The sequence below is a fragment of the Protopterus annectens genome, chromosome 1.part1 (assembly GCF_019279795.1).
Source record: "Protopterus annectens isolate FY-2018-M chromosome 1.part1, PAN1.0, whole genome shotgun sequence".
Lineage (NCBI taxonomy): Eukaryota > Metazoa > Chordata > Ceratodontiformes > Protopteridae > Protopterus > Protopterus annectens.
The window spans coordinates 1,606,595,841-1,606,667,929 of NC_056726.1; positions in this window are offsets into that span (position 1 = coordinate 1,606,595,841).

Sequence of the window (72,089 nt, forward strand, 5' to 3'; positions counted from 1 at the left end):
TTTATGGATGTTACATGTCTTATTTCAATTTTACTTTCACTTTGGTTTTGGGAGTCGTTTATTCCGTGCTCAGTTTTAAAATTGGTACAAACAAGAGCATGTTTAGCCAAATAATTATTTTGTCCTTATTTTTAATAGCCAAATTGTGTTCATAAATTCTGCGTTTTAATGTTCTTATGGTTTTCCCTATGTAATAATGATCACATGATGCACAACAAGCAATGTAAACTATAAATTCAGTATTACAGTTAAAATAATCTTTGGCCCATAAAGTGTAATTTACATGTTTCAAAGTTACAAATGAACTATTACTGATGTATCTACATTGCTTACAGTTTTTACAAGCATAGGTTCGGTACTAACCATTCTAGTTGTCATGTTAACCTTCCTGTTATCATACTCTGCCATGGATTTTATATTTAACATTTTCTTATAAGTAAATTAAAGTTTTATACCTATTTTTGCTACCAATTCTCTATTACCTAATAAAACTTTCCAATTATTAACTATAATTTCCTTAATAAACCACATCTTGTTCACTATAGGTATAGGAAATGCAATCTTGTACTCATTGTGATTTAAAGTGTTGATTTGCAAAACAGGACTTACACAAATATCTTCAGACCTGAGAATTGGCTTAGCAACACCTTGTCTTAATACCAGAACTTCATTTTCAATTTTCTTCAACCAATCTAAATCATAACCTCTCTGAAGAAATAATGTCCTGAGAAATAATGTTTCCTTTATAAATGTATCATCATCTGTAGTCAATCTACTTAATCTTATTATCTGTCCTTTGATGACACCCTTCTTCATATGCACAGGGTGTAGACTGTCCCTATGTAGATACTGGTTAGCAAACACTTCCTTTCTGTGAACCTTACTAATGAATGCATTTCTCTCTCTATTTAAACTTAAATTTATATCCAAATAGGAAATACATTCACCAAACCTACTTATTTTAAATTCCAAGAAATTGGTAGTATTGTTTAAATCCTCTACCATTTCTAAAAATTCTTCTTGTGTACCTGTCCACAGAAAAAAACAGGTCATCAATAAATCTATAGTCGGCCTGCACTTTGGAATAATGACAATGTTTAATTAGAAATTTCAAATTCCAATTAGCCATTACTATGTTTGCAAAGGCCGGAGCTACCCTAGCTCCCATAGCCACACCCGAGATCTGTTGATATATGTTTTTATTAAATCTAAAAAAATTATTGTTCAGTACTATCTCCATTAAACTACAAATGGTGTTGACCTTTGTACTTACAAATTCTGTGTTTTTAATCAGCTATTCTCTCAAGTATTCAATTCCTTGTTCTAAATTAATTGAAGTATACAAAGACTTAACATCCAAAGTCCCGAATTTTATACATTCCAATGTCACATTCATACTTCGTAAATTTTCCAATAAATGCCATGAATCTCTTAAGTAAAATCACGATTCCTGTACTACTGGATTTAATATGTAGTCTAACCAAATGGATATATTTTCAGTCTTAGAATGTCTAGCAGAAATAATAGGCCTAAAGGGTGGATTAACTTGGTTTACCTGTATTTTCGGAATACCAAAAAAAGTTGCTAATTTTGGATGTTCTACTAATAAATATTCATAACTTTCATAATCCAACTCTCCCTGGCTAAACATATCAAACAATGTTATATCCACTTTTTGATAACTATACTTCACATCGTGTGCATTTACCTTTTTGTAAGTATTACTGTCTCCCAACATGGCTAGTATAGAACTATCGTATTATTTGGTATTTATAACAACTATCTTTCCACCCTTATCAGCTTTCATAGTTCTAATAACAGGATTTTTACATAAATCCTGTAAAGCAGTTTTTTCTTTTAGGGTGAGATTCTCTTGGTGTCCATGGGAGTATATATTTCTAAAATCAATTTCACACAAATTTTGAAATACTTGCAAAGTGGTTTGAAGTGGAGGGTTAAAAGTACTTGTTTTTTTCGGTTTCTTTTCTAATGTATAACCAGGTACCTTTACAATATCCTGCATAATGTAACTCAAATTTAGCTTTCTTAAATACAACCTAAAGTCAATCAGAAGTCTCCCTATATTCATACTGTTGTTAGGTATAAAAGAAAAACCTTTTTTCAAAACATTTTCAGCATCACATGAAAGAAAAACATTAGACAAGTTTATAACATTAATACAAAAGTCCTCTGTACAATTTGCATTGTTTGTTCTATCCTTGTCCTTTACCACCTGAACTTCTTGTGGCTTTGATTTTTCTTTTCCCCTTTCCCCTTATATTGAGTGGTATTGTACCATTTTCGAGTTTATATGTTTTGTACATTGTTTGATGGAAAAGGGCCTTGACTTTGCCCTTCAGTGGATTGTGAAGCAACCTGTGCGTAGCTTACCTGAACATCATTATCAACAGGAACTGCTGTTTCCTCAGTAGTAGATATTACTACATTTGTACCCCTGTCAACATCTAAGATTAAATTCTCGTCAGTCACATTTTTCTTACTGATATTAGATGTTTCTTTAGTGTTGGTGCTGTTTACAGATATCTGTCCCAATCCACCAACATTTTTTTCACTACAAACAACTCTCTGGTTATCAAATGTTCTCTCTGAAACAACATAAGCTTCATTTGTTTGACATGCCGTAATGTCTCTTTTAAGTTTAGACTGTTTTCTTGAGACAATTTGGATGTAAATTTAAGTTTAAATAGAGAGAGAAATGCATTCATTAGTAAGGTTCACAGAAAGGAAGTGTTTGCTAACCAGTATCTACATAGGGATAGTCTGCACCCTGTGCATATGAAGAAGGGTGTCAACAAAGGACAGATAATAAGATTAAGTAGATTGACTACAGATGATGATACATTTATAAAGGAAACATTATTTCTCAGGACATTATTTCTTCAGAGAGGTTATGATTTAGATTGGTTGAAGAAAATTGAAAATGAAGTTCTGGTATTAAGACAAGGTGTTGCTAAGCCAATTCTCAGGTCTGAAGATATTTGTGTAAGTCCTGTTTTGCAAATCAACACTTTAAATCACAATGAGTACAAGATTGCATTTCCTATACCTATAGTGAACGAGATGTGGTTTATTAAGGAAATTATAGTTAATAATTGGAAAGTTTTATTAGGTAATAGAGAATTGGTAGCAAAAATAGGTATAAAACTTCAATTTACTTATAAGAAAATGTTAAATATAAAATCCATGGCAGAGTATGATAACAGGAAGGTTAACATGACAACTAGAATGGTTAGTACCAAAAAGGGAACCTATGCTTGTAAAAACTGTAAGCAATGTAGATACATCAGTAATAGTTCATTTGTAACTTTGAAACATGTAAATTACACTTTATGGGCCAAAGATTATTTTAACTGTAATACTGAATTTATAGTTTACATTGCTTGTTGTGCATCATGTGATCATTATTACATAGGGAAAACCATAAGAACATTAAAACGCAGAATTTATGAACACAATTTGGCTATTAAAAATAAGGACAAAAATAATTATTTGGCTAAACATGCTCTTGTTTGTACCAATTTTAAGAAGTTCGAGTTTTCAGTGGTGGAAAAGGTTAATGAAGTCACATTTGGAGGGGATTTGAACAACATTTTAGAATGTAAAGAGACATTGTGGCAGTTATTTTTAGGGGCTGATAGAGTGCCAGGACTGAATGAGTGTATTAATTTGAAGTGTTTCTTATTGAATAAATAGTTTCATCATGTAGCTATTTAAGATATAAGATATATTTAATGTTAGTTATATGTATATTTTTATATTTATAAGTATATATTTGCACTTATATAGATTGATTTATAAGTATTTAAAGTTATTTAAATTAATGGAAATATAAATGTTTATTTATAATTTTGTAATGTGTTTGATGTCATTTCCTGTGATTTTGGTATAAAAGGAAGGATGAGTAAATGTAATTGTTTTTTCTGAGGAAGTTCACGTAATAAATAAGCGAATGAAAGCACTAAAATTTATTTGTTTTCTAGTGGTCATTGGATTCAACTTGAATACTGTGTTTCTGAATAATCTAAATGATCTGACAACCACAGACTGGTCTTCATTGACCTGTCAAACCAACTATAATATGACCCTTCAGTACTGTTACTACTGCTGGATAAATGTTCTTTCAAGGTACAAGAAAATAAAACTTCTGCTGCTTATTTCTGCTCTGACCTCAATAGCCTGAATTATAAAAAAAATCTCAAAATACCAAATCCATTCCTAATTTTTACCCAGCCAAAATGCTAATATCATATTTAAAATGAATAACTGCAAAAGCCTCTTTATTATGGTCCTGTATTTCCCTTCTGGCAATATTATTCCCATATTAGAGGAAATCCTAGCCTGGACAACTAACAACATAGAAAATGAAACAATCATTCCAGGAGATATAAATATTAACTGGCTAGATATCTCATACCATCAGCCTTCCTCCAGCATCAACTTATATAACTATACCCGGTTAGTTATCAACATAACAAGACCCAGCAAAAACAACAGTGGCTTAATCCTGGACTGGATTATGGTCTCCGACCCTAACAGAATCTCTGCCATAGGGACACTCCCTAACAGCATTAGTGATCACATACCTGCCTTCATAATCCATAAATCTACCCCATTGCTTGGTACACACCAGTATAGGCACATTAGAGACCTATCCCATTTCAGCCAAACCACCCTTAATGAAACCTTACACAGTATCAGCTAGAATCCACTAAAAGCCTTCCCCTGGATTATGCTGTTGATTTCTTTAACTCTACATTCCTCCAGATACTAAACAATCTAGCTCTACTCCTGCAAAAGAGAGTGAAAGCTAATCATGCCAATTTAAGCAACTCATGACTTCCAGGGACAACGCCTGGAAGTTATGGCAAAAAACAGAAATCCCTCTGACCTAGCCCAATACAAACAATTGCACAATGAAAGTGTCTAGTCATTAAAAATAATAAAGAACACTACCTTAGTCTACAAAACCACCATATGCAAAACCCCCAAAATTCTGGAGCTCCACTGATTCCTTATTAAACCCAGGCACAAACAATAATCCTTGTCCTAATCCAGATAAAACACCCATAGAAATTACCTCACTCTTTAACTCATATTTTGTAAATAACATAGCTAATCTCACCACCAACTTCCCTCAGACCAACTTAGCTCCTTCAAATCCATCCTCTCCCTCATTATCCATCTTTTCTCTCACCTATACCCCCCACCACCGTAAAAAAAATATACTTCTCAAACTCACGCCTCGCTCCAATGCCCCTGATAACCCACCTCCACAATTTCTACAAATTTCTGTTAACTCCATTGCCTACTCCATCAGTATACTTCTTAACAAATCCATTCAGGAGTCCCACATACTTACTATCTGGAAAAAAAGCATATATTCTCTCTCTTCACAAAGGTGGAAATAATACCAAAATCTCTAACTTCCAACCCATTGCTATCCTCTCAGCTGTCACTAAAATCCTGGAAAAATGCATCCATAGTCAACTTCTTAATTATCTGCTTCACAACAAAAATTCTCTCCCCCACTCAGGATGGTTTTAGGCCAGGTCATAACACCACCATTGCCCTTCTATCTTTCTTGGACACAGTTAACTGGGCACATGATGCTGGAAACATTGTCTCTTTACTCTTTCTTGATCTTTCCAAGGCCTTTGATATGGTCTCCCACCCTCTTCTCTCTAAACTCTCCAATGTAGGCATCTCTTCTTCCACCCTTAACTGGTTTTCTAACTACCTCACAGACAGGCAACAAGCAATCAAGTGCAACACACCCTCTCTCCATTCCTGAACACCACCACCGGAGTTCCACAAGGATCCATATTAGGGTCACTCCTGTTCAGCATTTTTATCAACAACTTCCATACCACTCTTAGCCTAGGTACAGTAATCCAATATGCAGATGACTCAACAATCCTCTGTACTGCCAATTCTGTACTAGAACTACATTCAATCACTCAAAGTGCCCTCATTTATACCAAAGCATGGATGACCAATAATTAGTTTGCCCTAAATCCCCAAAAAACTAAATCTGTGTTAGTCATCCCTAAACAAAACACTTCTTTAAATAAAGAAAAATGTATTACTCATTCCCAAAATAACACTTTCATTGATGTTGTCCCTTACATTAAACTTCTCAGTGTCATCATAGATGAAAATCTAACATTTGACCTGCACATTAACAGCAATATCAAAAAAACACATCAAAAACTGGCATGCTCTACAGGTACAAATACTTCCTCACCCATTTCGCAAGACCATGCCTAGCATCTTCATTTCTCCTACCATTTCTTCTTTACAGGCCTCCACTCCTTACCAATATTCAATCCTGTCTTAGATCCAAATTGGACTCATGCAACAATAAAATTGCTAAATTTGTAACCAATTCAAAATATTCATCTCAGTATTGTGCATCACTTCAAATACTAAATTGGCCAGAACTCCCCCATTACCTTACATATTTACAACTAAACACCACTTACAAATTGATATTCAGACCATCAAATTGCCCTGCCCTCTCTTCACTCCTTACCTTGTATCACCCAAATAGACTGCTCCGATCCAAAAAGCAAATGCTCCTAAATGTAGAAAAACCTGAGCTTTCAGCTGGTCAGATGCATTACTCCTTTACTATTGTTAAACTCTGGAATAGCCTCCCATCATCAATCAGGACTATGAGTAATGCAGCACTCTTTAAAAAATACCTGAGACAATACCTTTCCTCTCTATGGCAGTGCTCATGTGCCATGACTGCACTTCCCAAAACCTAACACTACCTACTGCTCTGTTATAACGCTTCCTCCTTTTACTTAGGCAACTGCAATTCTAACATGGCCCACGATATCTATTGTACCATTACTTCAAGCTGATGACTTTACATGGATCAATTATTCACACTATTAGGAGTGGCCTAATTATCCAGCTTTATATCCAGTCTTGTCATGTGATAAATGTACAAAAACTTTATCCTTTATGTTGTAATCAAATAATGTGCAACAGTTTTCACCTACTCACTCAATTCCATACTGCAACTCAGACATAACTATGTAGCTTATGATAATCTATGGAACTGTACGTGTTGTGTACTGCATATATTGTATATTGTATATGATACAATTCCTCCCTATTAATATTGTAAAACATGCACGCTGATTGGCCTGCCCAACCAGCGTGCCCGTTGTAAATCCCCCAATATACCAACGGAAAAATGTCCGGTCGCCTGGACTTTTTTCTGTTGGTATAAACTGCCCCAAAACTTTTTTTTTTTACAATTAAAAAAAAAGAGAGAAAATGGAGCAACGGAGACTTTCTTTTCTCTGTTGCTTCCGTTTCAAAGCCTTGATGTACTGGGTATGCATAGGAACGCAAGTCCCATATGCATGCGCAGTACATCAAAATGCAGACTCAGTATACCACAACCAAAGAAAGAACAGCAATCTGCCGTTATACAAAGACATTATTTAAGAAAAGTACGTATTTTTTTTCTTAAATAATGTCATTGTATAATAGCAATAACCGACTCTGTGGTTGTGGTATATTGAAAATTTACCCACGTTTGCCTTTGTTTAATCACTCAGGCTTCACCCTCATGATTAAACCACACCAACTGTGGGTAAATCTTCAATATACCACACAACGTTGTCGGTTATTGTTTAATTGTATACTGTATAGTTGATTGCGGAGCTTTTCTCCCCGGGTCTCAACTGAAAATGCGCTCACTGAGGCCCAGTGGACCATCACGATAAACAAATACAAATAAATAAATAAAAAAGAAACAGCTGGATATGAACACAATGTAAACAAGTCTCACAAAAGTTTGATCAATACTGCTTCCTCAGAATTCTTGCTAAAGACTAATAAAGGCAAATGCTAAAACACCAAATCCAGACTAGAATCCTTAAAAGTAAGCTAAAGCTGTTATGGAAATACATAGCAAATAACACAAGTCAGCCATATTCATTATTAAAGTTTTAAAGACATCCTAATTTATTGATTTTACTCTACACTTTGCTAGTGCTGGCTCAGGATCGAAGCATCGCAGTCCCATCTTGCATTGTTCCACAATTTGTAATCATGCATTGTCTACAATAGTGTCCTCCTTCCTCTGGCCAGTACAAATTAGTGCAGAATGTGCATAATTCAGAAACACGGACAGTGTGACCAAACAATGTAAAAAATAGAATGGTGTACAGCACATGGAAATGACTGCATAATGATATAGAAATAAGGAATCCTCATGTGGGACAGATGAAGAAATGAGGACATCAGAGCAGAAGCCCAAGTAGCTCCAATTGCAGAGAAGGCCAAATAGAACAGATTAAGGTGGTTTTGGCACATGTGGGGAAAAACAGAAGACAATCTGGTGAAGAAGATCTGGGACAGGCAGGAGGAAGGCAAAAGGAAACAAGGGAATCCAGCAAAAAAGGTGGATGGATTGTGTGACAAAAGATCTGTGATGGTTAGGTATGACTGTTGAAGAAGGTAGGAGAATAGCATTGAATCACCCACCAGGTGATGCAGCACCCTGATTCCATGTAGAAAATGGGAAAAAAGGGAAAAGGGGATGATGATGATGACGATGATAATACAAATAAGGACTCCTGTGAAAATTATTTGTTTTAAGCTGAAGTACAGTGTGACCTCTACTGTTGTCAGACTGCATTTGATTTTGGACTGGATTTATTAATTTAAGGTATGGATACTTCCATTATATGTGTATGTTTTATTTTTGCTCTTATTACAGTTTGTTTTATTTTAAGTTTGTTTTACTTCAAAGCTTTTTTCTTCTTCTTGAAATTAAAACATTATTGGCTATGATCAGTTAAAAAGAATTCCTTTTCCATTCACTGATTGAAAAGGAGTCTAATTTAGCTAATTAGTGAGAAGACCTGAGAAAATGGATTTCTTATTTAGGTACATTATTATTTATATGAAACACTACATAAATAGTACTGTTGTCTGGCTGCATTTGATTTTTCCCACCTTTATGACCCATTCCTTGTTATGTTTTAAACTTGTGGCTTCTGAACTGCCTTGGACACCCCTCCCAGTCTCATTTCATCTGTTCATTCCACTGGGCAGTAAGAAATCAACTGGGAAGGATCTCCTCTTAGACTCTTAAAACTTAAGTTATTTTGTTTCACACCATCCCACTCATTTAGTACACACTGCAGATTTCAGAGTTTTACTTTTTTTCATGTTAATTTTAAAATTTGTAATGTCTGGGACTAGGCTCCCAGTCACTGGTGGGCCTAGGATTTTAAAATTTGTAATGTCTGGGACTAGGCTCCCAGTCACTGGTGGGCCTAGGATTTTAAAATTTGTAATGTCTGGGACTAGGCTCCCAATCACTGGTGGGCCTAGGATTTTAAAATTTGTAATGTCTGGGACTAGGCTCCCAGTCACTGGTGGGCCTAGGATTTTAAAATTTGTAATGTCTGGGACTAGGCTACCAATCACTGGTGGGCCTAGGATTTTAAAATTTGTAATGTCTGGGACTAGGCTCCCAATCACTGGTGGGCCTAGGATTTTAAAATTTGTAATGTCTGGGACTAGGCTCCCAGTCACTGGTGGGCCTAGGATTTTAAAATTTGTAATGTCTGGGACTAGGCTCCCAATCACTGGTGGGCCTAGGAGTTGCTTCTCAGGAGTCAGCTTGTGATTATGGATCCTGTTTTGCTCATGGTAAGAGAATGAGCAGGGGGCATTATTTCCTAGAATTTCTAGATATTCCAGTCACCGGAATGCCTGAAGATTACTTTTTAGCGCCCAGCATGGGAATAATGATATTGCAGTGACAGAAGGAACAGAGGAACAGTGCTTCCAGCTGGTCTTTGATAGGGCACTGGGTATGGAACTTCACTGCACTGCGGTCTGGTTGCAGTTTTGTTGAGAACTCCTTCAGGACATTTGTGCAGTTTGGCTTTCTAATGTGTCCAACTGGTGTAGGTTCTATGCAGGGTATCTACTAAGAGAAGACAACAGCAAATGTATTGAACCCATAAACATCTGGATTAACACTGTTCTTAGGAAGCAGCTTGGGGCTAGTGCTTCTCTTTTGCTTATGGTGAGATAGGAAACAAAGTGCACTTTAAATAATTTCTGAGTGCTGTTGGTTTTTCCACTGCGTTTAAACCACTGAATTCTACATTCCTTCATATTTTAAGTGTTTGCTGCTTGAATTAACTGTTTAAGCTGAATATTTATTGTACTTCCAGGGTCTTTTAGTGAGTTATACTTAGAAGGGTTAGGTCTGCACTTTAGTGGCAGTGGAGAGTAGTCTGGTCTCATTTTGTTCTGAAATCATTGGGGAAACCTTAGAGTGTGCTTATTGTGCTTGGCCAGTGGGCTATTTTGCTTGTTTATTGATTTTCTAACCTCACAGCAAGAGGTTCTCCCATTTGATTCTCGGTGTGGCTTGGGAGTGCCTTCTGTGTGGAGTCTGCATGTCCTCCCCGTGGTTGGGTAGCGTTCGAAAGACATGAGTGCGTAAATGGATGTGCCTTCACTGAAGGTTGGGTGTCGAGCTGGCACCTCGGCATTTCATAAAAATCTACTGCCAATCATTAGCGGACCGGAGTTCCGCATGGCGACCCCTTACCGGGACAAAGCCGAAAAGACAAACAACAACATTGGTTTTCTAAGCCTTTATCAATACACCACATTTGTGCAAGGCTTAGCATCACACAGCAATGATTAGCAGGGTCTATATTAAAATCTCAAAGTCTGACAATATCGAATATGATATTGTCGATATGAGAATAGCGAAAGTGCACTACATCGACCGTTTCAACGGAAAATCTCTGTAGGGGGAGATTTCCGTTTACTTCAATGTAGTGCATTCTCAGAGTTGGTATATTTAAGTAGGAGGGGTGTGGGGGGTGAAAGGGAGCTTTCCCCCCTGCCTACACACTATTTAGGTTTTTTTTTGTTGTGTTATTTAGTATTTTTTTAGGTTTTGATGGTTTAAGACTTTGATCACTAAAGTTCGATCTTTAGGGATTTGACGTTTTAAACCTTCGTGATTATAATATAGACCCAGTTAGCAGTGTCCCATACTGATGCAAGCAATTAGAGCTGAAATTTCCCCTATAAAACTGCATCCAAAATTCCTCATTACTTAGTTGCACCAAAATCAACTAGTTTGTATAAGGAGTATCAACCCATGATTTTAGTCTTTGATAGTATTGATTGTAGTGTATACTCTTACAGCACCCAAGATAGCCAGCTGTAAACCTTACTTGTATCTTCACTTTGTAAACCATGTAAAAAGGTGTCCCATCACTTTGTAGATCATGTAAAAAGGATCTGTATCCATGAGTATGCATTTTCCTACCATCTTTGGAGCCAATTTTGTGGATACTGGCATCCTGAGGCAATGTAGCAATTAGCTCATGTTTAGTGACAACCATGTAATTCCGAAAATAAACTAACACGGTATGTGAGAAATGCAATTACACAATGTTATCGGATGCACAGCTCTCACATACAAACACTTACAATACCAAACAAGCTGTCAGAAACACACACACTACACCCATCACACATAGTATGGACCAGACATATAGACCCTCACATGCTGAGGTTCTTAAATCTTCCTACACCTGAAAGGCCTCCCAGACGTTGCACTTACAATAAATATTCTCAGCAACCTCAAAAGTACTCTAGCCAAACAACACTCACCCCAACACATACACCCACATCTCACAGCATCTTCACTTCTAAGCCCATAAGGCAAACCACCACCACACAATTCAATATTTTGGTCATAGCAGACACCACAGTGAGATACATAGATGCCTCACTCACCAGGCTGATTAATGAGAGAGGCATGGTCAGTTGCCTATCAGAGGACATGATCTGCCAGATCATGCTCAAATTCAATTAACTGAACCACAAGTATGAGAATGACTCAGTCATAGTCCACATGTGTGTAAATGACCTGAGACATACCTTTCTAGACTGAATGAAGAAAGACATGATGGGACTCTCAGACTATATGTAACAGGCTGACATGAGCCTACCACTGAACATCATTCTACCTTCTCTAAGGTGATTTCACAATATGAACAGAAGATAACTGACTTTAATAATTGGTTTAGATTTTGGTGTCATTCGAAGGGGTACAATATTTGCCATCCTCGGAGCATATTCCATAGTACCAGAATACAGAAGTATCCACTCCTTTCAATCTATCTTGCTCTTTTAAAAATAGTCACACTCCACTTAGACTGCTAAAACTTAAGTTACCCACTTTCATTTCTAAGTGCTTATTGTAGACTGCAGTATTTAGGATAAACCATTTTTTTCATCTTACCTTTAAACATCTATTGCAAGACCACCAGTTATTGGAGAGCCCATATTCTACCTCTCAGTAGTCATCTTGGAATTATTGCTTCTTTCTCCTGGTGAGAGAAGGAGTGCAGGGACATTATTTCATGAAGACTGTTGATCACCAGAAAGCCTCATAACTGCTTTATAGGTGACCGCTTGGAATCTGTGCTTATATTCTGGTCCTGGTAAGAGAAGGAGCAGAGTGCATTGATTCCTGACTGTTTCTGGTTGGAGAGTGAGTGTTTGTGCTTAAAGTTCCTGATAGGTCTGGTTGCTATTCAAGGCATCTACCTGGAAAAGGCTACCAGCCTATAGACCCTTGCATAATCTGGGACAAGACTGTAGATCACTAAACAGGCTGTGGCCTGCTTCTCATCTTGAGATTGGTGCTAAAATGTTGCTTCTGGTGAGAGAAGAAGCAAAGGAGTATTGTATCCCAACAGAGTGAAGCCGTGCTGAGACCAGCATTAGTAGTAACCAGGCAGTAGCCATTCATGTGACTCCCCTCTTTTCATCATTCTTGATTAGCTAATTCTTTGTTTTCAGTAAGTACTGCTTGACTTGTTTCTAATTTCAGAATATCCGCCTAAATACTTCATCCTTAAATTTTCAGGGTCTACATATTAGTTTCCCCTCAAGTGTTTGGCAGAGCTCTGTATAGACTCAGACACCTTGAGTGACATTTTTCCTATAAAAGTACAATTGAAATTTCTCCAATACCTAGTTTCACACAGAACAAGTTTGCAGTGGCAAGCACTGTCCCCATAGTTGCAAACCGGATACTCCTGACAGTGATTGATATTCTCAATCCAACTCTCTAATCAATAAAAAAGGGTCTGTTGCCATGGATATGATCTTTCCTACTGTGTCCATTACCGGCTTGGTGGATATGGGCATCCTGAGGTAAAATTGCCTCATGTTTACTGGCAACCAGTTAATTGTCAAATTGATATGGTATGCAAGAGATGTATTTACACAATATCATGTCACTGGAGGCAAAGCTCTCACATAAAAGTACTCCTAATGTCAATAAGGTTGTCAGTCGTACACATGCTAGACCCATTACTCACAATTCAAAGCAGACATATCGACCCACGTATGCTGAGACATTTAATTGTAACCTTTCTAAACCACAAAGACCTCCTAGACAAAGTACACATAACAAATACCCTCAGCGACCCCAAATGCACTCTTTCAAAACAAAACCCATATGAACACATAAAGCTGCATCTCATGGAGCCTCTACCCCTAAGCCCATAAGGTAAGTCACCACACAATCCAACATTCTAGTCATTGGAGACTCAATTGTGAGGCACACTGATGTCCATCTCACAAGACTGAGTAAGGAGAAAATCATGGTCATTTGCTTATCAGGGGCTAGGATCTGCCACATTACACAGGCACTCAGGTCATTGGACCACAGTTACCAATATGACTCAGTCATAGTCCATGTTGGGGTAAATGACCTGAGATGTACCTCCCCAGACTATATGAAGAGAGACATCATGGAGTGCTTGGAATATATGTCTCAGGCTTGTATGAGCCTAGCATTGAGCAACATTTTACTTTCTCCAAGGATGATGCTACAATATGAGCAAAAGATGATTGACTTTAACAATTGGCTTAGTTTCTGGTGTCATTCTAAGGGGGTGCAATATTTGTCAGCATGAGAGGAGATGGTCAGCAGACCATGCTGCCTTGCTGGGGATGGTCTGCACCTCTCCCCTCTAGGATTACGAATATTAGCGAAAACATTTTGTCAACTCCCAGAGTGCCTTGTTTTAGGCAATGCCAAACTGAAAGTACTTCTGACATAGCAAATCAAAACCAAGAACATCTAAAGGTATTACTGCTCAATGCTAGGAGTCTAAACAAAAAACTCCACTCTCTAGAAGCTCCCTTTACCCTAGAGAATGCTGATATCTGTGTGGTCACTGAGACATGGTTTAAAGCCATGGAGAGCACACCAACGGTGCTAGGTTAAAATGCCTTCCACACATTTAGGCCAACTACTTCACATACAAGGACTAAAGGAGGAGGTGTCTCTGTTTACATCAAAGATAATTATACTTTAAGGCTGGTCAAACAGGACAATGCACTTGAGCTGCTCCATGTTCAAATAAACATAGGCAAAATCCAATACCACTTCCTTGCAAGATATAGATCCTCCACTATGACCCAGGAAACCCATACCATGTATTTAAATGTATTAGAAACACTAACCATCCAACCCAATACCATATTCATCGGTGACTTTAATTATCTCACTATTAACTGGGAATCTTATGCAACACCAAACGTATATGCACAGAGATTCCTGGATTTTATAAACACAAACTCCCTGGACCAGATAGTCAATACACCAACCAGAGGTACAACCATACTGGATCTGGTCCTCACTAATATGGGAGACTGCTGCATGCGCCCTACAGTATTGCCTTCCTGGTAAGGTCAGACCACAAAATGGTCTCCTTTGAAGTAAAAAAAAAAACCTGGCCCCCCAGCTAAACCTGGAATATGCAGGAACTATTCTAAGGCTAACCTCTTGCTATTAAGTGAAAACCTGGTAAAATGTCAAGCCCCCATAAACCCTGAGAACACTGCTGCCTATGCAGAACCATTCACAGAAACCCTGTACAAGCATGTTAATAGCTGCACAGAGGCAGTGGTTCCCATCAGGAAGAAGTACAGAAATAACTCAAAAACAAGCCACCCTGGTGGAATCACAAAATCAGTAGGCTGTATAACAGGAGGAAGAAAATCATGGCATGCAGCAGGATAAAAGCACTCTCATCAAACTAAACAAACAACTCAGAGGACAAATAAAGTCTACCAAAGCCAAATTTGAGGTAGGTTTGGCCTTCTAGGCCAAGGATAACAACAAAGCATTCTTTAGCTATGTCCACAACCTCAAAGACAATACACAATCATGTGCAGAGCTCAGTGTAAATGGAGCCACCTATACTGAGCCAGAAGACATAGCAAAACTTCTGGCTGATAAATTCGGCTCCAACTTTACCCCTCTCTCCCACTCAAACTTCCCTCAGGAAATATCATCAAATACAACTCCCCCTACTATCACTAGGGAACAGGTCCTTAATGCTCTCTCTAAGACCAAGAACACTGCATCAATGAGCCCAGACAATATCCAAAGATGCCTTCTAAAGCCATGGAAAGAATTATCATGGAGATGATCAATAGAGATATAGTAAACCTCCAGACACTGGACCCAACCCAGTTTGGTTTCGTCAAGGGTAGATCATGCCTAATCAGCCTGGTGGACTTCTTTGAGAAGGTCACCAAAGCTATGTTTGAGGGCAAAATTGTTCACACTGCCTACCTTGACCTTGCCAATGCATTTGGCACAATACTCAACTCAGGCATTGTTGACAAACTCAAGAAGTTAGGTACAAACCCGTATGTAACCTGGTGGATAGCCAACTGGCTCATAGACAGGACTCAGGAAGTTAGAATCGGGGAGTCCACCTCTACAAAGAGCCAGTCACAAGTGGAGTCCCTCAGGGATCAGTCCATGGACTACTCCTTTTTGGCATTTACTTCTCAGAAGTTAAGGCCAATGTCAGTGGTCTCTGGCTGACTACATTTGCAGATGACTGTAAATTAGGAGCTGTCATTGAATCTCACACTGACACAAAAGCTCTCCAGTAGGGGCTGACACAGACAAACAGCTGGTATCAGAGCCATGGACTAAAACTGAATGCCAAGAAATACATAATAGTATCCTTTGGGAAGTTATCCATCCCTGGTAACTATCATATTGACAACATACCCCTTAGAGTTGACCCAGTAGTCAGGGACTTAGGGACACACATAGATAGTAATCTAGCCTTTGACCATCATGTGTCTACAGCGGTGAGGAAACCATTCTATATTGCACAACTTATAAACAAAGGTATGTCATCTTAGTTCAAGGAAGTCATTGTTCCACTGTAATTGGCATTCATCAGACCTATCATTAAGTACATTGCCCCCTTTGGTATGTACCTAACCAGGCATATCCAACAATTGGAATGTCCACAGCGGTTCCTTACTAAAAGAATACAGGGTGTAAGTAAAATGTCCTCTACAGACTGCCTCAAGGCCCTATCACTGAATTCTGTCTTCTACAGGCTTTTGAGGGGAGATCTATGCCTGGCATATAGGACATTGCCCGACCCCACTCTGATGGACCTCCTGCAAATCCACAAAACAAACAGCACCAGAATTACCTGTTTTAAAGATTTAAACCTTGCCTGTGATATAAATAGGTCCTGCTGGAGAGATAGGCATGTATCCCAGAGACTACCACATCTATGGAACAGGCTCCCCATCCATGTGAAGCAGAGTTCCTCCCTAACCCAATTCAAGTGCAACTTGGACAATTGGAAGGGAAAATGAAAATTCATCCCTGGTTTGGCACCTGTGTTTCTAACAGACACAGGTAACCTGTAAATGGTTCATGTCCCCAACCACTACTTACACTTATCAGAGGTATCAGAACTTGTCACAGATTTAATTAACAAAAAAAAAAAACCAGCAGGACCACCATGGTAGTGGGCATAAAACATTTAATATAGACAAGCGCTTTCACATTAAAATAACGCTTCCTCAGGTCTTAATACAACTTAAAATCAATATGCAAATCAGTTAAATAATACACTTAAAAATTGGGAGAAAGTTGCACACCCATTCCACCCCTTGGTAATGTCCTTACTGGTTTGGTCAGATCATACAGCTGTCTCCTTTGAAATAAAAATAAACTCCAGAACCCCAGCTAGTCATGGAGCTTTTGGAAACTTCTGTAAGCCAAATGTCCTACTATTAAGTGACACCCTGGCAAAATTTGAAGTTTACCCAAACCCTAAGAATACCACTGCCTATGTAGAATTGTTCACAGAAATCCTGTACAATCATGCTAATGGTTGCATACAGACAGCTATACCTACCCAGGATAAGCACACAACAAATCAAAAAACAAGTCACACTGGTGGAATCCCAACATCAATAGGTTGCATAATAAAAGGAAGAAAATCATGCCAAAATTTGAAAGTGTAATGCCCAGGAAACTACAAACTCCCTCATCAATTGAAACAAGCAATTTGGGGGCTAATAAAGTCTACCAAAGTCAAATTTGAGGTACAAACATCCTTCTAAGCCAAAGAAAATCACAAGGCTTTCTTTAGCTATGTCCAACACCTCAAAGGCAATACACAACGAGTTGAACTAATTATAAATGTATCCATCTGTACTGAGCCAGAAGATATAGAAAATTTATCTCCAACTTCACCCTTACCAGACACCCCTCAGTAAATACCCACAGAGAGTCATGGCCAAGATGGCAAACTGAGAGCAGCAACTGGTGAAAGCTCTGTGACTGGAAGTAAATAGTGTGGGAAGAAATAGCCAGGGAATTGTTATGGCTAGGCTTGTATAGGCCCTAGGGCCGATAGCCTAGTACCAACCTATGAACCTATGACAGAAGATATAATCAAAACATTAGAATGTGGAAGTGCTTGATCACTAATTTTGTTAACTAATAGTCTTCAAAAGCTGTATTATTCCTGTTAGAATTCTAACTGTTTGCTTACGAGAGAAGAGACTTCGACATGAGCCACTCAAGAAATGGTACTCAGGATTCTTCTGTTAAAAAGACATCCATTCACTAATATCTAGTATGTTGGATGTATAACTTAAATGGACAAGATGGATATCAAAATAGAAAGTTTCAAAGAAGAGTCCAGAAAGAAGATAGAACCTTTAGAAAATTTTATGAAACAACAAACAGTACAAATAAGCAGTATGGAAGAAGCTTTAAATGATCATGAAAGGAGTATAACTGAAGTTGAGTCTCAAACTGAATTCCTTTTAAAAAAAATGGCTGGCTCATAGATACAGTTGATGATTTAGAAAATACACTGAGATGAAATAACATCAGAATATATGGTATGCCTGAAAAGTATGAGGGAGACAATATCATAAATGTCGTAACAACCTGGTTATATAAAACATTACATCTACCTGATACTTTATCTTTTGGAATCGAAAGGGCACATAGATCCCTGAGAGCATGTTCAAAGAAGAAAAATTCTCTACTACATTCAATTATAGTTAAGTTTATGTCCAGCTTAGAAAAAGATCAAATATTAAAACAGCATGGCCCAGCCCACCTATTAAAATAGGTGAACATGTAGTCAGATTTTACAATGATTATTCCAGTAAAGTAATAAGTAAAAGAAAATCTTGCTTGCCACTGATTAAAGAACTTAAAAAGAATAATATTAAAGATACTTTGGTGTTTGCTGCAATGTTCAAATTATTTATTTCTGAAGGAACTAAAATATTTGACACACTAGAGGAGGCATCTACTTTTGTTAACAAAAATAAAAATCTTAATAATACTGTAGAAATGGATTGGAAAACTATATCCCTCAGAGGCAGAGTTAACTGAATTCCTGGAAACTGCTTCTAAAATTAAAAAAAAAAACTTAAAACAAGTGACTTTTATTTTATGATTGCAGGACTTTTATTTTCTGAAATGATAGATTTACCCTTTAAAAAGTTTTGTATTGGACTTTGAGCTGCAAAACATATATAAGCATGTATTTATATTCATGCTAAAGGGTTTTACATGATAAGGCATATAAATAGTTAGTTTTACTATATTTGCACTTATAGGGTTAATACATTTCATTTAAATTAAGCTTATAAATTTATTTTTAAATGTTAAATTCTTCCTATATGAGAATGCCATTAAATTATAAGCAATAGAATTGGTAACCTTAAGGCTATATAAGTTAAGAATATTATTTATTTGTTTTAATTTGGCTTAGTATGTGCATTGCTGGGTTAATTGCATGCCAAGCCTAGGTAATATGCTAATTAGAAGTGTTAAAGTGATGGAGATTTGTTTTCTTTGTTCCTGTGTAACACATTCCTTTCACAGTTAATTTATCAAACAATTGACACTTAAAAAATCTTGAGAACAAAAGAATATTCCAATTGTGTGAAAATGCTAGATTCTTTGTTACTTTCTGTTTATTACTGATGTCTGTGAAAACAGAAATTGCATAAATCATGGCCACAACAAGGAGAAAAGATCCAAACTTCTTTTCAAGTATATATGAATCCCAAACAATATATTTTTAAAGATATGTATTTAGACATGATAAATTGGTAAAAGAAAAGTTATAGTAATGTTTTATATTGAGCTGTTGCTGACATACAATATGCTTACAGTTTGCTGAATGTCAATAGCTTATGTTGTAATGTTATTAACTGTAACTATACATATTAATGGGAAGGAGTACACTTAGGTGTTTGTTGCTCTTTAGAACAGCTTAAAAGAATTAAGAAGATTGAGAAACTTACAAAAGAAATCAGCAGCTGCTCTGCATTGTGAGTTGTCATTTTCACATGCTGTAATCAAATACTGTCAAGATGCGAAGCTTCGACCAACACAGCAGTTTACAATGGCTAAAAACACACATTAAAACTAAACAGGAAGGAATTATTTTATATAAAGTAAATATTGCTTATAATGCTAGAATTAATAGAAAGAGTAAATATATTATGACTAAGGAATGAAATATCTACTTTGTAGTATTAATAAAAGAACAGTATCAGTAAGTTAAGAAATATATACACATACTATAATGTCTAACAGAGAGCTGATGATGAAATAGCTGTTTGATGGGAGATTTTAGAAATGCAAGTTATATAAAATAAGGTAGAATTTCAGTGGACAAATAAGACAGAAAATAATATATTTAACAGCAAACTGCTTATAAGAAGGATAGACATTACATATACCTGCATATGGCAGAAATGTAAATGTACAAGATCGCTTCTAATTTGCATAGAAATTCACATAAAAATATTGAAAAAGATCATGAAAGCTGAAATTTGAAACTTGGTCATGTGAACTTTGAAGTTTTTTTGCATACTGCCAACTTTATGTCGATGTACTAATTAACCAATTTAATTTGTTTTTGTTAAAATAGATATGTATGTTCATTTTGTATGTCATATTTGTGGAGCTTTTCTCCCCAGATCTCCACTGAAAATGAGTTTCTGATCCAGTGGACTTTCCTGGTTAACAAATATCAACAAATAAATAAATAAATAAACAAAATATTCTATGCTATTAGATTCACTAAGACTACCTGAAATTACTCATTTCATAAGTCAAATCTGAAATTTGAGTGTTAAAGATGGTGCAGGGGTGCAGCGGTAGCATTATTGCCTCACATCAAGAGGTTTTTCTGTTCAGTTCTTGGCTGGAGTGCCATGTTTGCGGAGTTCTTAAAGTTCTTAATTTATGATTAAAAAGATTGTTATCCAAAAATTGTTTTGGAAGGGAAGAAACTGATTTTAATAAGCTCAAGCAATGTGTGTTTGTAATGCAATATATGTTGATACCAATGTTTTCATTCATCATTTTTGTAAAATGAAGCTGTCTCTTTAAGGTGACTAAGTATTAATTTATTAATTTGTACCATTTATTTTTAACCACTCTTTTTATGATATAAACGTTTCCTATTCAATTGTTTTAATATTCTGAAAAAGTCCCAAAGATTTCTAGGGGTGAAAGCCCTTGATTTTCAATAAATTATTTACATTTTGTAAGAGGTATCAACTTTGTTACTCGTTTATGAACATTATTCTGCTGCTTGATCTGTTGTGTCTTTTGGTTTGGATTATTAGTCATTTTTTAAGTCACTTTTCATGCTGTATTTGAATTTCTAGGTTTTGTGATTCAGTATGTCCGGTCTGGTCACAGAAATACCAATAGGGTTGAATTTTTAAAACACTATTGGATTTCAACATTTATTTATTTATTTTTTACATTATGGATGTAGTTACTGGTGTGTGTTCTTTACACTTGGGGTGTAAACACTGCTCTGCTTTCCTCTACTAATCATAAAATACCACCCATATCCTCACAAAATAGTGGTGGAGGCTTAAGACAATTACTAGACTTGCTCTCTCAGCAAGTAGTGGAGATGCACTCAAAGTTGAAAAACTACATTACCCACAGACATCTGAGCAAGAAGAGAGGTGGGATTTTACAAACATTTGAGAAAGACTGGCTAATTGTGGCGATTTCACCAACACTTCCTTTTTGGCGAGCAAAAGCCTTCCATCAAGGAAATCAGTGTAGAGGAAGCAACGAGCCAGCTTGTTTGATGGACACCAACTAAGAATAGATTCATAAGGAGACATCATTTCCCTCACAAAGAAACAGAAGCATTTTTTCAAATCATCAGCTACCAAAATAGTTTCAGAAAAAAATGGGTGAAATAGAATCAAAACTTTTAAAGGTATGAAGTTTACAGTGTGACAACTTGTAACTTAATGAGAATATTAAAAATAAATCCATCCCCAAGGGTTTATTGATGTACAAGTTCCCCAATGGTTTACATGTGGGAGATGCTGAAATGGAAGAACTTCTTAAAATGTTTGATGGACATGGTTTTGAGCTGATGCTCTTTATTATTAAATTGAAGAATACTAATATAAATAAACTTTTAGAAGAATCCAAAACAAGCACAAACTAGTAAAACAGGCAACAAAGGCACGGAAATTAGTGGTACTTAAAACTCCCAAAGAAATTTATTAAAGTTAGCACTTTTGTACAAATAAATATCAGTACTTTATCAGACCTTCACTGCAGGATGAAACTGGGTGCTATTAAATATATTCTAACTGATCACATGATGCTAATTATGTAATTACTGGGAATCTTATGCAACACCAAACGTATATGCACAGAGATTCCTGGATTTTATAAACACAAACTCCCTGGACCAGATAGTCAATACACCAACCAGAGGTACAACCATACTGGATCTGGTCCTCACTAATATGGAAGACTGCTGCATGCGCCCTACAGTATTGCCTTCCTGGTAAGGTCAGACCACAAAATGGTCTCCTTTGAAGTAAAAAAAAAAACCTGGACCCCCAGCTAAACCTGGAATATGCAGGAACTATTCTAAGGCTAACCTCTTGCTATTAAGTGAAAACCTGGTAAAATGTCAAGCCCCCATAAACCCTGAGAACACTGCTGCCTATGCAGAACCATTCACAGAAACCCTGTACAAGCATGTTAATAGCTGCACAGAGGCAGTGGTTCCCATCAGGAAGAAGTACAGAAATAACTCAAAAACAAGCCACCCTGGTGGAATCACAAAATCAGTAGGCTGTATAACAGGAGGAAGAAAATCATGGCATGCAGCAGGATAAAAGCACTCTCATTAAACTAAACAAACAACTCAGAGGACAAATAAAGTCTACCAAAGCCAAATTTGAGGTAGGTTTGGCCTTCTAGGCCAAGGATAACAACAAAGCATTCTTTAGCTATGTCCACAACCTCAAAGACAATACACAATCGTGTGCAGAGCTCAGTGTAAATGGAGCCACCTATACTGAGCCAGAAGACATAGCAAAACTTCTGGCTGATAAATTCGGCTCCAACTTTACCCCTCTCTCCCACTCAAACTTCCCTCAGGAAATATCATCAAATACAACTCCCCCTACTATCACTAGGAACAGGTCCTTAATGCTCTCTCTAAGACCAAGAACACTGCATCAATGAGCCCAGACAATATCCAAAGATGCCTTCTAAAGCCATGGAAAGAATTATCATGGAGATGATCAATAGAGATATAGTAAACCTCCAGACACTGGACCCAACCCAGTTTGGTTTCGTCAAGGGTAGATCATGCCTAATCAGCCTGGTGGACTTCTTTGAGAAGGTCACCAAAGCTATGTTTGAGGGCAAAATTGTTCACACTGCCTACCTTGACCTTGCCAATGCATTTGGCACAATACTCAACTCAGGCATTGTTGACAAACTCAAGAAGTTAGGTACAAACCCGTATGTAACCTGGTGGATAGCCAACTGGCTCATAGACAGGACTCAGGAAGGTAGAATCGGGGAGTCCACCTCTACAAAGAGCCAGTCACAAGTGGAGTCCCTCAGGGATCAGTCCATGGACTACTCCTTTTTGGCATTTACTTCTCAGAAGTTAAGGCCAATGTCAGTGGTCTCTGGCTGACTACATTTGCAGATGACTGTAAATTAGGAGCTGTCATTGAATCTCACACTGACACAAAAGCTCTCCAGTAGGGGCTGACACAGACAAACAGCTGGTATCAGAGCCATGGACTAAAACTGAATGCCAAGAAATACATAATAGTATCCTTTGGGAAGTTATCCATCCCTGGTAACTATCATATTGACAACATACCCCTTAGAGTTGACCCAGTAGTCAGGGACTTAGGGACACACATAGATAGTAATCTAGCCTTTGACCATCATGTGTCTACAGTGGTGAGGAAACCATTCTATATTGCACAACTTATAAACAAAGGTATGTCATCTTAGTTCAAGGAAGTCATTGTTCCACTGTAATTGGCATTCATCAGACCTATCATTAAGTACATTGCCCCCTTTGGTATGTACCTAACCAGGCATATCCAACAATTGGAATGTCCACAGCGGTTACTAAAAGAATACAGGGTGTAAGTAAAATGTCCTCTGCAGACTGCCTCAAGGCCCTATCACTGAATTCTGTCTTCTACAGGCTTTTGAGGGGAGATCTATGCCTGGCATATAGGACATTGCCCGACCCTACTCTGATGGACCTCCTGCAAATCCACAAAACAAACAGCACCAGAATTACCTGTTTTAAAGATTTAAACCTTGCCTGTGATATAAATAGGTCCTGCTGGAGAGATAGGCATGTATCCCAGAGACTACCACATCTATGGAACAGGCTCCCCATCCATGTGAAGCAGAGTTCCTCCCTAACCCAATTCAAGTGCAACTTGGACAATTGGAAGGGAAAATGAAAATTCATCCCTGGTTTGGCACCTGTGTTTCTAACAGACACAGGTAACCTGTAAATGGTTCATGTCCCAAACCACTACTTACACTTATCAGAGGTATCAGAACTTGTCACAGATTTAATTAACAAAAAAAAAAAAAACCAGCAGGACCACCATGGTAGTGGGCATAAAACATTTAATATAGACAAGCGCTTTCACATTAAAATAATGCTTCCTCAGGTCTTAATACAACTTAAAATCAATATGCAAATCATTTAAATAATACACTTAAAAATTGGGAGAAAGTTGCACACCCATTCCACCCCTTGGTAATGTCCTTACTGGTTTGGTCAGATCATACAGCTGTCTCCTTTGAAATAAAAATAAACTCCAGAACCCCAGCTAGTCATGGAGCTTTTGGAAACTTCTGTAAGCCAAATGTCCTACTATTAAGTGACACCCTGGCAAAATTTGAAGTTTACCCAAACCCTCAGAATACCACTGCCTATGTAGAATTGTTCACAGAAATCCTGTACAATCATGCTAATGGTTGCATACAGACAGCTATACCTACCGAGGATAAGCACACAACAAATCAAAAAAAAAGCCACACTGGTGGAATCCCAACATCAATAGGTTGCATAATAAAAGGAAAAAAATCATGCCAAAATTTGAAAGTGTAATGCCCAGGAAGCTACAAACTCCCACTTCAATTGAAACAAGCAATTTGGGGGCTAATCAAGTCTACCAAAGTCAAATTTGAGGTAAAAACATCCTTCTAAGCCAAAGAAAATCACAAGGCTTTCTTTAGCTATGTCCAACACCTCAAAGGCAATACACAACGAGTTGAACTAATTATAAATGTATCCATCTGTACTGAGCCAGAAGATATAGAAAATTTATCTCCAACTTCACCCTTACCAGACACCCCTCAGGAAATACCCACAGAGAGTCATGGCCAAGATGGCAAACTGAGAGCAGCAACTGGTGAAAGCTCTGTGACTGGAAGTAAATAGTGTGGGAAGAAATAGCCAGGGAATTGTTATGGCTAGGCTTGTATAGGCCCTAGGGCCGATAGCCTAGTACCAACCTATGAACCTATGACAGAAGATATAATCAAAACATTAGAATGTGGAAGTGCTTGATCACTAATTTTGTTAACTAATAGTCTTCAAAAGCTGTATTATTCCTGTTAGAATTCCAACTGTTTGCTTACGAGAGAAGAGACTTCGACATGAGCCACTCAAGAAATGGTACTCAGGATTCTTCTGTTAAAAAGACATCCATTCACTAATATCTAGTATGTTGGATGTATAACTTAAATGGACAAGATGGATATCAAAATAGAAAGTTTCAAAGAAGAGTCCAGAAAGAAGATAGAACCTTTAGAAAATTTTATGAAACAACAAACAGTACAAATAAGCAGTATGGAAGAAGCTTTAAATGATCATGAAAGGAGTATAACTGAAGTTGAGTCTCAAACTGAATTCCTTTTAAAAAAAATGGCTGGCTCATAGATAAAGTTGATGATTTAGAAAATACACTGAGATGAAATAACATCAGAATATATGGTATGCCTGAAAAGTATGAGGGAGACAATATCATAAACGTTGTAACAACCTGGTTATATAAAACATTACATCTACCTGATACTTTATCTTTTGGAATCGAAAGGGCACATAGATCCCCGAGAGCATGTTCAAAGAAGAAAAAATCACTACTACATTCAATTATAGTTAAGTTTATGTCCAGCTTAGAAAAAGATCAAATATTAAAACAGCATGGCCCAGCCCACCTATTAAAATAGGTGAACATGTAGTCAGATTTTACAATGATTATTCCAGTAAAGTAATGAGTAAAAGAAAATCTTGCTTGCCACTGATTAAAGAACTTAAAAAGAATAATATTAAAGATACTTTGGTGTTTCCTGCAATGTTCAAATTATTTATTTCTGAAGGAACTAAAATATTTGACACACTAGAGGAGGCATCTACTTTTGTTAACAAAAATAAAAATCTTAATAATACTGTAGAAATGGATTGGAAAACTATATCCCTCAGAGGCAGAGTTAACTGAATTCCTGGAAACTGCTTCTAAAATTAAAAAAAAAAAAACTTAAAACAAGTGACTTTTATTTTATGATTGCAGGACTTTTATTTTCTGAAATGATAGATTTACCCTTTAAAAAGGTTTGTATTGGACTTTGAGCTGCAAAACATATATAAGCATGTATTTATATTCATGCTAAAGGGTTTTACATGATAAGGCATATAAATAGTTAGTTTTACTATATTTGCATTTATAGGGTTAATACATTTCATTTAAATTAAGCTTATAAATTTATTTTTAAATGTTAAATTCTTCCTATATGAGAATGTCATTAAATTATAAGCAATAGAATTGGTAACCTTAAGGCTATATAAGTTAAGAATATTATTTATTTGTTTTAATTTGGCTTAGTATGTGCATTGCTGGGTTAATTGCATGCCAAGCCTAGGTAATATGCTAATTAGAAGTGTTAAAGTGATGGAGATTTGTTTTCTTTGTTCCTGTGTAACACATTCCTTTCACAGTTAATTTATCAAACAATTGACACTTAAAAAATCTTGAGAACAAAAGAATATTCCAGTTGTGTGAAAATGCTAGATTATTTGTTACTGTCTGTTTATCACTGATGTCTGTGAAAACAGAAATTGCATAAATCATGGCCACAACAAGGAGAACAGATCCAAACTTCTTTTCAAGTATATATGAATCCCAAACAATATATTTTTAAAGATATGTATTTAGACATGATAAATTGGTAAAAGAAAAGTTATAGTAATGTTTTATATTGAGCTGTTGCTGACATACAATATGCTTACAGTTTGCTGAATGTCAATAGCTTATGTTGTAATGTTATTAACTGTAACTATACATATTAATGGGAAGGAGTACACTTAGGTGTTTGTTGCTCTTTAGAACAGCTTAAAAGAATTAAGAAGATTGAGAAACTTACAAAAGAAATCAGCAGCTGCTCTGCATTGTGAGTTGTCATTTTCACATGCTGTAATCAAATACTGTCAAGATGTGAAGCTTCGACCAACACAGCAGTTTACAATGGCTAAAAACACACATTAAAACTAAACAGGAAGGAATTATTTTATATAAAGTAAATATTGCTTATAATGTTAGAATTAATAGAAAGAGTAAATATATTATGACTAAGGAATGAAATATCTACTTTGTAGTGTTAATAAAAGAACAGTATCAGTAAGTTAAGAAATACATACACATACTATAATCTCTAACAGAGAGCTGATGATGAAATAGCTGTTTGACGGGAGATTTTAGAAATGCAAGTTATATAAAATAAGGTAGAATTTCAGTGGACAAATAAGACAGAAAATAATATATTTAACAGCAAACTGCTTATAAGAAGGATAGACATTACATATACCTGCATATGGCAGAAATGTAAATGTACAAGATCGCTTCTAATTTGCATAGAAATTCACATAAAAAATATTGAAAAAGATCATGAAAGCTGAAATTTGAAACTTGGTCATGTGAACTTTGAAGTTTTTTTGCATACTGCCAACTTTATGTCGATGTACTAATTAACCAATTTAATTTGTTTTTGTTAAAATAGATCTGTATGTTCATTTTGTATGTCATATTTGTGGAGCTTTTCTCCCCAGATCTCCACTGAAAATGAGTTTCTGATCCAGTGGACTTTCCTGGTTAACAAATGTCAACAAATAAATAAATAAATAAACAAAATATTCTATGCTATTAGATTCACTAAGACTACCTGAAATTACTCATTTCATAAGTCAAATCTGAAATTTGAGTGTTAAAGATGGTGCAGGGGTGCAGCGGCAGCATTATTGCCTCACATCAAGAGGTTTTTCTGTTCAGTTCTTGGCTGGAGTGCCATGTTTGCGGAGTTCTTAAAGTTCTTAATTTATAATTAAAAAGATTGTTATCCAAAAATTGTTTTGGAAGGGAAGAAACTGATTTTAATAAGCTCAAGCAATGTGTGTTTGTAATGCAATATATGTTGATACCAATGTTTTCATTCATCATTTTTGTAAAATGAAGCTGTCTCTTTAAGGTGACTAAGTATTAATTTATTAATTTGTACCATTTGTTTTTAACCACTCTTTTTTATGATATAAAGGTTTCCTATTCAATTGTTTTAATATTCTGAAAAAGTCCCAAAGATTTCTAGGGGTGAAAGCCCTTGATTTTCAATAAATTATTTACATTTTGTAAGAGGTATCAACTTTGTTACTCATTTATGAACATTATTCTGCTGCTTGATCTGTTGTGTCTTTTGGTTTGGATTATTAGTCATTTTTTAAGTCACTTTTCATGCTGTATTTGAATTTCTAGGTTTTGTGATTCAGTATGTCCGGTCTGGTCACAGAAATACCAGTAGGGTTGAATTTTTAAAACACTATTGGATTTCAACATTTATTTATTTATTTTTTACATTATGGATGTAGTTACTGGTGTGTGTTCTTTACACTTGGGGTGTAAACGCTGCTCCGCTTTCCTCTACTAATCATAAAATACCACCCATATCCTCACAAAATAGTGGTGGAGACTTAAGACAATTACTAGACTTGCTCTCTCAGCAAGTAGTGGAGATGCACTCAAAGTTGAAAAACTACATTACCCACAGACATCTGAGCAAGAAGAGAGGTGGGATTTTACAAACATTTGAGAAAGACTGGCTAATTGTGGCAATTTCACCAACACTTCCTTTTTGGCGAGCAAAAGTCTTCCATCAAGGAAATCAGTGCAGAGGAAGCAACGAGCCAGCTTGTTTGATGGACACCAACTAAGAATAGATTCATAAGGAGACATCATTTCCCTCACAAAGAAACAGAAGCATTTTTTTCAAATCATCAGCCACCAAAATAGTTTCAGAAAAAAATGGGTGAAATAGAATCAAAACTTTTAAAGGTATGAAGTTTACATTGTGACAACTTGTAACTTAATGAGAATATTAAAAATAAATCCATCCCCAAGGGTTTATTGATGTACAAGTTCCCCAATGGTTTACATGTGGGAGATGCTGAAATGGAAGAACTTCTTAAAATGTTTGATAGACATGGTTTTGAGCTGATGCTCTTTATTATTAAATTGAAGAATACTAATATAAATAAACTTTTAGAAGAATCCAAAACAAGCACAAACTAGTAAAACAGGCAACAAAGGCACGGAAATTAGTGGTACTTAAAACTCCCAAAGAAATTTATTAAAGTTAGCACTTTTGTACAAATAAATATCAGTACTTTATCAGACCTTCACTGCAAGATGAAACTGGGTGCTATTAAATATATTCTAACTGATCACATGATGCTAATTATGTAATTACTAAATGAATAATCAGAGAAAACCATCATAAAAAAAATCAACAAAAAGCTGCAGTGACTGCAAAAAATTCATACAAATAATTCATAATAGCATCATTAAATCAATTATATATACTAGTGTGTAATAAAAAAACATCCAAAGAAAGATACTTTGATTTTTTTATCTCTCTAGGCTTCTTAATTTTAAGATGCAAGTTACAGAGCATGCATCATTTATACCTGGATAATTAAAAGCATCAACTCTAAGTTGCCATATTAACTCACATCTCTCTAACCATAAAGATATAGGTCCCCCTCTAATATCGGCCCCAATTTGATCTATAACTCTAAAGGTGAACTTATGTTTGGGGTTCTTAGCCACATGTTTAGCCAGGGCATTTTCGGACCTATTGTTTCTAATCACATATTGATGTTCATAAATGTGATCCCTTAATCGGCTGTCAGTTTTCCCTATATATGAAATTAAAACCGGCACAGAGAGAAACAAACTGACATAAAGAACAATCGCTGTATGCTGGAATAACAAGGAATTCACTCGAGTGATGAAAACACAATTTATTCCACAATGTGATAAAAACTCCACAGCATTAGCAGCATATACAAAATAAAATGTATAATCCACAGTAACACAATATCCACAGTCAACCGCTTTCTTCCATCCCGACTTCTTCAGAACACTTTGGTTAGTGATTTTGCCTTCTTCACATGGAAGGCAGTCATAACAGCAGGGGACATGTTTTCCTTGTGTTGCCTTTCTAAAGCCTGGGAGGCAGCGTTCACTGCATACAGACCTGGGAGCCATGGTAATTGCATAAAAGACTGACAAAAATAACTAGCCAGCAATGATGAAAGGGCAAAACTAACTTAATGGCCTTAAGTTAGTTTTGCCCTTTCATCAATGCTGGTTAGAAATGTTGCTTGATAATATTCCTGTAGACTATTCCCTAACCTTTATTACACCATTTAGTAAGGATGCTTTTTTTCTAAAAGACATCCTTCAGAAGAATAGGAATATAATTACAAGTGATGAGAATCTTAGGAATAGAGTGTCTGATAGACCGATGGTTATTTTTAAAAGGGGATGAAATTTGAAATCCTATTTTGAATATAAGAGGACTTTTAAACCTAGGATTAAGGGCATGTTCAAGTGTGAATCTTGCCCTTACTGTAGGTTTATAGATACAGATTTAAATTTTTGTATTAATGCTATTAATTTTTCCTGTAATGGGAGATACAGTTGTAACTCCAAAAGTGTTATTTACCTGGCTAAGTGCAAATGCTGCCCAGTTTTCTATATAGGGAAAATTGACAGGCTATTAAGGGATCGCATTTATGAACATCAATATGCGATTAAAAGCAATAGGTCTGAAAATGCCCTAGCTAAACATGTGGCTAAGAACCCTGAACATAATTTCACCTCTAGGGTTATAGATCAAAATTGGCGCTGATGGGGGGGGGGCTATCTCTTTATGGCTAGAGAGATGTGAGTTAATATGACAACTTAGAGCTGATGCTTTTAATTATCCAGCTATAAATGATGCATGCTCTATAGGTTGCATCTTAAAATTAAGAAACCTAGAGAGAGAAAAAAATCATAGTATCTTTCTTTGGATGTTTTTTATTGCACAATATTGTATATAATCGATTCAATGATGTTATTATGAATTATTTGTATGTATTTTTGCAGTCACTGCAGCTGTTTGATGATGATTTTCTCTGATTATTCATTTAGTAATTACGTAATTAGCATCATGTGATCAGTTGGAAGATATTTAATAGCACCCAGTTTCATCTTGCAGTCAAAGTCTGATGAAGTACTAAACATTTAGAAGAGCTTAATATTCTCAACAAGGGGGTTTTGGATGATTTATTGTTTGAATGAAATGCTTCCAGATATAACAATATTTTTAATAGGATAGAACATCAAGTTAAATTGAATATGGAATGTAAAAAACAGAAATTTGTTAGAGATGAGAATGAATACACTGAACATGTTGCCTACCCTTTACCTTTACCTAATTCATATTTTAACAAGTTAGGAGATTCCACACAGGTGGCTAATAGTAATAAGGGCTCTGACCAATTTGATGAAGAAGTAGTTACATCCACTGAACATTACCAATAACCATACAATTTTGAAGAAGTGAGCATGGCTGCATATGATGTTAATTACCCACCCATGAGGAGGTCAGAAAAGATTGAAAATAGGAATAGACAAAATGATTTTTTACCTCAAGTCCACACTCTGAAAGAAGGGAAGGGCAAGGAGAGAGGATGTGGTTGGAGGAACCATGTCAGGAACAACAACAGGTAATACAATAGAAACAGATTGATGATAGATCTAAGGACAACACTGTGGTAGCTTTTGATGGAAAGTTATTGTCACATCAAGGTTTTAATATATTTATTTACACTGATGTGAGTGTTAATAAGACCCATTTTTCCCTTTTTGAAAAAGGGTTTTAAATTTGTTCCCTCTTTTAGAGTGGGGATAGTGAATGTTTTAACTGAGTTTAGGTTTTTTTAAGGAAATTAAATCTTCAGTTATTTTTAAGGACCAAATGCCTTACGACAAAATAATTTGAAATAATCTGATATTAAAGAAAAAAAGTTATTTTAATCCCCCTTGCACCCTATCATCTTAGCATTTGAGAGGCTTATTCTTCAGAAATGTATTCTTTTTTAAATAAAAGAAAGAAAAGATTTTATAATATGTCAGGAGAAGAGTTGGGATTAATGCAAGATCTTAGAGGTAATTACACCATAAGGATCATGAAACCAGATAAGGGTGGGGAAACTGTATTATTTGATAAAGTGGATTACATTTGTCAGCTATTTGATATCTTCTATGACACAGAGAAGTACCAGGAAGAATCTAGGAATTAAGTGTTTTAGCTTATAGAAAAATTCGAGTATTTTTTGAAGATGCACTCTAACAGGACGGTCCCTTTGAGGAATTATTTAACTTTTTAAAAAATGAACATCCACTTATTCCCACAGCTTTTGGGGTTCCAAAAGTACACAAAAACATACATCAACCTCCATTTAGACTTATTATTGCTGAACATAATAGTTCTACCTATCCCTTAGGAGTTTTTATTGATAGACTTCTAAAGAATGCTATTAGACCTATTCAGTATTTATTGAAAGATCCTTGGGATTTTTTGTGTAAAATTAACAAGGATTGGTATAGTGAAGGGTGCTGTTTTTCCACTATTGATGTAATAGATTTGTTTACATCTATTCCCACCATGAAGGGGTGAATTTATTTTATGAGGCTGTAAGGGACTTGACTAGCTTGAATGACATCATGGTTAATTTTGTTATGAATGCAATGGAAAGTATTTTAGAAAACATTTTTTTTTTTTACTTTTGAAGGCAAATTCTTTAAACAGACTGACGGAGTGGCTATGGGTGCAAGTTGTGCACCCATATATTCCAATTTAGTCCTTTATGTTTAGGAAGCAAAATTTGTGTTTAACAATACATTTTCTAAAGAGTGGGACATATATTTATGATTTTTAGATGCTATATTTATTTTCTGGAAAATGGCACTGCAGCAAACTGAATTATTTTTTAATTGTTTGAATAGTGTTACCACATATTTTAAATTCACCTCCACCTTTTCCGACACAAGTATAGGCTGCCTAGATGTAACGTTGTGTAAGGATAGAGAAAATGGTACTTTTGCATGAAAAATATATAAAAAAGATACATTCTTTAATAGCTACCTATATTATTGAAGTAATCATCCTAGCTATTCCAAAATGAATATTTTTAAGGGGCAGCTGGTTGGGGCAGCCAGGATGTGCTCTAACCTGAAAAACTTTAAAGTTGAAGTAAGCAAAATCTCACACATATTTGTGGAAAGAGGTTACCTAAAGAATATGTTATTGAATGTAGGGGATGAAGTTGTGTCTGGATGGGGAATTAGATACAAACCACTTTTAGGAGATACCAGAGCTTTAATTTGTTTTAAAAGGGGGAAAGGTAACACACAGAATTATAACAAAAGTATGGTGATCCCCTTTGGGTCAAGTTCTAGAGAGACTAAAGATATCATTATGAAAAACTGGATAATTTTTATAGGAAACCCTGATATTATAGAGGTCATAGGTAGTGCACCCCACTTTGTATACAAAACTGGTAGGAATTTTAAATTATTTTTTGAACATGTTAGAATGAATCCATCTCCCTATTCCAAACGTACTGCTCAATGTGGAATATGTAAACACTGCCCTATATACTGCAAGGATCATCTGTCTCTCTACAAGTTATACCGTTTGAAATTATTTATTTATTTACTTATCATTTGTTGACCGGGAAAGTCCGACTAGGTTCCACAGAGCCTGTTTTCAGTGGAGGCCCAGGAAGAAATGCTCCAGATTAAGTTAAAGAAAGGAAATTGTAACACCAAAGGTATTGTTTATATTGCTGTCTGTGACCAAAAAATATGTTTTTATGTAGGAAAAACTGAGAGACAACTGAGAAAGAGAATATATTAACACTGTTATGCTATTTCTAAAGTAAACCCTAAAAATTCTGTTTATAAACATCTTTTGATATGCCAGGAGTTCACAAAATATAATTTTGGTATTTTTGATGTTTTCCATAAGAACCCTAGAGGTGGGTGGTGGTAGATGGAAATTGAAATTAAAGAGTTGCAGTGGCAGATAAACTTAAATGCTACCATGTGTCCCAGTATTAATGAAAACCTATCTATACTTCCCCTTTTGTAAAAAAGTAAACGTTTGATTTATGAATGCATCATTTTAAAGTTCTTAATTTATAATTAACAAAATTGTTATAAAAAATTGGAAGGGTAGACACTGATTTTAATAAGCTCATGCAATGTGTGTTTTTAATACAATGTGGAGGTAATTCAATAAAGCTTACACAAAGCTAATCTTCATGTAAGCATAGTGGCACGGCTCGAACACGGATTTTGGAGGCTGTGCAATCCAGGAAATAAGGCTGGGGGTGTGTACGAGCCTCCCAGCATGGTTCAGCCACAGAGGTGATCATGGATGGGGTGTGCACGAGCCTCCCAGCATGGTTCAGCCACAGAGGTGATCATGGAATGTAAATCATCTCATTTGCTGGTGAAATCCATGCAAATGAGGTGATTTACCAATCCAGGAAGCAGACAGGCATCCGTGTAGGAGCTGTGTCTGCATTAGAAATGTATGCAGGAACTTTCCGTGTACAGGACTGCAAAAAAAAAAATGGGGCTCTGACAACTAAAAGTAAAGCATGCATAAGTTGCATCAAACTATGGCCATTGGCATGTAAAACTGATGCAAACTGTTAAAAATCAAAAATGTTTTTTTTTTGGCAGATATGCCATGTTTAAGTGAAGAGCAGTGGCATGCAAACATGTGACCTTGCAGAAAATAAAATAAAAATAGTAAAAAGGCAATAAGAAGGATAAAATTAAATTTTACTTTATACTGGCCAGCATGCAGAATCATAACAATGGCAGGTAATAGTGGTTGCTAAGGATATAGGCTCTGGTGTAGTGGTGTAATTAGGGTATACGCAATTAGGTGTATGTAAATGAGCTAAGTTTACTGAATAGCAAAATGGGCCACCGTGTTCGCAGGTACCTAACCATGTAAGGGCTATAACATGGTGGTGTGGGCAGAAGAGGCAGATGACATGAAAGGGGGTGTATAATGCTTTGTGTAAGCACATTGGAGCTGAGTGGCTTCTGTTTGTGCTCAGCTAAGCACAGATAAGCAAGGAGAGGTGTGTCTGCGCTGCTTAGCTGTGCTTAGCTGGTTTAAGGAAAGGTAAGCATGCTCGTGTACAGGGGAGGTGCAGATCTGCTGAGAAGTGTTTGCATTTCAGCAGCCAGTTTGCTCTGCATGGCACAGGTCTTAAAACCACAGGAAAAAAATGAAACACCTTTAGAAAAGGCAATCAACTATAAATGACTAATAATCCCTCTGGCACTCACACTGGCCCATTCAAATTCCTCAGTAATTCAGCTGGCAAGTGGAATGTATTCATAGTTATCTAATCATACAGGATGCATCTGCAGCATACCAGTATAAAGTATGCAGACACCCTTCAGTCTGTTTTTTCCCACATGCTCTGCACCATTGAAGTACACACCTGGGAAGTTTAACTGACAAAATGATAGGGGCTGCTGCTGCTCTGCTACATCTCTACATGCTACAGACTGAGGGTGGTGATGATGATGATGCTGACAACCATCTCAGACTGAGGAGGAGAAGAGTGTCCACACCCAGGGTAACCTTTCAGGTGCTACATTTGCTGGAGATAGTAGAGCACTACAGGATAGACAGGGACATACTACAGCAACTCACTGAGCTCTACCAGCCTCACCTCAGACCCAGAGCCAACAGAGGGGAACCCATCCCAGTGGAAACAAAGGCATGTGTCGCCTTAAGAATACTAGCTACAGGTACTTGCCAAAGACCTACTGGGGACATCATGGGGGTCTCACAGTCATCTGCATCCAGGGTACTCCACCAGTTCCTGGATGTCATGCTAAGACATGCCAGTGAACACATTTATTTCCCCAGCACCCCTGAGGAGAGGACCAGCAATAAGCATCTATTCCACCATGCAGCACACTACCCAGCGGTACTGGGTGCCATAGACTGCACTCACATCCATATCAAAGTCAACCACAAGGGGTATCACTTCATCAACTGCCAGGTCATGTGCAATGCCAAGGGCATTATCATCAATGTGTGTGCTGACAGCCCTGGCAGTTATCATGATTCCCACATCTGGCATGCCTCACAGCTGTACCAGGCATTTGCCAGGGGGGACATCCCATATGGCCATCTTGTGAGTGGTGTTGGCTATGCACTGGAACCATGGATAATGACACTCATCAGAAATGCACACACACACATATACTGAAGAACACCATAATAAGGCACATGCACAAACTAGGAATATCATAGCGCATGTGTTTGGGTTGCTCAAGTCACGGTTCCATTGCCTTGACATATCTGGTGGAGCCCTGCAGTACTCTCCAGACACATGTGTACACATGTTCATAGTATGTGCCATGCTACACAGTAAGATCCTGAGGAAACAGCTGCAGCAGGAACATCACAGGGAAGAGGCACACAGCCCCTCCCCATTGCCAAGGTCCCCACAGGCACAAGGGGACATAGAGGAGGAACCCCCTGAGCCTGCCCCTCTAGGCAGATATAGGCATACCCAGTAAGCCCTGGCCTTGGTAAAGAGGCAAGGTATAGCACATACACTGACACCCTAGGGAGCCAGAGACTGACACCTCTCTCTAACTCGCACACACAGTAAAAACAATGCCACACACATCACACTACCTGTATCTTACCATGTATAGGCTGTGTACTGCATGCATCCGACAGAGTCAGCCCTGAAGCACCATCCCCACAACTGCTGCAGGCACAAAGTAAGTCACTCTTCTTAACAATAAATGAATGGAGTAGTACGTTGTGGTAGCATAAGCATATCTATGGTATCGCTGCATGTATGCAAGGGAATGGATGGCCTACCGGGATAGTAGCAGACAACTGACAGCTATGTGGGATAACAGGACATGCCCGCCAAATACTGGCTTCCTCAGAGTATGCAGTAGTCCCCTAGGTAACAAAACTCACTGCAGTATATGTGGGGGGACTAACAACCTGAGGGTCATAGGTCACATGCATGGATGTCAATGTTGGGGTCCCATAAACACCTCTCAGACTCTCCCAGCAAGTCAGCTGTACAAAGCCATAAAGAAATGTGTGACAAAGGCCCACAAATAGGGACAATGATGAAATATTCCTCTAACAAATTTACACAGTCATCACAGCAGGTCTTGCAGTTGCATTAAGTCTGTGAAGGGTAAGAAGTCTGAAACTCAAATGTCTGTCATTACTTTCTAACCTTCGGTCTGTAGTGATATGCCAGTATTCCCCAAGATAGGCACAATACTATACTAAATGGAACCAAAATGTAAAGCCAATATCTGTACAGTCTGTGCAAATGTGTAAAGTTGACAGGTATGCCCCCTCCCCCCAACAAACTCGTGTTCCCATAGAAATTCAGTAACATTTATGTTTTTAGGGTAATAGCAGCAGAGCACACATTCCCAGAGCTGCCCCAATTAACTTGATAACTTGTTGCATGTCCAAAATGTTATGTATATGCATGGTTAATACTGTCAGGAAGTAGGCAGCATTTAGTCTTGGCTGTTGTGGCTTAGTGGCCTTGGTATAGTACTGTGGTTGACAGGGTCCATGTCTCAAGACTTGCTGTGCCAACTATTTTGCATGTCAGCTACACCTACAGTAGGAGTTGTACACACTGTCCAAAAGTCAATATCCATTACTGCAGGAAAGCTGGAAAATTCAGGGACAGGGGACCACACATATGGACAGTACACAGCTCGGAGTAACCTACATAGTGCGTAGCAGGACAGCAGGTTCCTGACAGTCACTATACTGCCAGGTTATAAATGGCTGCCACCCATACCTCTAAACTGTACAGATTTCTGCCAAATGTCCCGATTTTTGCCTTATATGTTTGGTCCATTTTTCATAATATTGTGGCTGTCTGGCAAATTAGTGACAAGTTATTAAAGTCTGAAGTTAGAAAATAATGACAGACATTTGTGTTTTAGACTTCATACCCTTCAGAAAGTTCATGCTAATGCAAAACCTGTTATTCTATCAATTTTCTAAGTTGGTAAGATCAATTTCTCAAAATTGTACCTATTTGTACCACTTTTTTATGGCTTTGTCCAGATTCCTTACTCTAAGAGATTGAGAGGTATCCTGCCACCTTACTGTGTCAGTACTGACAACAAGTCACTGGCCACCATCCATACCCTTGGAATGACAGCCTGTTACAGAAGGACCACAAGTATGCTTTGTATATCTGTTTTGCTTGTCATAACATTGCATTTGCCTGCCAAACTATTTGCAAAACAAGAAAGGTTGATGTGAAAACATCAATGGCAGACAGTGGAGAAGCAGACGTCATACTCATAAGAAAAAGCAAGCTAATACTAAACTGGTCTCCCAACTGTCTATGTTTGGCAGAACAATATTAACACCTTGACCCCATGTGTGGACCTGTGTCTGACCATCATATATGGGCCTGTCCATATCAGTCTGTGACAGTTTGACAGCTAGGGCCAACATGTAGCCTTAGAATAACATAACAACACAAACCATCTGAGGACCATAGCAGATGTAGGGGTGCAATGATGGGCAGCCTGCTAAACAGGTACACTCAGAGGTGTGAAGTCCATAACCCTGTGTGTGATGTTACGGCATCTACCCCACTCATACCAGAAATACAAATACATAACAACAGCCACTGTGGTCAAAGCCTGTGACTGGACTACAGAAGGACAAAGATCACATATAAGGGGAAGGGGAACCACTGGCCAGACAAATGGAGAATGTGCACACCAGAACAATTTGTGCAGTAACATAGGTTCTCTGCAGTGTATGGAGTCAGTAAACATCACCCACAACTACACAACACACACTCACATAAGTGGACGTCCTCAACAAAATAAAAACCCAAACACAGGACACCTCAGAGGGAAAAACACATGAGAACTCCAGAAACCGTCACACCACAGACCATGCATAGTCAACACACCAGTGTCTTGCAACCACTAAGGACTTACCATAAACCCAACATGTTACTATTGGGAGACACACCATAGATTTGCCTCTCACCAGGCTGGATAAAGAGAAAGTCATGCTTACCTGTCTGTCAGGTGCCATAATCTGCCATATCACACATGCACTCAAGTCTCTCCACAACAGGTACTGTTATGGACTTACCCAGTCATCAAACTGGAAATAAATAAATAAATGACTCTGTCCTGGTCCATGGTGGTGTGAACAACGTCAGACATACCTCCCTGGACTATAGGAAGACAGACATGATTGAGCTTGCTGAATATTTGTCCCATGCAGGTATGTCCCTAGGCTTAAGCAGTATTCTACCATCACCCAGAATGATGCCTCAATACAAACAGAAAATGATTGACATTAGGAATTGGCTTACTTTCTGGTGTCACCTCAGGGGAATTCACTGCCTGGCAGCCTGGGAACATATGATTGACAGACCACACTGCTTTGTTACAGATGGCCTGCATCTGTCTTACTTGGCCTTCAGGCTTCTGGCAGGGGCCTTTGCCTCCACCATAGTGCCTTTTTAGGGAAAGTCATGGGGTTGATACTACCAACATAAACCTCTCAACAAAATGCAAATTAAAGTTTATGCTGCTAAACGCTAGGAGTCTAAACATGAAACTGCACTCATTGCAAGTATGCTTATCCCTGGAAGATGCTGACGTGCAGTCACAGAAATCTGGGTCAAAGCTGTGCAGAGCAACCCATCCTTACCTAGTCACTCATCGTATCACACAGGCAGATCCCAAAATATGCCCAGTAAAGCCAAAGGGGATGGAGTATAAATCTATAGTAAACAGACACACACCACCAGGCTGGCCAAACATTGTGACGTACACAGGACACTCCAGGTGCAGTTAACCGTTGACAAGACTCCTGTTCAAATTATAGGTAGCTATAGGCCCACATATTTGACTCAGGATGCCCAAGCCACCTATCTGAATCTCTACAAATCTATCAAGATTCAACCCTTTACCCTGATCCTGACTGACTTGAATTACCCAACCATAGACTGGAAAAACTACTAATGCCAGAATAGAAATGCACAGAGATTCCCCCATTTTATCAATGCAAATACCTTGGGACAACTACTTGATACCCCCACAAGATGTGATACATATCTTGGACTTGGTGATAACTAACATGATTAACCACTGCAGCACCCCTATGGTATCATCCTCCCTGGCGAGATCCGACAAGCAGAGCGGTCACCTTTGATATTACCATTTCCCTGACTCCTCTAGCTATGATGAAAAGAAAAAAGTCTGCAAAGCTGACTACAGACACCTGAGGGATGGTATAAATAGTTGCACAGCCCCTTCCCCCACTGTAGGAATGGCCACCAATGTCCAAATGTACACCAACGTACTATATGAGCATTTATATAGATCCATGGAATCAGGAATATCCGACAGGACAAAATCATCCTTCGCAGGGAAGAGTAAACCTGTCTGGTGGACATCTGCAATAAATAAACTATATAACAAAAGGAAAAAAAAACTGCTGTCCAGGATCAAGAAGGAGCAGGTGCCCAATTGGAAGCAATTTCTCCTTAGCCTGAGCAAGCAAATAAGAGCACCAGTGAAATCCTGTAAATGCAACTTCGAGTCCAAATTGCCCGCATCTACTAGAGACAATCATAAGGCCTTCTTCACATATGTCCACAGTCTCAAAGGAATCTCCCAGATCTGTTCAGAACCGGTGGTCAAGGACACCACATACAGTGGATAGAAAAAGTGTATACACCCCTGTTAAAATGCCAGGTTTTTGTGATATAACAAAATGAGACCACAATAAATTGTTTCAAATTTTCCCACCTTTAATGTGACCTATAACCTGTACAATTCAATTGAAAAAGAAACAAATCTGTTAGGGGAAAAATATAAAAAAATAAAAACATACAATATGCTGGTTGCATAAGTGTGCATACCCTTAAACTAATACTTTGTTGAAGTACCTTTTGATTTAATTACAGCATTCAGTCTTCTTGTGTACACACCTGCTATCAATTAAAAAGACTCTGATTAACCCCAAATAAAGTTCAGGTGTCCTAGTAGGATTTTTCTGACATTTACTCAGTTGCCTGCTACAGCAAAAGTCATGGTTCACAGAGAGCTTACAAAGCATCAAAGGGATCTCATTGCTGAAAGGTATCAGTCAGGAGAAGGGTACAAAACAATTTCCACAGCATTGGATATACCATGGAACACTGAAGACAGTCATCAAAAAGTGGAGAAAATATGGGACAACAGTGATGTTGTAAAGAATTGGACGTCCCTCCAAAATTGATGAAAAGATAAGATGAAAACTGGTCAGGGAGGCTGCCAAGAGACCTACAGCAACACTGAAGGAGCTACAGGAATTTCTGGCAAGTACTGGTTGTGTACTACATGTGACAACAATCTCCCATATTCTCCATATATCTGGACTATGGGGTAGGGTTGCAAGACGGAAGCCTTTTCCTACACAGAAAAACATCCAGGCCCAGCTAAAATTTGCAAAACAATATGTCTCCCAAAAGCACGTGGGAAAATATGTTATGGTCTGATGAGACCAAGGCTTAATGTTTTGGCCATAATTCCAAAAGGTACGCATGGCGCAAAAACAACACTTCACATCATCAAAAGAACAGCATCCCCATGGGGAAGCATGGTGGTGGCAGTATCATGCTTTGGAGTTGCTTTTCTTCAGCTGGAACTGAGGCTTTAGTCAAGGTGGAAGGAATTATGAACAGTTCCAAATACCAGTCACTTTTGGCCCAAAACCTTCAGGCATCTGCCAGAAAGATGAAGATGAAGAGGAATTTCTCCTTTCAACATGACAACGACCCCAAGCATACATCCAAATCAACAAAAGAATGGCTTCACCAGTAGAAAATTAAAGTTTTGGAATGGCCCAGCCAGAGCCCAGACCTAAATCCAATAGAAAATCAGGGGGGTCACCTGAAGAGGGCTGTGCACAAGAGATGGACCTGTAATCTGACAAATTTGGAGCACTTTTGTAAGGAAGAGTGGGCAAATATTGCCAAGTCATGATGTGCCATGTTGATAGACTCCTACACAAGAAAACTGAATGTTGTAATTAAATCAAAAGGTGCTTCAACAAAGTATTAGTTTAAGGGTGTACACACTTATGCAATTAGCTTATTGACCTTTTTTTATTTTTTATATTTTTTCCTCTAACAGATTTGTTTGTTTTTCAATTCAATTGTACAAGTTATAAGTCACATTAAAGGTGGGAAAAGTTTAGAAATAATTTATTGTGGTCATTTTTTACATCACAAAAACCTGGCATATTAACAGGGTTGTGTACACTTTTTATATCCACTGTCAAATGCTGTAGATGTAGCTAATCTACTGTCTGACAAATTCAGTGGAAACTTGTCTCACCTGTCCTCCCCATTAGTACATCAGGACATCCCCAGTACCTGCCCCCACCCCTTACCTCTAGGGAAGAGGTCATCACTGCCCTCTCAAAGGCAAAAAAGACAGCCTCCATGGGACCCAACAACATCCCTGGCTGCATCCTACATGAACCCAGCCATGAACGTACAGCACCATTAGGCACCCTAGTCAACCAAAGTCTGAGTACTGGCTTTGTCCCAGCCGATTGGAGGACAGCCACTGTCATCCCTTTACACAAAGGTGGAGTGTCCACTGATTCAGGACATTATAGACACAGCAGCCTAACTACCCTGCTCTGCAAGACCATGCAATGGATTATCCTGGACCTCAGTAACAGGGACATTGGCCAAATCCAAATACTCAACCACACACAGTTTGGCCTTGTCAAAGGAAGGCATGTCTGTTAAATCTGCTACACTTCTTTGAGACAGCCACCAATGCCATTGACGAGGGAAAGACGGTGCACACTAGCCAACTTGACTTGGCCAAAGCCTTCTACACTATTCCCCACTTGGCTATAGTAGATAAACTCTGTCAACTAGGCATCAATCCATATGTTACAAGATGGGTAGCAAACTGGCTCACTGATAGAATCCACCTAATCATAATAGGAGTAGCCAGCACAAGCAGTACACCTCTAACAAGTGGCATACCCCAAGGATCGGTCTTGGGGCTCAGTTATACGGGATATACTTCTCTGAGGTGCAGGCCAAAAACAGTGACCTATGGCTGACCAGGTTTGCAGATGACTGCAAGCTGGGCACAGTCATCAATTCCTCAAGTGATGTGGATGTCCTTCAAGAGGGTCTCACAAAAACAAATGACTGGTGCCAGAAACATGGCCTCAAACTGAATGCCAAAAAATGCATCATCACCCCCTTTGGGGAGAGTGACGTCTCCACATATTATCACATTAACAACAATATCCTACGTACACAATCAGTAGTGAGGGATTTGGCCACCTAGGTTGATAGCAATCTGACTTCTGACCACCATGTTGCTACCGTTGTATGGGAAGCTTTCTACATGGCCCACCTAATTAATAAGGATATCTTATCCAGGGACAAAGAAGTCATAAGATCCATGTATTCTACCCTTATAAGGGCAATTAGTGAGTACAATGCCCCCTTTGGCATGTACCTCACAAAGCACATGCAGCCATTGGAGAGACCACAGAGGTTCTTCACCTGGAGAATGCAGGACCACAAACACCAACCCTGCACAGATAGGCTAAAGGCCCTATCCCTCTACTCAGTCTCATACAGACTCCTCAGAGTTGACCTCTGTCTGGCATACAAAGCAATCCAGACCCTGCCTTGATTGGACTGCCGCATATCTGGAAGTCAAGCTCCACTCGAGCAATCTGTAGGCGAAGCATGAACCTGGTCTGTGATATCAATAGGAACTGTTGGCATGACAGATATGTTTCCCACAGACTCCCCCATCTGTGGAATATACTGCCTGTTCATGTCAGGCAGAGTACTTCGATAGCCCTTTTGAAGTGCACCTTGGATAACTGGATGGGAAGCATAAAATTCACTCCTGGCATTCCACCTGTGTCCCTGCTGGACAGGGGCTCAGGGTGCTGACATGTCTAAACAAGGGCTACACTCTAGTCTACTAGGGTTATAAGGGCTTCAGGGCCAATAGCCTAGTAACCTCCTATGAACCTATAAAAAAAAATTCTGTCAGCGGTCCACCACATTACTCTATACTGCTCTGCCACTGACATACCAGGAAATCACAGTGTTATACAGAATATACCACACATATTATGGAAAACTCTACTAAGTCCAGTGCACTCTGTACCCACACCAGGATATGACTTTCCAGTTAATAAGGATACCACACAACCAGAAGATCCCCAGCCAGTGTATCAGTGAGGTGCTGGACTGTTTACACAGCTTTATCAACCAATTGTCTGTAGCCATACCTCTCAACTGGCCAGATATTTGGCAAATATTTTTGGTCTGTTCCTCATAACATTTATATCTTTCTAGTAAATTACTGGGATGATCTGAAGATTTATGTCAGTAAATAATTACATACATTTCAGTTTCAGACTTCATATCTTTTAGAAAATGTATGCTAAAACAAACACTGTTACTCTAGCAACTGTCTGAGTTTATAAGAGCAATATTTAAAACATGTCCCTATGTGTTGTCCATTGTCCACCCATTTTGAAAGCCTTTGTCCAGCTTTCTTGCACTAAGAGGTTGAGAGGGTATGACTGTTGCACACAAAACCCTGGACTGGAGAATAGCTATGTCTGGAATGGACTCCCACTCTTACTATAGAATGCCATACTGGGCATGCTCCTACACTTAGAGAATTACAGCCCATGTCTGAACCCACATCAGACTATACAACTGCACTGGGCATATATGTCTTTTCATACAGACAGCTATGTACAGCTTAACTGTCTCTCCCCACCCTCATCACACAGGATTACCCTCAGCTATCTGTAGGTGGCCCATATGTGATATATCTGCATCTGTTGAGTGTGATACACAGTCACACATATGGGCAACATATACAAATATATCAATCATACACAGGCAGAGACAGGGGGAGAAAGAGAGAGAGAGAGAGAGAGAGACAGACAGAGAGAGATTCATAGAGAGAGAGAGAGAGAGACCCTGAATGGAATAGAGTGATATCCTGCCGCAGACAATTGCACACCAGTTGTAACTAGTGGCATGTGCCAGTATGAAGGTGAGCTCCATTGCGTAATAGTAGTGAGGTAGGAGTTGTAATCTGACATCACCCACCTTTGTGTCTGTGCGTCTGTTTGTAAATTAAAGTATTTTTAGGCCTTTCCCACCCAGTACACTCCCCATTGCCCTACTTTACAGGGCTTGCTGATGTCATTCACCTTAGAAGTACCTTTGGACTCTCATCAGCCCTATAAGCTCTGTGGCATGTGCAATTACTATGTAGCACTATAGTACAAATAACTAGATAGGTAGGGAATAAGGTGGGGAAATCCACTACTGATAGGTCTGCTATCAGAGGTGGGTGTGCCTATTTTGACTTTCAGGGTCCTGTCGGTGAGACAGTTGGCCATCCATCTGATGAGATTGGGATTTAGGCCAAGTTATGTTGGCTTTTCAATGATGCCTGAGTGGGGGATTGTGTCAAAGGCCTTGTGCAAGTCAAGGTAAGCTGTATGCACTGACTTTCCCTCATCCAGAGCCTTGGTGATAGTCTCAAAGAAGTCAACCAGCTGCAGCAGCCAAGATGTGCTCTTCACGAATCTGAACTCAGTGGGCTCAAGTGCTTGGAGATTGCCTATGTCCTTGTCTATGAGAGCCATAATAATACTCTCCATGGCTTTACAGATCAGACTTGTCAAGCTAATGGGGTAATAGTTTCCAGGGTCAGTAGTGGCACCACCTTTGTGCAAGGGGATGACAATGGTGGTTCCCCACTCTGCTGGAATGAAGCCAGTACTCAGGCTGTGGTTGAATAGGCTGCTCAATGGTGAAGCCAGTTCTTGCTAGAGATGGTGCAGAATACATCCTGGGGTACTATGGGGTCCCATGGAAACTGTGTTGTTTTACCATGGATAGGGCCCATAGCAGGTTGGCTAAGTCAACAGGATCAGTGTATGTGATACTGTTAAGGACTGATTTGGAACAAACCTGGCCTTAGCCATGGAGGTTCGTGACATAACTGAAAAAGACTCTATGTGTTTCACCACATAAGTAAAGGGACCTCATCTGGACAAAAGCTGGACATTACCTCTGAATAGTCCTCAATCAGTACAACAATACATTAGCAGCATGGCCAGTCTGCTATGCACCTATGCAGACATCTGCAGAAACTGTAAAGGCTGTGTTAACATCCACAAAGGTCAGCCATGGCCTTCAACACCTGTTCCACACAGGCAGCCTGTAATCAGTACTGCCCCTCTGGTTACAGGTCAGGTTGTCCACAGGTGTCTGTGGCATGCCAAGATGACAATGTTGTGCTCATCCTTTCAACAGATGCCCCATGTACGAGACTATAACTCTGTGTGCATTACCGGTATGAGAGGCCTGACTCATATATGAGATAGCTGAAACACATGCTGGAGAGTAAGGTTTGGCTACCAAAGGCTACCCTGTGTCAGGACTACACTCCCCAAACATGTCAAGCACAGTACCATGCATAACCTCATCAACTGCATGATGGTTGAGTGGATAGGGAAAAATACATCTGTCACTGGGGTTCAACATGTGTCCAGCCATGGCAGGGGCAACAGGTGCAGATTGATGATTCTGTTGGAGATAAAGTAATGGCTAGCCTTGTGAGGGACCCAGGGCCAGTACTGTAGTAACCTCCTCTGTATCTATGAACCTGTGGTCCTACAGAACACCCAGGTGACATGTATGAAGGCTATCTGGCTGTGTCAAGGGGTATACATGCAAGGTTACACTGTCTGCCCCTTTGTCCCTCACACACTGTTGCACGCATATGCACTTTTGTAAACATGTACATATACAACCATACCTTAGCGATGAAAAGGTCACTGTCTTTCCAGTCCCCCATACTCGGCTGTGGTAATATTAGCAGCTCCCAGGCTGTACACACACAGACATCTGGAACAGAAACAGAATAAGGTATGTAAGACAACAGTCAGTCAGCAGTACTAACAGCAATAATGCATCATGGCAGAGAGGTACTTATGCTTCGATGTGTACCCATGACAATTGCCACCAGACAGCACCTTACACAGCATAACATTCCTACACTGTACTATATTCACCATCTGCATCAGACCCATGTTAGCATGTCCCTGCATCGATGGTATGGATAACAGGGATGTGGCACAGGTATCATCACATGCACAGGGTGTGTTGTGAGGTTGCCAAAGGCCTAGGTTGGGCCATACAGTTGACATTGTGTGTGGTGTGTGTGTGTGTGTGTGTGTGTGTGTGTGTGTGTGTGTGTGTTTGGAGGTGTGGTGTTCAACTGGGCCATGGAGAGAAGCTGTGTGTGTTTGGTGGTGACCTGCATGTAATAGTGATGGGTGAGTGTGTGCATGCATACAGTCAAGCCATGTGCTAGCCCTACATGGGGGTATGTTAGACAGCTGTGGACCATACATGGCAGGATGTACAGTTTACCATCTCCGGCCACAGACATAGAAACTGGTTCTGTCAGGAGTGTCACTGGCACCACCAGGCACAAGGCAAGATACGGTACTACTCCCTGAAGGTGGCTGCTGTCTGCTAGAGCTGTGTCTCTCACCGGACCAGCCAGGACCACATGCCCATGGCCTGCTATGTTGTGGTGTGGTGTGGACAGCACCCTTCCTTTGGTACTGCTGATGGTACTGCAACTATGGGAGTGTGAAGGTGCATGGCCATGTGGCCTCTCAGCTGATGTTGTTGCTGACCTACTTCCACGTGTTTGATGCCCTACTCCCACAACATGCTCAAGCACAGGCATTGCATGGTTGAGCACTGACAATGTCTCACCCCACCGTCTATCCACAACATACAGCATCACCAATGCCATGGAGGTCATCAAGCATGGCAGGAAGTGTTACATCCGTGACCCTGAGCATCTGTCTGGTGCACCATTCAGAACGTGCCTGTGCCTACATGATGGACTGAAACATGCGTCGGGTGACACCTGCTGTGACATCTCTGACAGGGGCTGGATGGGCAGCAGTCTTTCTTCGAGCACCCTTGTCAATCTGCCTGTGTGGGACCTAACCAGCTCTCTGGCTATGGCTACCGTTGACAGTCACAGATGCCATAGTTGCCACACTAGCCTGTTCAATGCCATCACCCTCTGACTTTCCAGTATCTGTGGCTGCTGGGGACCGGGTATGTGTGGACATATTGACTGTTGCGGGGACATTGTGGTTGGAAGTGGTATGTCAACCAATGGTACAGATTCATCCCCCAACAACCCCACCTGTGCCTCACTATGACCACCATCATCAGAGTCCAATGTGATACTGACATCAGGTTGTGAGGGGAGAGAAACCAACCTCCATGTTCACCTATGAGGGGAAGACAAGAAATGTAAATTACTACCTGCACTGTAATGTTTTCTTTTTTTCAAAACAGGTTTATTGTTTTAACATATAAGAGAAATATCATAACAATTTTATACAAGTAATTAAAAATAGGTATTATTATAATATCCAACAAAACAACTAAAGTATTTACAAAGACATCCACTACAATCAGATCAATTAATTAAACTAAAATACCGTGCTATTGAAATTTAAATTTTTTTAACAAATTTTGTAAATTATCCCATACAATATAATAAGATGTTTTTCTAGTTGTTCTTGTTTATTTCCATATGGCACACTATATTCATAACATTTTTAAATTCATTGAACGAAGGAGGTGTATCTGAAATCCAATTTCTAGTTATTATTTTCCTAGCCACTGCTAGAATAGACCATAACAAGGGAAGCTTAACCTTTTTAACACTTTGAGGTACAGGTGTGTTGAATAATATAAGAGATTTAGAAATAATGAAATTATCTGTAAAAAGAGCCTGCAAAAATTCATTAATTGACTTCCAGTATTCTTTCAATTTTATACAGTCATAAAACATATGAGCCCAGTCAGCATTAATTTCTACATTACATCTCTTACATAAATTATCTTTATTATTTATTTTATTCATCATCAAAGGTGTATAAAAAGATCTATGTAAAGATTTCCATGTATAAAGTCTCCAGACAATGGAAGACGTAGTTCTATACACTGTAATGTTTTCTGACACACACATGCACACACGCGCACACACACACACACACACACACACACACACACACACACACACACAAACACACACACATACACACATACATACATACATACATACATACATACATACAGGTGAGGTGGCACAAAGGCATTATGCAAACCACACTTTCTGACTGAAGACATGCACGACACACAAACCACAACAGACACACTGTACACAGGCCCTCAAAAAACATGCAGTGCAGGTACATCCAGTTAATGTTGCTGCTACTATACACCTGTGAGATACGTAAGAAGTAGGAGTATGTGATGCACCTTCACCTAACACATAGTGCACCCGTGTGCATGATGCTAATGTATCCTTGTATAGCACAGTGGCTACATCTACACAAATGTACATGCCATAATGTTACAGCACCTGCAAATAGGCTCCTGTGATGACCAATGTGATGAACTGCAGCTAACCCCACCACAAGTGAACATGCACATATTGGAATATGGCTAAGCGTAACAGTTGTGTGCATGGAAAACTGGCTGCCCTTAACATGCTTAGGGTATCGGTGAACCACAACAAGACAGTTCCACACTCACCGGCTTCAGGTAGCTGTTCACCAGCCACACCAATGGGACCTATGTAATTGTGGTGGAGAGGTATTGCCAGCACATGCACATGTGGCATTGTTACAGGATAATATGTGCATTTCTGAACATGTACACTACAAGCTCTGATACTACTCAGTTTGCTGAAATTCACAATAGCTGTACACTTGTGTGCATTACAAAACCCCTCCCACAAATGCAGTTTGACCTGACATATGCATACAGATATGCAAAGTCTGACACTATGAATGCTGCAGTATTGAAGTGATGTCCACTGATGTGTTATCTGAAAGCTCCTTGGCTGTTGACTCTGTGTCACCCACCTCCATGACATATGTTGACATACTTTCCTGGGATGTGGTGGCTGCACCAAGGTTGGCAAGGAACTCCTCCATAGCTGTCAGTGTTGCTTGTGTAGCAGGCCCTCCACCTGTGCCAGCACGGTCCCTGGCCACAGCTACAGCCTTTTGCCATGCATTGTGGATGAGGTCGGTGGCACAGTGTCAGACCTTTTCATAGGTACAGTCGCCTTAGCCCAGGTTGTTCACATTTGCTACCAGTTCTGACCACAGGGCAGTGCATTCCTGCAGGTTTTGCCGGCTCCTCTCCAACAGTATTCTGTGATAGACTCAGAGTGCATCAATGATAGCCACAGGCTCAGCTTCTGAGAATGATGGTTGGCATCTGCCGTACATCCCACCTGAAAGACATGAACAGGGAAACACATCACAGGACTACATACATTGGCCATCATTATGTACAGATCCTGCACATCCACTTTTGCTACCTCTATCCACCGCTAACACCCACATCGTACCCCTGCCATCTATCAGCACAGTATGTGTGTGGGTATTGTCACCATATTGGCATTACAGCATGCATTGCCCTCCTGATCCTAATGTTTCATGTCCCCCCCAATGAGGACCATTAATGAGCATAATCCTCCATTCATCATTCACATCAGACAGCCCCTGCAGCAGCTGGAGATATCACAGAGGTTCCCTACCAGGGAATACCTGGACATAAAACATCTACCGTACAGCTATAGGCTATAAGGCCAACCCACTACCTGGTGTCATACATAATCCTCAGGAGTGACATCACTCTGGCATGCCAGGTAATCACAGACTCCACATTACTGGGACTGCTGCATGAGTGCAAGTCATGCTCCACTGTGTTAACAGACACACACACGTATACACACACACACACACACACACACACACACACACACACACACACACACACACACGCAAAAAAAACTCCACCTAGTGAGTGACCTAGACTGGCCTTGTTGGCGGCTTGGATGTATGTCCCACACGATCACCCTGCGGTGGAATGGGCACCATGTCCACATCAGGCAGGGTAGCTATCTATACCTTTGCAGGCATAACCTGGTCAACTGGATGGTTAACAGCACATACACCATTGGGATACCACCTGTGTCCCTGTTGGAAGGGGACATCAGCTACTGTCTTGCATACACATGGGCTAATATGTGGCCTAGGCATATGGCTGTTCAGGGCCCATAGCCTAGTAACCTGGTATGGTACCAGGAATACCATAAATGGCCTAACTGCTGTGACAGACTGTGTTGTTATGTGTTCACACAAATCACTTCCATCGACTGCTGGGTGTCCATTATGGGCACCATTACAGTACCATGTCATCCAGTGTGCATCCCACAAATAGGTGAGTGCTCCTACAGGTGCATGTAAAGATTCCTGGAACATCTGAACTACACAATAACTGAGAGCAATACATATGTGTTGTAGTGTGACCTCCTCATAGGTGTCTGAACTCTGCAGTACCCAAGTGTTTGCAGAACGTGTACATGTGCCTGATAGATGCAGACACCCCTGCCAGACAAATGTGTATTTCCAGACACCGGTTGGACAGTACATGATGGTTGTCCTCATAGTTTGGGGAATGTGTCTATGACATGCCAGATCCCTGGGGGACACAGTAATGGTACCTGAATATCTGGTATGGTATCCATTCCCTTACATTGTATGCTCAGTATGTACGCACTGCTGCTGAGCCAGTGTCAGCACCCACCTAGTACTACTACCTATAACCTGCCATCCTGCTGCAGGGGGGCACCAGGTATGCTAGCCATAGGTGTCAGGCAATCAGATACAAGTGTGGAGTACACACTCACCTAGCCACAGTATGTCAGAAATGATCAGAGAGACCTGAACAATCTGTGAAATAATCCTGTATGAAATTGGCAGACTGGGAGGAGCTCAATGACAGTACATATGCCAGCTGTATCCACCAGTACATACTGTCAATGTGACACTCCTGCACTGGTCTAGTCATCAAGGAGCATCAGTCCTCACCACTACCACCAGTGAGGGACTTACACAATGGGAGGATGACAAATAAATGCACAGTAAAGTACAATTACCCTTCAGAGCACACAAAGATCACAATCAGTTTGGGTCTGGTTTCTCCCGCTCTCTCCAGATCCCCAATAACACGCCCTACTGGCACAACTATATGGTTAACATCTCAACATCTCAGCAGAGAGGTCAAGCCAAAACATCTGTCACCCTCTCTGTCCAACCAGTGCTTTGGGTCCCTGCCCAAGTAGCTGACACACACTCTTTTGAGATTTGATTTGTGAATCACACACACACACACACACACACACACACACACACACACACACACACACACACACACACACACACACACACACACACACACACACACTCCTGCCCAGACTTTAAGGTAGTTCTGACTGCCACAATCCAGCTCTTTACCAGCTACTGTAAGGCCCTTACCAAAGGGTGATGAATCCTACTGTGTGATGTGCCTATTAGCAAAATGGTAAGTGTGACCAAGACCAAGACAATTGGAGTAGGCTATACAGTGTCACCAAATACATATGTAAGTACACTAAGAGCTTACTTAGTTCTATACAGACCAGACAGAATGACAAGGTTTAGCTATATTTAATTATAACTAATAAAAGAACAAGACAATACTCAATCAATAATAACTACACAGTTCAGACTCACAGGGAATAATTTAAGATAATATTGCAGGGCAGTCTGAAATAAACACAGCAAACATCTAAAGTTATAGGTTCATAGGTTCATGGGATGATACTAGGCTATTGGCCCAGAGGCCCTTATAAGCCTAGCCAAGATTTTCACCCATGTTCCTTCAAAGTCAGCACCTGTTTCCCCTGTCCAGCAGGAAAACAGGTTTTCTCCCAGGGGTGTATTTTCTGTTTCCCATGGAGTCATCCAGGTTCCTCTTAAAGAGGGCTAGAGAGGTACTCTGTTTGACATGGGGAGGGAGTCGATTCCACAGATGGTGGAGTCTTTGGGAAGCAAATCTATCCTGCTAGCAAGTACTATTCTTGTCACAGACCAGGTTAAGGCCTTGTGTGTAGGTTGTGAGAGTGGGGTTTGTCTTATGGGTACGCAGCAACTCCACCAAGGCTGGGTTGGAAATGGCCTTGCATGCCAGACACAGATCACCTATGATCAGTCTGTATAAGACTGAGTAGAGGGACAGGCCTTTTAGCCTATCTGTATAGGATAGGTGCTTGGGATCCTAGATTTTCCTGGTCAGGAACCTCTGTGGTCTCTGCAACTGCTACATGTGCTTGGCAAGGTACATGCCAAAGGAGGCATTGTATTCAATAATGGGTCTGATAAGGAAGGAGTACAGGGATGTTATTACCTCCTTGTTCCTGGATGACATACCCTTATTTATGAGGTGGGCCATGTGGAAAGCCTTCCATACAATGGAGGCAACGTGGTGGTCAACTGTCAGGTCGTTATCAACCTGGGTGCGCAAGTCCCTCACGACTGATTGCATGCTTAGTACATTATTATTACTGTCATATTTACCCCAAAGGGGATAATGATGCATTTCTTGGCATTCAGTACATGGCAATGCTTCTGGCACCAATCATTAGTTTGGGTAAGGGCCTCTTGGAGGATGTTCACATCACTAGGGGAATTTAGGATAGTGCCCAGCTTGCGGTCATCTGCAAACTTGATCAGCCACAGACCACAGGTTTTGCCTATCGCAAGGGGGAGGGAATTTGTCTAGACACTCCTTGAAGGGGTGAGGACAGAATAGGTGAATGTGGGGAGGGGGGAATGAGGGTAGGTCATTAAAAAATCCCCCTGTAGAAAACGTTACTGTCATGACCACCCAGGATGCCCTTAAGGTTCACTATGGCTCAGGCTTACCATCACTAGGAAACAGGTCCTTGGTGCTCTCTCTAAGCTCAAGAACACTACATCAATGGGCCCAGACAATATCCCAGGATGCCTTCTAAACAGCATTAAACATGATCTATCAGGTTCTTTGGAATTGCTATTTTAATGTAGCTTCCAAACAGGCTTCATACCGCATGAATGGAAAACTGCAACATTCATCCCTCTGTACAAAGGTGGGCCATCTACAGACCCTGGAAACTGCATACCCATAAGTCTCACTAGTCTCATATGCAAAACCACGGAAAGAATAATCATAGAAATGATCAGTAATGACATAGGAAACCTCTAAATAGTGAACCCAACCCAGTTTGGTTTCATCAAGGGTAGGCCATTCTGGTAGACCTCTCTGAAAAGGTCACCAAAGCAATATATGAGGTCAAAACAGTTCACACTGCCTACCTTAACTTGGCCAAGGCATTTGACAGGATATCTTACCCGGAGATTGTTGACAAACACATGAGGTTAGGTATAAAGCCTTATGTCACCCGATGCATGGCTGGCTGGCTCATAGACAAGACCCAGGAAGTTATAACTGGTAAGTCCACCTCTACAAATAAGCCACTCACAAGTGGAGTCCCTCGGGGATCAGTTCTGGGACCACTCATTTTTGGCATTTACTTCTCTGACATCAAGGACACTGTCAAGGGCCTCTGTTTGACTAACTTTGTAGATGATTGCAAATTAGGAGCAGTCATAGAATCCCCCACTGACTATAATGTTCTCCAGGAAGGGCTGACACAGACAAATAACTTGTGTCAGAGCCATGGACTAAAGATAAATGCCAGGAAATACATAATAGTATCCTATGGGAAGTCATCCACCCCAGGTAACTATCATATTGACAACACATCTCTAAGAGTTGTCATGGTAGTCAAGGACTTGTGGACATACATAGACAGTAATCTAGCCTTTGACCATTATGTGTCTACTGTAGTGAGGAACTCATGCTATGTTGTGCAACTTATAAACAACGGTATGGCATCTACGTCCAAACAGGTCATTGTTCCTCTGTAGTCAGCATTCGTCAGACCTGTCTTTGAATACAATATCCACTTTGGTAAATACCTAAACAGGCACATCCAATAAAACGAAGATCCACAGATGTTCCTTACTAAAAGAATATAGGGAGTACATAACATGTTCTATGCATAACACCACAAAGCCCTATCTTTGTATTCTGTCTCCAACAGGCTGTTGACCGGAGATCTATGCCTGCATACTAGGCATTATCAGATCCCACCCTGATGGACATCTTGTATATCCGTAAAACAAACATTGTCAGAATTACCCATTCTAAAGACTGAAACCTTGCCTGTGATATAAATAGGACCTGCAGGATAGATAGGTATGTATTCATGTGAAGCAGAGTTTTGCCCTGACCCAATTCAAGTGTAGCTTTGACAGTTGGATGGAAAACAAGAAATTCATAGCTGGTTTGGCACCTATGTCTATAAAGGATACAGTGCTTGTAAATATTTCATCTCCCAAGCTCTTGCTTACACTTATCAAGGGTGAACTTGTCAGAGATTTTGGATGCATGGCTGGGGTTAAAAAGGCCCTTGTGATCATTAGTCTAGTACACACCTATGCGCATATGAACCTATGAACCCCCAGAGAAACTCCAAGGGTGAAAGGAAGAGCTTGTAGACTCAGCAATGGACTGGGATGTCCATAAAGCATGAATTAAAAGGGAGAGGAAAAAAGATTAATCCACGGTTTGTACACCTCTGACAAAGATGTCAAGCCTATTACTCTACAAATAATGTAGAGGTTCAATACAGGAAGATATGAGCCCTTGAGTGTGGCATAAATAGCCATGGCAACTGTCTTTGATGTATCAAGTTAGTATGGCAGTTATACAGAGGATTACTAAGCCACAATTTGCCTGTTCTGAGGAAGTCACTTTACCAGATAGTGTTCCCTGGTCACCACAGAAAAGGGACACATGTCTAGTGGGCTTACCCAGTCAACAATTAAAATAAATAAATAAATAAGCCAATTATTAATTAGTAACTGTTGGATACAGTCCACCTCATCCACAAAGGAGCTTACATGTGACATGAATGCTGAGGGAAGAAGAGGAAGAACTGTGTCTCATTATTGTTACAATGATAATGCAAGTTTCTCCTTTGAATAAGTTCCCCTAAATGCAGTATTATATATCATAAAATAAAAAAAAAAAATCACAGGGCCGAAACTGGAACCCTGTGGTAATCCAAAGTGAGGAGAGTAAGGGGGTGGGGTTAATTCCTGGGAACTACCCTTTGAAAAAATACAAAGAAGTTAAGTGTCAGTTCACTCTAGTATGAGAGGTGATAGCAATTATGTTACTATTCCAGGAGGATTCCAAAATCATCTGTGTCAAAGACTGATAAGAAATCAAATAGAACCAAAAACAGAATAATTCCATTGATCTTATGCCATTAGGAGATCGCTGCGACTCTAATAAGAGGAGCCTAAGTTCAACTTTGTGTCCAATATCCAGAGTAAAATGAATCATAAGTGTTTACTAGGCTAATGACCACAAGGGCCTTTTTAAGCCTAGCCATGCATCCCAAACTTCTGACAAGTTCTGATAAGTGTAAGCAGGGGCCTGGGAAATGAACCACTTACAGCTTGACTCTGTCCATTACAGACATTGGTGCCATCTGGTCTGTTAGCCACAGCAGAAATCTCCTTAAATCAACAGTGGCAGTTTTCTTGGGGGAGGTTGATTTCTGACTGGTACTGAGCACAGTTCTCATCCAGTTGGTTCTCAAGCAGACAGGTACATCATCACCCATGCCTGAGCTTTTATTCAGTCTGACTAAGTGCTTGTAGTTCTGAGTCATATTACAGGTCATCAGGTACTAAGTGGCCAGGTTGTGCATGACATAGGCCAAGCATGAAGAGAATCAAACAACGGGTCAATAAAATCTATGATCTTATGCAGTAATGTGGGTCAATAAAATCTATGATCTTATGCAGTAATGTGGGTCAATAAAATCTATGATCTTATGCAGTAATGTGGGTCAATAAAATATATGATCTTATGCAGTAATGTGGGTCAATAAAATCTATGATCTTATGCAGTAATGTGGGTCAATAAAATCTATGATCTTATGCAGTAATGTGGGTTAATAAAATCTACATTATTATGCAGTAGTATGGGTTAAGAAAAAAACTATGCATTGGCTATGTTTTCTTTACAAAAAGAAATGATACTTAACATATCAAATTTAATCATGGGGTCTCATGTTTATTTGCACAAATGAGGAACAGATGGACTTTCTGTTTAAAACAGAAAAAAAGCTGAAAAGATTCTTTTGATAAACAAGAAGATTATGTCCAGGATTCAGGAAAAAAGAGCTTCCGGTAGCCATTTGAAACAGCAAAACAGACATGGTGCCTAAGACATTCCTTTACTGCCAGAAAAGTTGTTACTTGACTTCCACCAATGCAAAAATGGCCGGTTATGGGAAACCATAGAAAACTCCAAGATAAGCCAAGCACAGAACATGACATGTCTCCCAGTTTGAAGATTCTCTATCAATGGGGACTACATCAAGGAGTTCGGATAGAAACAGGAGCACTTTGAACCCTGAGATGAAAGAAGAGAAAAGGCACATTGCTGCAGCCATCCCAAAACTGTCAGGACATGTACTGCTCAGTATCATGGGAATTCCCATTTGACTGGTATTGCTCAGTATCATGGGAATTCCCATTTCAACAGCTGGATACATCCTGAGAAAGGCCTGCTCTATGTACACTTACATGCCAGGATCAACAAAAAAAAAAAAAAAAAAAAAAAAGATAAGAAACAACACATATACAGCAATTTATATTTATCTCATTACTCATTAATTTCATGTCACATAAATATTTGCTTGCTTCAATATGTTTGCAAAGCATTTTCATTAATTAAGCCCAGCTCTTTGTGACCTCCGTGATTTCAGGCCTATCTCAAAAACTGGCTCCTTTAGTTCTTGCAAATTCATATTTATTGCTTCAGTACCCTGCTCAGGCATTGTTGACAAACTCAAGAGGTTAGGTATAAACTTTTATGTCACCAGATAGATAGCTGGCTGGCTCACAGGCAAGACTCTGTTTTCCCGCTCTTCTTCTGCCTTCAATCTTTCCCAGTGTCAGTGTTTTCTCTCGTGAACCCTTGCCAAAAATTTGAGTTTTACTTTTACTATCAAGCTTTCCAGGGAGCAGTCTGGGTTTATTTCCTTAAATATTGACTGATTTGATCTTCTTTCACTCCACTTAATTCTCAAAAGTTTTCTCCATCACTGCAGTTCAAAAGCATTAGTTTTCCAGCACACAGCTTTACTTATAGTCCAGTTCTCACAACCATTTGTTATTGCTGGAAACAAAAACATAGCTTTGACTATGCAGGGCTTTACAGGCAATGTGAAGTCTTTTTTCATTAAAAGCTTACCCAGATTTGCTATAACTTTCCTTCTAAAAAGCAAACACCTTCTAATTTTATGGCTATGATTATCATTTGTAGAATCTTTGAGCCCAGGATAACAAAATCTGTCACTGTCTACACTTCTTCCCCTTCTATTTTCACAGATCTGATGGGACTAAATTATATAATTTTATTTAGTTTTATTTTAATGTTGAGCAACAAGCCAGTTTTTGCACTTTTTACATTCACCTTCATCAACAGCTTCTTCAGCTCTTCTTCACTTTCAGCCATCAGAGTGGTAACATCTGCCTACCTAAAGTTGTTAATATTGCTCCCAGCAGTTTTGATTCCAGTATGTGATTTGTCTAACCTAGTATTATGCATGGTATATTGTGTATAAATTTAATGTTCTCTGGTTTGATTCTTGGCTGGGGTGCCTTTTGTGCAGAGTCTGCATGTCCTCCCTGTGGTCGCGTGGGTTTCCTCCGGGTGCTCTGGTTTCCTCCCACATCCCAAAGACATGCAGGAGGTGGATTGGACACTCTAAATTGGCCCTAGGTGTGAGTGTGTGCCTTCTGTGGAAGGTTGGGCACTGGGCTGGCAACTCGACACCGTAAAACTCCACTGCCAATCATGAGCGGACAGATAATCCGCTGTGGCGACCCCTAACTGGGGAAAAGCCAAAAGAAGAAGAAGAATATTGTGTATAAATGTAATAAATAGGATGGCAATATACAACCTTATGTTACTCCTTTTCAGTCCTGACTGTATTCTGTTCTTAATGTTGCTTCTTGTTCTTTTTACAGATTCCACAGAAGACAATGTGACCTGGTACACCCATTTCTCTAAGAACTTGCCACAATTTGTTATGGTCAACACCAGCAAAGGCATTAGAGTAGCCATTACAGAGAATAGCATAAATGTATTTGTGAATGTTTGTATGATTTTTGTTACAGTCCTTGGACAGTATGTGACCTTGGGTGCTGGAAATGTTTAAATGGTTTGGAGAAGAATGAGGGCCATGTCACCATCCTTCAGAACTGATAGTGATTATAACCAAATGTAGTAGGCCAGATGGAGGGGTGCCCCTATAACAAAATGGGGTAACACACTTAAGGGTAAAGGTTTTCCTACTGTGGAAGCACACGTTTGCAAGGACTGGATAAAGTTCAGAGATAAAGTTAGTAGACTTTTAGATGAGTGGCTGGGGTGAGCGTAAAACTCTCAGTAGATTTTATTAAAAAGAACCCATCAGCTGGGCCAGCTGGACTGAATGGCTATTTTTAGAAGTATAAGAGGCTGCATATTCCCTTGTTTGATTTGTTTCAGAAAACTTTAATTGAAGGTTTTGTTCCAAAAATTTGGAAGGAGGCCATTGTTGTTCCAGTACATCAAAATAACCTTCATTATACTATTGGTGATTGCACTCCAATTAGTTTGGCATGCATTTATTTGACATTTGTTTACAGGGAAAGCCTGACCTGGAAAAAGACAATTTTCAGCAGAGACTCATCTTTGTAATGGGGGAGGAAACCAGACCACCCAAAGTAAACCCACACAAATGCAGGGAGGACATGCAGACCCTACACATAAGGCATCCCAGCTGGGAATTGAACCAGAGAACCTCTTGTTGTGAGGTGACAATGCTAACCACTAAACCACTGTACCAGCTGAGTGCATTTTGTGGAAGTGTTTTGAGAGGTCATTAAACTTACCATTAAGCATATGTTCAGTTTCTCCAGTGATATATACCAACATGGATTTATATCTGGAAGACTGAGTCTATCTAATTGGTTGAATTACTATGAACATATAGTGACATATTGGACAAAGGTTTAGCTATACATGTGGCTTACCTGGATCTGGCTAAAGCCTTTGATTCAGTTCCACATTCTGTTTTCGCTGATATATTGAGAAAGACAGATATAAATGTATGTAAAGAGATGGGTTATAAATTGGTTGATAGGTCAGAAAAGAAGATTTAAGATTAAGAATAAACTTTCAAAATATGTTTCCATTAAATGTGGAGTTACTCAGGGGTCAGTTTTTGCACCTGTGTTGCTTATGAGTGATTGTCTGACATCTAAACAAATTTGTTTGAGTAACTCTGAGGACTATTTAAAGGTTGGGGTCATAATAATGGGTGTATATTACATTATCGAATTTTTAAAAGTTTGAATGTCATATGGTCGAAACCATATGATCGGACTTTTAAAAGTTTGAAAATTTCCTTATACATAAGCCCATCACACCCCCTCCGCTCTTTAAATATACCAACTCCGAGATCACACTACAGTGCAGGAAAGGGAAATCTTCCATTCTGCACTGTACCGAGATCTCCATTGAAATGTTCGAACTTTTAAAAGTTCGATCATATGGTGTCGACCACATGACATTCAAACTTTTGACAGTTCGAGAATGTAATATACACCCATAATAACTAATACAGCAGATTATCTATGTTTTCAAAATTATCTGGATAGGTTAACCACATAGGTACAACAAAAGGGTATGAAATTTAACAACAAATGTTCAGCTGGGCACTTTGGTGTTACCAGCAATTGTTATCCATATACCCTGGGTAATTCTGTCTTTTTTTAGTAAAATCAAATAAAGGATTTAGGAACAATTGTTGACTAATTTCTTGCGTTTGATTCTCATGTGAATTGTGTTGTTAAGAAATGTTATGGACTAATAAAAATATTTTTAGGACATTCACTTCTAGGGATAAGGTTATTATGGTTAAGTTATTTTCTGTCACTGTTCACCCCATAATAGAATACAATGGTTGCTTTTTTGCATTGGGGATTTCTCTGATCGCTAAGATTGAGAGCGTTCAAAGAACATTTACCGAATATATATAGCTGGATGTGAATTCTTATATGTAAAGAGATTTGCAAACTTATCACTTTATTCAATAGCTTATAGACTATTAAGGGCTGGTTTAATGTTGGTCTAGAAGTGCACTAAAGATGTGTTTTTTCTGCAATGCTGATAGCTGGTTTTATAAATCATGGTTTAAATACTAAGAATAATAATGTATTAGTTCACTTATCAAGTATCAATTCAAAACTAATGCCTTCTTTTTTCATTTCAGGGATGGTAGGTTATGGAATCACCTACCTATAGATATTAAGTATGCAGTTTATTCATGGCTAAGTCTTCATTAGATATATGGTTTAAGAATTTGTTACATGCAGCCAGGTCTAAATTAAAGCAAGTCCTTAACTGTCCTTTTTAGTTCCTGGGCTTGAATCTTTGAATCACTGAATCATTAGATGGTAGGACAGAAGCTACTAGGGTAATGCGTCATCTTCTGTTCCTCCTGTTCATCACATTCAGTTTCATCCATAAGATGAAAGGGTGGGGGACCCCAGAAGACATTAGATAAGTTTATAAGGAGTGTTAGGAGAGGGGGCATAGGGGGAAGGACAGTAGGGAATGGATACAGGAAAAGAAGGATGGGTATGCCAGATTTAAGGAATTATGTGGCTGGACATATCTTAGCTCAAAGACCTAGACAGATAGACAAGGACATTTTGCAGTGGACTGTTACAGAAGATAAGCAGAGGGTGGAGATGGAGGTAATAGGGATTAAAATGACTGAGCCAGGTATGGATATAGATGTGAAGTGAAGGGTGGTGTGCAGAAGATGCTAACAGTAAGCATGGACAATGAGAAATTGGAATATACCAGTTGCACTTTCAGACCAGGAACGGGAACTGAGAATTAAGAGGTGGAAAAGAAAGGACCTTAAGAGGGTGACAGAGCTGAGGAGGGCTGGACAGACCGGTAAATGGAGGGATTTTTTTGAGAAGTGAATGATATATTAATGAATTTGTAGAAAAGGATTGGTTACTTTACAATCCCGATTAAACAAAATGAAATGGATAATACATTAGTAAAGAACAAGAGCTTAGGGGTGTGAAGGTATCTAGAGGATAGTGATTACATGTGAAAAAGGGAGGATAGGTTTAATTTATTGCGAGTCTAGGGAGGAATTAGAGAAGTTGTGGATGAGACACCAGGAAAATACTGCCAGTCCAGCTATCTGGAATTTTGTAAATAATTATATGTCACTTGAAAATATTAATATGATTTATATGGAAATGTGACAGCCCAGCTATCTGGAATTTTGTAAATAATCATATGTCATTTGTGAATAGTAATATGATTCATATGCTTGCCCTACAAATGTAAGAGAACTGTATGTTATGTACTGAGCTTCAAGAATGTAACCATTGTGTACCCTACTGGAAGATAACATAATGTTTTATGATTATGTTTATCTCTCAGTTTCACTGAAGGAGACATGTCTAGAGCTAGGCGTTTCTTTCTATTGTCTTGAAACAGAAATAATTACTAAGTTTAAAATGTAAAATTTTTTATTGCTCTGTGACTTCCTAGCAGCTGCACATCTGAGAGATATGTATGTTTGACACAGAGGTGCCAAATTCTATGTATCTGTTTAGCCCGGGAGCTGAAGGCAGGTGACAAAGATTGATGTAATCTGAGATAACCCAGTAGTAATGTTGATTACTAATTTGAGAACTCTCTCAGAGAAAGACTTAGCATTTTGTATTTGTCTTTGTCTTTGAACCTGGAAACATCCTCTCAACAGCACTTGATTTCTTTTAGATATAGTTAAGAATATAGTAAAGATTAGTTTAGATGTTTTCTGTATTTATTTGAGACTGTTCTGCAATGCTGTTTTAAAATATTTCCTGTAATTCTGAACTCTGTAGTCACTGTGTTGAGTTATTGAGTATTATCTCATTCTTTTATTATTTATTATTAAATATATTTAAACCTTTTAATTGTGGCTGGTTTGTTTAGGGATATTGTAGCTCTGAGAGTACTTGCATATGTATTTGGTGACAGTGTATGGGCCACTCTAATAGCCTTGGCATTGGTCACACTTACCATTTGGATAATAGTAACATCACATGGTAGGACTGGTCACCCTTTGGGAAGGGCCTTATAGTAGCTGATAAAGAGCTGGTTGATGGCAGTGAGAACTACCTTTTAGTCTAGGCAGAAGGGGACATAGCTAGTAAACCTGTATCAGCCTTTCAGAGGAGTGTGTGTCTGTATATAAATCAGATCTCAAAGTGTGTGTGTCAGCTACTTGGACAGGGACACGAAGCACTGGTTGGACAGAGAGGGTGCTGGAGGTTTTGGCTTGATCGCTCGGCTGAGATCATAACCCTATAGCTGTGCCAGTGGGGAGTCTTATTGGGGATCTGGAGAAAGAGGGAGAAACTAGCCCCAGACTTACTGTGATCTCTGTGTGCTCTTAAGGGAAATTGTACTTTACTGTGTGTGTACTTGTCATTCTCCCAATGTGTATTTCCCTCACTGGTGCCAGTGGTGAGGACTGAGGCTCCTTTATTACTGGGCCAGTGCAAGGGTGTCACATATTAATTGTTTGGCAGTGGTGGGATACCCACATCACATATTAATTGGCTTTTAGTGGTGTGGATATTGAATTCCTGTAGCCTGTGTACAGTGGTCACTGAAGGTGTTTGTACTCTCATTCAGCTACACAATGAACATTCAGAGTTCATATAACAATTGTTTTATTTTTTGTTAGCTTAGTTAGTTAGGGAGAGCAGTCAGGCATGTCAGCAGAGGAGTATGGCAAGCTAACAAGGAGCCAGTTGGCTGAGATGTGCCACGCTAAAGGACTGGTGCATGCCAGCCTGACTAAAGCAGACATGATTGCAGCTTTAGTCACAACTGCATCACATAATAGCAACCAGGAGGACAATTAGACTGGCTGTGGATATGTACAACTAAATGGATAGCTCAACCTTTCCACAGAGGACTTAAAAATCCGTATGGAGCTGTTAAAGAGACTTGAGCTGGAGGCCAAGCATTTAGAAATAGAAGCAGCAGGGAGACTGAGACAGCTGGAGGCTGAGGAGAATGAGTGGTAGAGACAACATGAAAAGGAGATGCTGACTCTGTGCCAGAGGCAGGAAGGTAATGGAGAAGGAAGTAACCAAACCCCAGAAGCAACAAAGGTCAGTAAATTTGTTCCACAATTTACAGAAGGGTATAATTTTGATAGTTTCACTCATATGTTTGAGAGGGTATGTAAACAGTATAATGTTGACCAAGGCCTCTAGGTATTGTGCTTAAGCCCCTTACTCCATGGTAAAGCTGTAACTGTTATCTCCAAATTGTCTGATACTGCTTGCTTAAATTATAATGTTGTAAAGTACTGCTTGCAAGAATGTTCTAAGTTAACACCTGAAACTTATAGAAAAAAGTTTTGTGAGCATAGACGCAAGGCAGATGAAAGTGTATGTAAATATGTTGCTAAACTATGCACTTATTTTCATAGGTGGGTCAGTGGATGTCAGGTCACCATGTCTGAAGGGCTGGCAGACCTATTGGTGTGGGAACAAGCCCTTAGCACTTTGCCTGAGGACATGAGAATTTGGTTAGCTTATAGACAATGCACTACTGTAGATGAGTTGAGGAATAAGGGAGACATATACTTAGCAAGCAGGGCATCACTGCACAGGAAAGGGACACACAGTGCTGCTCATGGGTCTAAGAGAACCCATGGTGGGCAGCTCCGACTGCCCCAACAAAGTCTGCCAGTAGCAATGGAAGCCACTAGTCCAGGTACATGTCCAGGACCAAGGGTTAAATGTTCTAACTGAACCAGTGGGGCCATAGAGTATATAGATGTCCACAGAGGCAAGGTGGGGAACAAAAGGTGAGAGAGCCAGTAAGTGAGAATGACAAAAGGACAACAGTAGCTTGTCTTGAGACAACAAAGGTACCAAACTTCCATCCTGCAGATGACCTGATAGGGAATGATTTTGATAATGCAGTACCATGTGTGCATGCAGTTACAGACAGTCAGGCTTGGAGACAAGCATGTGGGTCTGGTAGCCTGGGGGATACCCACACAGATCGCACACTTGCAGCCAGGACTGGTGAGGTGGTTACTTCAGGGAGGGAGCTACACTGTAGCAGTGAGACTGAAGGTGAGACATAGCTGCTTGTGGGTACTGATGTTCCCTTGGACAGAGTGACTGCAAGGGCAGAGGTGAGCAGTAGTACCCAGGCTGACAGAGAGGCACCACTGTCAGAGGATACTAGACTTCCTGTGGAAGGGAAGCTGGAGAAGGGTTACAAAGAGAGAAAGTTGAGACAGGCTCAGCTCTCAGACTCTGCATTATAAGGCCTGAGGGAGGTAGCTAGTGAGGTACCTGATTCTCAAGGAAAGGGATAATTTGTGTACTGGGACAAGGGTTACTGTATAGAGAGTGAACCCCTGAGGGAGGCCTGATGGAGGGCTAGAGGGTGAGAGAATACAGCAGTTGGTAGTGCCCAGAGCCTACCGTCTGGCACTTTTAGCCATAGCCCATGACATTCCCTTTGCAGGTCATATGGGCATAAAACATACAAAGAGATGTATTATAGGTTCATAGGTAGGTACTAGGCTATTGGCCCTAGGGCCTATATAAGCCTAACCAAATAGTACCCTGGCTTTTGCCACCCAAGAAAATTATTTTCCTGTGCCCCTGTCAACAGAGCCACAGAAGTGATCCCCAGGGTGAATTTCCTATCTCCCATCCAATCATCAAGGTTTTTTTTGAAGAGTGCTAATGAGGAGCTTTGTTTGATATAGATAGGTAGTTTGTTCCAGTGTATGGGAAGTCTCTGGGACATGAATCTATCCCTCCAGCATGTTCTGTTTATTGTGGTGACAAGGTTTAGGTCCCTAGAGCATGTAGCTCAGAGGGATTGGGATTTATTTAAGTGGAGCATGTCCAACAGCTCTGGGTTTGACATAGTTTTGCATGTTAGGCAGAGATCACCTCTGAGTAGGCGATATGTGACAGAGTAAAGCTGGAGTTTTTGAGATGGTCTGCGTAGGGCATCTGTTTGAGGCCGGTAATCCTCTTTGTGAGGTATTTCTGTGGCCTTTCCAGTTGTTGTAGATGTCTTGTGAGGTACATACCAAAAGGGGCATTATATTCTATAATGGGTCTAATGAGTGATGAGTAGAGGGGAACAATAACCTTTTTTTTCCTGGATGAGAAGCCTTTTGTGATGAGGTGTGCCACATAGAAGGATTTCCTGACTACTGTGGCGATTTGATTATCAAAGGAGAGACTACTGTCCACCTGTGTCTCAAGGTCTCTTATCACACTTTTGGTGCTAAGTAGACTACTGCCTATGTGGTAGTCCATGGGTAAAGAGTTTTTACCAAAGGGGATGACAAATCACTTTTTGGCATTGAGCTTGAGGCCATGGCTTTGACACCAGGCATCTGTCTCAGAGAGGCCCTTTTGTAGGATATCCACATCATTAGGAGTTTTGATTATGGCTCCTAGTTTGCAGTCATCTGCAAACTTTGTTAGCCAAAGACCTTCTTTGTTAGCCTATACTTCAGAGAAGTAGATACCAAACAGGAGAGGACCTAGGACTGAACCCTGTGGTACTCCACTTGTCACTGGTCTGAAGTTGGATTTAGAGTCTGCTACTTTCACAGTGTGGATTCTGTCACTGAGCCAGTTGGCAACCCGTCTTGTGACATAGGGATTTATACCTAGTTTAGTGAGTTTATCTATAATTCCAGAGTGGGGGATGGTGTTAAATGCCTTGGTGAGATCTAGATAGGCTGTGTGAACCATCTTACCCTCATCTACAGCTTTGGTGACCGCTTCAAAGACGTCTAGCAGGTTTAAGAGAAATTATCTGCCTTTTACAAACCTGAACTGGGTAGGGTCCAGAGTTTGGAGATTACCAGTATCATTGTTTATAAGTTCCATGATGATACGTTCTATAGCCTTGCAGGCCAGGCTCATCAGGCTAATGGGGCAGTAGTTCCCGGGGTCCATGGTGGCTCCCCCTTTGTGGAGTGGGATAACCATTGCTGTGCACCATTCAGTGGGCATAAAGTCTAAGGTAAGGCTATGACTGAACATGGTACTTAGGTGGGGTGCCAGTTCATTCTGTAGTTCATGTAGAACGCAGCCTGGGATGTTGTCAGGTCCCATGGATGTTGTGTTCTTGGCTTTGGAGAGTGTGTTTTTTAACTGTGCAGCTGTGATTACATGAACTTTGCATTCTTCCTGTATAGAGATGGGCCCTTTAGGGTATGAGAGAGGGGTAAAGTTAACACTGAACCTATCTGCCAGGATGTTGGCAATATCAGTTGGTTCTGTATATTTAATGCCATTGTGCTGTAACTCAAAGCAGGTCTGAGTGTTGCCATTGAGATTCTTGACATAGCTATAGAATGCTTTGTGGTTGTCTTTTGAATCAGTGGTGATTTTGTTTTCATAACTAGCTTTGGAGGATTTTATGAGGGATCTCAGCTTCTTACTGAGGCCGACCACGGAGTTTCTCCAATCATGGGATTTTACTCTTTTTTTGCAGCATTTTTTTTCTTCTTTTATAGAGTTTGTTTATGGCAGGGGACCACCAGATTGGCTCCCTTTTTTTGGAGGATAGCATCTTGGTTCTGTTAGGGATTACACAATCCATGCACTCGTGTAAGTGCTTATAAAGTGCAATTGTATAGGATTCAGCAGTGGTACCTCTATTGTCCATCAGCATGGGTGTCGTGAAGTTTTCCACTTCTGTCTTAAGAAGCGTGAAGTTGGCCTTGGAGAAATTTTTTACTGTGGTTTCCCTAATGGGGGGTGGGATGTGGATGTCTAGGGTCATTTGCTTGTGGTCAGATCTGACCAACGAGGAAATGACCTCTGGTGTGGAACACCAGTTGCCCATATTGGTAATGACCAGGTCTAAGATATTGCTGCCCCTGGTGGGGGTGTGGATAAGTTGATCCAAGATGTTGGAATTTATGAATTCCAGAAAACGTTGAGCACAACAGTTGGTACATGAGTAGTTTTTCCAGTTAATGGTGAGGTAGTTGAAATCGCCCACTAGTAGGGTGTTAGGTTGTACCCTAATATTTCCAGTGTATCAAGAAATAAGGAGTGGGAATCCTAGGGCATGGTGGGGGATCTGTAGCAAGCTACAATTTGGATTGTGGTCTTGCCCAGAGTTAGTTGCACTTGGATAATCTAGAATGCATTATGCTGAGCAACTAGCCTGGATGTGTGGATATCCTTAATGAATATGGATACACCTCCACCTTTAGTGCTTCGGTCCAGGTTAGGTGGCCAAAAGGTGTGGTATGAATTATAGCCTGGTAATGCAGGGGTGCTCTCTGGAGCCTTGAACCAGGTCTCTGTCACTGCACAGATGTCGATGTTCTCCATTTTAAGGAGTGCCTTGAGTGAGTGCATTTTGAGGTTTAGACTTCTAGCATTAAGTAGCATTACCCTCAGATATTGCTTGCTTGTACCTGTTATGGTGGTGAATTTGTCATTTGAATCTTGCCTAAAAAAGGCACTATAGGGGTGGCAAGAGCCTTAGTCAGTATCCGGAATCCCAAGGGTGACAGGTGCAGGCCATCTCTGGCAAAGCATTGTGGTTTGTTGATCATGTCATCCCAGGCAGACAGATACTGGATCCCCTTAGACTCACACCAGAAGGTTAGCCAATTATTCAAGTCAGTCATTTTGTCCTTGTACTGTGGTATCATTCTGGGTGATGGCAGGATGCTAATCAGGGCTAGGGTCATACCTGCCTGGGCTACAAGATCGGACAGCTTCTCCATGTCTCTTTTCATGTTGTCCAGGGAGGTATATCTCAGGTCATTCACACCAACATGGACAATAACAGAGTCATATTTGTACTTGTGGAGTGACCTGAGTGCATGCAATATGTGGCGGATCCTGGCACCTGACAGGCAGCTGACAGTAACTTTCTCCTTGTTTAGCCTGGTGAGTGGAACATCAGTGTGCCTGACTATAGAGTCACCTATGACTAGAGTGTTGGGTACGTTGTTATGCCTTATGGGCTGTGGTTGAGTGGCACATTGAGTTTGTGGGATATGTATAATTTGGATTGTGTGGGGGGGGGGGTGGAAGTTGCTTGCATTTCTGCTTTGGAGGTCCCTGTTGCTTGGGTAGATTTTTTTAGAGCCTCCACGAATGTAGGTGTGTGTTTTGTGTTTCTATGTGTGTGTTTTGTTGGTGTAGGTTTTGAGGGACTATGTGATGAGTGTGGTGTTGTAGGTTTTGAGGGACTGTGTGATGAGTGTGGTGTGGTGCAAGTGTTTACCTTCTCCTCTTGACTGTCTAGTCCAGTCTTGGGTGAAGAGAGCTTTGCTTCCAGTTTGGCTATATAAGTGCATGTCTCACATGTTGCAGTGTTGGGTGGTAGGAGGAGAGGGTTGTCTGTGTACATGAGGCAGTTGCTGCATTGCCTCAAGATGCCAAGATTCATCAGGTAGACAGGAGAAAACACTGGCAGCAGACCCTTAGACATGCCTGGATAGGTGCTTATTTATTAAGTATTAAAAACTGTTTTCCTCTAGTCAAATGAGGAAAGTTGAATGCTGTAGTAATTTGTAGCTTATTTAGTGCTTACAATAAGTTCTGAACAAGTGCTGAGCTCAAAGAAGCAGATTTGAGTGCTGAAACTAGAAAACTGCCTAGTTCTGAGAAACAAAATTAAGTTAGAAGACTTCCCTCCAACACAGAAAAGCTTGGGGGCTCAGAAGCTTACAAACAGTCCTGGACACAGCAAATCTATATCTGGACAAGACGACTTACAGGAAAGGCAGAAAACAAGCTTAGACTTTTTTTTTGTAAAGTGGAAAGGGGAAAGGAAGAGCAGAAACTAACTGGGTTGGCCTTCTCAAATGTTCTCCCTGGATTAGGTAGAATGAGGTAATGACACTAGACTGGGAGGAGTGTCCCAGATCAAATTTACAGTAGGGGCGGGCAACTGCAAAGCCACCAAGTATAAAAACAGGATACCAGTAGCGAGGGAGGGAGGGTGGAAAACAAAAATCAGAACAAACAAACCCAACCAGATGCTTAACAATTGTAGAAAATTTCTAGTTAATACCTCACACACAGACTTTAATATATTTTGGTATGGGGGGTAATAATTTAGGTGTAAGGTTTTAACATGATGAACTTGATTTTTAATGTCAAGGATATTGTATTTTAACTAAATGTTAAGTTAATTGAAAATATTGATTTAATTCATTAATTGTTGACCAGCTGATGTGGATATGAACTATTTAAGTGGTGATTTGTGGAGTGTAATATCATTTAGTCCTTGAAAAAGCCTGGCAGAGGCCGGGTGAAAGCGCTTGGTTGAATTTGTTCTGTTTAAAAAACGTATTAAACTTTGCCTTGATTCTAAGTTGGCTCCGGGTCCTGTGGCTTGTGGATATCTTGAAGTTATTTACCTCACACACAGTGAAACTAGCTAGCAAAGTATATGCAGACAATAAAAGTGCTATAAATAACTCTGAAATGAGCAAAAACAGGATACTTAGTGTTATATATCACAGATTAGTTGGCTCAGAACCCTTCCTCTGACTTCCTCTTATTAGCTCATTGTGAAATGGCAGAAACACTCACAAGTTAACTCCTTAAGTAGAACTTTTATTGGCTTGGGATTTCCAGAGATGTAACAGGGTATGGCAGGACCTGTGAGTAGTGCCAAAAGGTAGACAAGACAGGAGACAAGGTGAAAGCTCCCTTGATGCCTTTGCCTGTGATTGGGGAGCCATTTCAGAAGGTAGCTATAGTTATTGTGGGGCCTCTGAGTACCCCAAGTTCCACAGGGAAAACATATATCCTAGTGTTAGTAGATTATGCCACCAGATACCCTGAAGTGGTGGCTCTGTCCTCCAATGAGGCAGAAAAGATGGCAAATGCTTTGTTAGAGATTTTCAGCAGGCTAGGTTTCCCCAAAGAAATACTGACTGACAGAGGTGCCAATTTCATGTCTGACCTGCTGGCTTGTCTGTGGAAGTACTGTGGGGTGAAGCACCTAAGACAACCCCTACTATCCCCACACTAATGGTCTAGTTGAAAGGTTAAACTCTACACTCAAGATGATGCTACAGGCATTTGCAGACCAGTTTAAGAGGGACCAGGACAGATATTTGCCTCATCTGTTATTTGCTTACAGAGAGGTACCCCAGGAATCCAGAGGTATTTCACCCTTAGAGTTGTATGGGCATAGGATGAGGGGACCTCTAGATTTGATTTGAGATGAGTGAAAGGGAGAATGTGAATCCCACAAGGAGTCTGTTGTGGCATATGTCCTAAACCTCAGGACAAGGCTCATCAGAGAACTCATGGGCTTGGCCCAGGAAAACATGGCAGAAGCTCAGCAGCAGACAAAAGGTCTGGTATGACAGGAATGCTTGAGCTAGAGAGTATGCTGTAGGGCAGCAGGTAATGGTCCTCATTCCTGTCAGACACAACAAGCTGCAGGCAGCCTGGGAGGGACCCTACAAGGTGGCAAGGAAGGCTAGTGATGTTAACTACATGGTAGAACTGCTTGGCAGGAGTCAGCAGCACAAACTGTACTGTGTTAACATGATGAAACTTTACCATGATAGGGAGGCCCTTGTGCTGAGTATTTGCAATG